At 40.0% G+C, this 72,089-nt stretch overlaps 1 long non-coding RNA gene across 2 annotated transcripts; it reads right to left on the minus strand.

The window, feature by feature from the left end:
* Nucleotides 1-8,014: 8,014 nt before the first annotated feature.
* On the minus strand, nucleotides 8,015-30,975 carry LOC123333614. Of its 2 annotated transcripts, none has more exons than XR_006551004.1 (3): nucleotides 30,484-30,975; nucleotides 22,667-22,769; nucleotides 8,015-8,250 (listed from the first exon to the last, which is right to left on the minus strand). It is a non-coding gene; the product is annotated as an uncharacterized LOC123333614 (long non-coding RNA). The 2 variants fall into 2 exon arrangements; XR_006551005.1 differs by lacking the exon at nucleotides 8,015-8,250 and adding an exon at nucleotides 18,267-19,046.
* Between the last annotated feature and the right edge of the window lie 41,114 nt (nucleotides 30,976-72,089).

The raw sequence follows: 72,089 nt of genomic DNA on the forward strand, positions 1-72,089 counted from the left end.
CTGAAATTCTGCATGGCTGTGGACCAATAAGACTGAATTTGATTGGTCTGTGCCCACGTGGGGGTGGAAGGCTCCTCTCGAGGGATGCGCGTGAGCTGGACTCTGTTCATCCTGGCAATGCACACGTGACTGGGTGTCTTTCCTGCAGGGAAGTTCCTATTACAATCATAAGGACCTAACTTCTCCCTCAGGAAACGTTGAACTAGAGAAACAGAACCTAAGTGTGAAAAAGATTATGTCCGTCAGAATGGGAGAGTGTGAGCTGACCAGATAATCCAAAAAGGAGGAGAATGTGTCAGAAAAAGGGGACTAGAGACATGTTCATCCTATGGCCGGATTATCCAGAAGCTTGTGTGTAAATGTAGCCTCTGAGGGATGGGGCCTCAGACTGAACCAAAAAATGCCATTTAAGGTTTTAAGTATCTAAGCTTATTGCTTTAAAACATTCGTTAAAGAGCCTGACTTCACCAATTTGCCTTGTTACGATTAGCCTCCTATCAAGACATTATTAACCTGGATTGGGGGGAAATGCAACACTGGCCGCTGCTCTGGTTGTTGTAAGTCACTTCACAAAGTACCTACATCTTGCCCTGAAAAGACGTGAAGATTTAAGCTGGTAGCACAGGGAACCGTATGCAGTGCTCTGTGGTGACCTAAATGGGAAGGAGACCTGAAACAGAGGACTGGGGCCTCCCAGGTGGCACAGTGGTAAAGAACCCACCTGCCCATGCAGGAGATGCAGGGTTCAATCCCTGGGTCAGGGAAGATCCCCTGGAGGAGGGCATCACAACCCACTCCAGTGTTCATGCCTGGAGAACCCCATGGACAGAGAAGCCTGGCAGCCTTCTGTCCAAAGAGTTGGACAGGACTGAAGTCACTGATCACGCACACATGCATACATACCACTGATTCACTTTGCTATACAGCAGAAACTAACAACGTTGTAAAGCAGCTGTACTCCAATAAAAATTAATTAAAAAAAAAGAAAATTTTAAAAAAGATTTAAACTGAAACCAGTGACGATGAAGAAATCCATTCTTTGGTTAGTCTGAGGACAGAAGAGGGTTAATTTCTTAAATCTCTGTGGAGGGGAAAAACAAAACAAAACTGGAAGATAAAAAACAAAGACTAAGCCGCTCGTGATGTGGTTGTACTTATGGATTATACTACATCCTGAAAAGAAGAAAATCAGAGCTGTAAGATGGCGCCGCGGGGGTCGTCTGGAGCTTTCACAGTCTGAAATCTGTGGAGTCAATGCTTATTAAGAGCTGGCCTTGACCTCTGCTCCCCCGTGCCTGCCTGGCCCAGGTGCAACATCACTGGAAGGACTTTCCTGTTACTGCAAAGTGTGTGCAAACTTCAGACTGTGAATGAACAGATGAGCTGAGCGTGCAGACCATCCGGGGGCTAGGGTGCCCACGTGAAAATAAAGAGTCAGGACCTGGAAACTTACATCCGATTCCTTTACTGGTTAATACAGTGAGTGTAGCTACGGCCAAGGCTATTCAGGTGCAGCTTACCTTTAAACCAACTTGGTCCCTTTGCTGTTATGAGGAGGTTCTGCAAGAATATTTAAAATAGCGATTCCTGCCTAACAAATCCAATGTAGAAAAACATGTATAATGATTGCTTTCAAATTTTCACATGTCCAGTCTTAGTGATACAAGGGGCTGTTATGTTCCAGGTTTTGTTTTTGTGTTTTTCCAAAGGATTGGTTTGACTTTTAAAAATTGCGTTAACTAAGAAAAGGAAACACAAAATTCCATGGAACTTTAGCCTGAAGTATAGTAAAACTTTTCTTACTCCAGCATTCCATGAAGTGTATTTCTGTATTTACATAGTGTTTATAAATATAAGACAAAACCAAATTATACATATTCATTCATTGATATCTTGAATAAAATTGGCATGTTTATGCTTCTAAAATTAACTTGTATTGAAGCATATAAAATGTCCCCAAACAAACGATACCAACATAAAAGGCGAAAGAAAGCTCCTCAGGTATCAGAATATATTGAAAATATTTAGGATTTTATCTTTCTGCTGAGTGTTTTGTTTAGCAGATAGTTTTATAAATTACATAAATTTACTTATTTTAAATATAAATTTTGAACTCAGAAGAAAACGAAATCAAATGAAATTTTGAAATTTTCACTAAACGAATCACATATAAACATGTCTTCTTTAGTTAGAATTTAAAAAATAGGAGAAAATTTCATTTTCAATTTACAAATATTTCAGACTATACTGAAAAGTAAAAGCAATATAATAAACACCATCATCTTTCCACAACCAAGATTTATAACTTGTAACATTTTCCTCTAAGTACTCCAAGCAATTATAAAACAAATGCACAGTGGAGGACTCCAAATCCCTTTCCATTTCCTGATATCCCTCTGGTTATAGAAGTAATCAGTACCTTTCCTTTGCTAGGTCATTTTCATATCTCCATTTTTATACTTTAATCACCTACTAGTGTAGCAAAAGAAAAAGCAAAAAGTGAACACGCTATCAGTTATGAAGTCCCTAAATTCACTTTTTCTCAATTTACCTTAAAATTACCGAAAAATTTTCAAACACACATATTCATTGGAAATAGTATTTACTTATTTATTTTTAGCCTAAAAACCACAATGCAATGCTGATTAAATATGTTAAGTTAAAAGAGATCATTACCTTGCCTCCACAAAACTTCCTTGATTGTAGAAACTGAGAAAATACGCCTCCTACCTAATCCTTTTTACTGAGATTCTTTAGAATTGAGTGACTTAAACTAGAACCATTTTCACATAAGGTATGGGTGATTGGTTATAGCTTTCTACTTCAGTATTATCTCCATTGCTTTCATTTTACTGTCTTCATAAAAAAGAACGTGCTCTAGGTAGCTTCATGCATGAATATCAATTTTCACATTTTACATTCTCATACCATCTTGTTAGGATGCTTCTTTTAAGTTATTCTAAGGAGTCACCAAAGTTACCTCTGTTTTGATTTGCTAAGACAATATCGGCGATGTGATAGTTAAATGAACATTGATTGTAGAAGATGTTTTTCACTCTTCTTCTCGAGCCAGATCTCCTTTAATAAAGAAGCAAACACGTTTCTGAAAAAGTGTTTGGAAACCAAGACCTTTATTTGAACACAGTATTACTGTGGATTTGCATGCGCTGCTTGGCACTGCCTCTGCAGGGACCCCTTCACATTTAGACATCCCTCTGAGGGCCTCCAAGCAGAAACCCACATCAGAACCTTTAAGGTCCTGTGTTCTCTTAAACATAATCTTCAGAGGGAAAACTTCAGGGTAACACAAAAGTGAGTTCAGAAGCATTTTCCCTATCATTTCCTTACTAATTGTTTAGGCAGCAATATGTCAAGAGCTGCTGTTGTGGCTGTTTAGTCACTAAGTCACGTCTGACTCTTTGTGACCCTGTGGACTGTAGCCCACCAGGCTCCTCTCTGCATGGGGTTTCTCAGGCAAGAGTACTGGAGTGGGTTGCCATTTCCTCCCCCAAGGCATCTTCCAGACCCAAGGGTTGAGCCCACATCTCCTGGACTGGCAGGCGGATTCTTTACCACTGAGCCACCAGGGAAGCCCTATATCAAGAGATGTGCTGTGCTTAGTTGCTCAGTTGTGTCCGACTCTTTGTGACCCCATGGACTGTAAACCTCCAGGCTCCTTTGTCCATAGGGATTCTCCAGGCAAGAACACTGGAGTCGGTTGCCATGCTCACCTCATATCAAGAGATACCTACAGTCAATTTAAAAATTAATCCAAGATCTTGATTCCCAAAGGGAAAAGATGCAACCAATATACCTGGGTTATATACTTGAGATTGCTAAACTATTTTCAACTTGCATGTATGAACTATATGCTAAGATTAGAGATTAGACAACTGGCAACCACTAGTAATATTTACTCCAGACAATATTTAGGCTTAATACAGTTTGAAGATAAAGACATGCAGTTATGCAAGACTCCACCTTTATTTTCAGATTCAAACCAGAGTATACTGTAGCCCTCAAATAGAGATCATTCCAAGTCTTTTATGCTAGGTGCTTAAAAAAAATGGCATAGTGATTTTGACTGCATCATTTCTTAAAAGAATGTATTGCTGCATAAGGTATTGAAAATATATTTCTTTTATAAGTTTTGTATGTTGCTGTTGCTGTTGTTGTATGTTCCCAGTCATGTCTGATTCTTTGTGACCCCATGGTCTTTTTTCAAAGACATCACATTTTTAGTATAAAATGAATACGAGAGTATGGAAAGCTATCTTTAAAAACTCTCTTATTATAAGTCAGAAAGAGCTTCAAACTCTTGAAGCTCTTTATTTGACTATTTATTGACTATTTATTTGACTTTTTCTTTCTTTTCTTCTTCTCAGCCACCTATCACATTCTTCAGCCTTTAAGCTACCAGTATTCCTTCCCCCTAGATAGCTTCATAGTAGGTGATATTTATTGAGGTCTTTTTTATTCTTATTTCTCCAAAATTCTGGTCAACTCATTAACTATCTTTCAGTATTATGTCTGTTTCTCATCATAGTCACACAGCAAATGAAGGTACTGTGTAAGAAGTAAAAAAGATGTTTACTAAATACCTGATTGACTCTTTTTGGTCCTTAATTTCCCTATCAGTAATTTGGGGGAATTAGAGCTAGTAGATTTTCAAGGTCCTGAGCCATATGTCTACATGATTAACTAAAGTTGAGACTCTGAAATGGACGAATTCTGAGCTCTCAAAATTATCTCAGTGTGTTACATGCCTGACAAACGGTCCATCTTTTAAAAAATCTAGACACACTTACACTTGGTAAAGACTATTCCTTTTAAGTGTTAATTTTCACTTTTTAAATTCCTTTCTGTGTAAACTCTGCTTCCTTTACATACCTTCTGAGGGGTAGTCTTCATCTGAATAAGTTGATTCCTGATGTGAAGGATCACATGTAAAATTGTGTAGTTTAAAGAGATGCTGGATGACTCTGATGATGCATTTTACTGATGAGACCAGTAAGGGCAGGGAACAGCATAATCACTTCTTTCTGAAGATCCTTTTTGAATAGGGTATTTTGTGCTAACTCCACAAAAACCTTGAACCATTGGGTTACACAACCAAGTGGGGATTCTCTATGGGATGGATCTTACCTGTTATTACTGCAATCATCTGATATGATTTCGGGGGTTTTCCAAATGCTGATTTGGAAAACTAAGAGTTACATAATAGACACCCTCAAGGTATTACCAAAAGTTATTGTATTTCAAATTAGCCCTGCCACTGTTTTTATGACAGGGAAGTTGATCACTGAGAGAATCTGTTGAGGAATCTTGCCAACATTTTTACCCTGAATTTTAGCAAATTTACTCAGGTTTATTTATTTATGAGCAACTTAGTTAAGTTATAAAGTCTCTTGCTAACTCAGGTGATGCTTTATGTTGACATGAATTTACAATCGTGGTGTACATACACTGAACTTCCATGTGGAGTAAATATAAAGGAAGTGAACTTATAGCTTCAAATATCAGATACACAGATATTAATAAAAATTCAAAAACTGAGAGTTCAACATGACTTATGGGAGTCCACAGAGGAAACCACCATCTCAAGTGAGTTGAATAAGAAATACAAGATGAATCACAAGAAATCACTTGACACGTACAGAGTTGTAACAACACGGAGGGTTCTTTTCTGCTAAGGCCTGTGTGGGCACGTGCGCTCAGGCGCTTCAGTTGTGTCCGCCTCTTTGCAACCCTACAGACTGTAGCCTGCCAGGGAAGCCACTGAAGTTTATACAAGTGACTTAATTTACTCCTTTAAGAAATTGTTATCACCAACGAATCCAATCATCTCATAAAGCAGGCAATTGGGAAGGGATTTCTTAAACCTATGTGTCCATCAAAATCATCTCTGCCTCTAAAATAGTGTATAAACACAGAATAGACCCAAATTAAATCACTTTTGTAGATATCCACAGCATACAAAAATCAAGAATCAAATAGCCATAGTATGAAATTGAGGAAATGTCAGTGGTTTTATTCATCTTTCTTTAAAAAAAAAAAAATTGTATTTAAGGAACCATAAAAGTCCAAGTTTTAGAAGTGAAGAAATAAAAGAAAAATAAAAGATGTAGCAGCAGATCATATTAAATCCAGAACATAGTTTCTTAGCTGAAAGTGTAAAATAGGTGTTTAATGTAGAATTTCAGAAATACTTACTTAGATTTAGATACTGTCTGTCATGTGAAGTTGTGATGCAATATACCACACATACACACACTAATGCATAACACATTATTAATGGTCATATTTGGACTTGGTAGAGAAAACTTTAATTCCATAACTACTATCAATATTAACTTGAATTTATGCATCTGAATTTACATTACAACTTTTTTCTGAAATTGGATATTAAACCAAAGGAAGAACTGACCTAATATCAGGCCTAAATAATATGCATAGATTAACATGTAACAATATTTTTATGATCAAAATGTGGATACTTTTTCTTTTAAGATATTTATTTATTAGAGTTAAATATCAGAGCTCAATAATTTGATTATCTAGTTTGTAAATTAATATTATTTTCACTCAGAAAAGGGCCTTAGAGACTTAACAGGAGACAAAGAAACTGAGGCTTGAAAAGAGAAGACAGAAATCCAAAATCATGGAATAAATTACTTAGAGTAAGAGGGTAGAATTCTTTCCATTTCTCAGGTGTCTCTTTAAAAAGAGTGGATAAAGGAAAATGGAAAGCACCACAATCCTGTCTGGTTCATAACATTAGCTTTGATAGAAGTCCTGCTAAAGGTAAAGCCTGGTCAACTTGTTTCAGTAAGAAACATCAAAGTTCCTACAGAAGCCCTTCACCTCTGTTATTCGATTTCCTCAGTTGGAAAGAGACCAACACATGCCCTATACATCTGACAATACCAGGGATGTGTATTAAGTGCTCACATCCAGTAAATCATCAGGACATAGACCCTGCATCTAACTCTCATCCACATTTCTATAATGTCACCCCCTTCATTATCCCTGTTTTGGAAACGAGGACACTTAGAAACAGGTTGACTGAGTAATAACTCCAAGATGCCGTGATGCCTGTGGAGTGGGGCTACATTTGAACCAAAAGGCCAGACTGTTCACCTGTGAATCCAACTGCTTCACTTCCTGGCTCTTCTTCCCTTATTGTCCTAAAATATGAAGCAATGGGTGTGTGTGTGTGTGTGTGTGTGTGTGTGTGTGTGTGTAAACATCAATGTATTATAGCATTTCACACTTGCAAGATGGGATTAAGTCTAGAAAGGATACCGGCCCATCTCACATTATCTTGGGTAATCAATTTTTAAATGTGCAGGTCCGATCTCGCTAATGAGTTCCATTACAAGAAAGACTGAGATAGAACATACATAAGCACCATGGAGAAGCCCATTTGTTTTACTGATTTATCTAAAATTCCTGCACTAAACTCTCTTGAACATCACTGTAACAGAATTTGACCTGTATGCATAAGACAACCTTCGTTTCCATGCCAATTATATTTGTTTTATGAAACCAGTTTGCTCTCAGGCATATTTCCCCATGGTTCATCAGTTTCCTGTTTTTATCTCCTTTCCCTAATCAACATATCACATTCTGATATTCCATCTTAATAGAAGTAAAGCCTCAAAAAAAGTACATTAGTTGTGGTTCCAAATTTATAAATTAATCACAGAGCATTTTAGTAAATGAAGTGAACTGGAAGTCCAGCCTATAATGGCCTCCATCCCAGTGAACATAGCCACTGATGATCCTCACAAAAGGACAACAGGATATTCAAGGACGGTGCTGTCAAATTGCTATGATGTAGCCATTTCATAATCAATCTAAAATGTCTATTGAGCATCAGCACCAGGGGAGATACTGGCCGTCAGCACAGTGTATGTTTTCATGGTTAAAAGAAAGAAATACATGCAGACGATCTCAATTTTCAATCAGAGTGAATGGGCTCTGTCAAGGATTAACACTGTGTACTTAGAAGTCCTAAAACCTCACACCTCTAAAATTTTGTCTGGCATTTTCTAAAGTTTCTGTAAACAACTGAAATTTAGTTTCATGGGAGACTTGGTTGGACTCAGAAGACTTTCTCTCTCGTGATTCTGGAAGCATTTATCAACTGGGTATTTCTAGATGTGAAACTCTGACTCAAATCAACTTCTGTCTTGGAGGAGAAATGTAACTCATTGCCCGAAAATTTTCTTGTTAGTTCTCAGCTTTCTGGAAAAAAAAAAAGAAAAGAAAATAGTTCTTGAGTTCATGTCACGTAGTGAGATTCCCTGCAGACACTCATTCATTATACAGACAGCAGTAGAGTGCTTTTTATTGTATGCTACCTCTGAAAGGACTCCTGCCATATGTATTTGTCATTCACTCAAAATATCTTTGAAGGTATTCACTATTTTAAAACACTAATCTAGTGTGTGTCTGTGAAATTTGAGTCTACTAGAGTAAAACCTTTCCTGAGGCTCCAGGGCACCGTAACAGCCATGGGCTGGAGGCTACTCTGGGAGTTTCCTGTCAGCAGCATCCTTTTTCATTTCTGACAAATTCTACAATGAATTTGAAATTGTCTTCTAAAGTCATGTTGGCTCTCCCAAAGAAGTTCTACTATTTAATTCCTGAAAAAATAAGTGCTCTAATAGGTCTTTCAAATGTTGTTGAATAGTTATTGCAAGACTCATTATACTCTTGTCAGGAAGCTTTATATCTGAATGCTTGTCCATAATTTGCATCCCATTTGCTCTTTGACCTCATATTCAGAAGCAATTTCTGAATCATTCAGTGAAACATGCGTGTTACCACATACAGAAGGAGTAAAGTTAAACTATGTTCCAGAGGAGTAGAAAGCAAAAGAGATGTTGGCAAATTTTAAAGATTATGGTCAAGGCGAACAGATAGGCACCAGATTACTGTGGTATTTTCATTCAGGTCCTGTTTATTGAGCTGTTATTTATTCTAAATACAGGGCTACACAGGAAGGATTGTATCAAAACCCCACAACTTATTCTCCACCCTCAAGGGGTTCATAGTACAGTTGATTCAGAATAAAATGAAAAGTACTCAAGGTAATCAACTGTCATTTTATTTAAAATATAGAATGAAGTTAAACATAGAAAATTACTTTTCTTTATGATAATAAGAAATTTTATCATAAAAATCTTAAAATTGAGGAAAGCAACATTTTAAGTATGCAGGATGCAACAGAAGGAGCTATTTCAAGTAATTATATTTTTTAGTCAGTTTAATTGGGAATTAGACAAAGGGCAGAATTGCATTTTCAAAAATTGTTCTTATTCAGTGCCTTTCAAAGATAATTGATCTTCAATACAAGACCAAAGGAGTAAAGTTCTCAGAATTATAAAAATAAACACTGGATTATATTCAGTGTGTGTGCTAAGTCACTTCAATCGTGTCTGACTCTTTACAACCCCATGGACTATAGCCTGCCAGGCTCCTCTGTCCATGGGATTCTCCAGTCAAGAGTACTGAAGTGGGTTGCCATGCCTGCCTTCAGGAGAGCTTCCCAACACAGGATCAAACCAGACTCTCTTACGATTTGTGCATTGGCAGACTTTTTTTTTTTTTTTACCATTAGTGCCACCTGGGAAACCTCAAAACGATTATATACATTCAAAATAATTTGAGGATAAAGTGTATTCCTTGATTCCCAAAGTATTTGAAAATGAGAATTCAACAATTAATCAAATGTGTCAATTCATTTTCAGAAAAAAATAGACGTATCTGTATTAAGGTTTCTTATTTCATGTCATTTGAAGGAACTCTTTTAATCAGGTAATTACTGGCTCTAATAGTGCATCAAAGTGCTGTCAGGTCATTATTCACTTCAGTCCAGTCGCTCAGTCGTGTCCAACACTGCGACCCCATGGACTGCAGCACTCCAGGCCTCCCCGTCCATCACCAACTCCTGGAGCTTCCTCAAACTCCAGTCCATTGAGTCAGTGATGCCATCCAACCATCTCATCCTCTGTCGTCCCCTTCTCCTCCTGCCTTCAATCTTTCCCAGCATCAGGGGCTTTTCCAATGAGTCAGCTCTTCACATCAGGTGGCCAGAGTATTGGAGTCTCAGCTTCAGCAGCAGTCCTTCCAATGAACACCCAGGACTGATCTCCTTTAGAATGGACTGGTTGAATCTTCTTGCAGTCCAAGGGACTCTCAAGAGTCTTCTCCAACACCACAGTTCAAAAGCATCAATTCTTCAGCACTCATCTATCCTTATAGTCCAACTCTCACATCCATACATGACTACTGGAAAAACCATAGCCTTGACTAGATGTACTTTTGTTGGCAAAGGAATATCTCTGCATTTTAATATGATGTCTAGGTAGGTCATAACTTTTCTTCTGAGAAGAAAGTGTCTTTTAATTTCATGGCTGCAGTCACCATCTGCAGTGATTTTGGAGCCCAAAAAAATAAAGTCTCTCACTGTTTCCATTGTTTCCCCATCTACTTGCCATGAAGTGATGGGACCAGATGCCATGATCTTAGTTTTCTAAATGTTGAGTTTAAGCCAACTTTTTCACTCTGCTCTTTCACTTTCATCAAGAGGCTCTTTAGTTCTTCACTTTCTGCCATAAAGGTGGTGTCATCTGCATATCTGAGATTATTGACATTCCTCCTGGCAATCTAGATTCCAGCTTGTGCTTCATCCAGCCCAGTGTTTCTCATGATGCACTCTGCATATAAGTTAAATGAGCAGGGTGACAATATACAGCCTTGATGTACTCCTTGTATTTGGAACCAGTCTGTTGTTCCATGTCCAGTTCTAACTGTTGCTTTCTGATCTGCATACAGATTTCTCAGGAGGCAGGTCAGGTGGTCTTGTAATCCAATCTCTTAAAGAATTTTCCAGTTTATTGTGATCCACACAATCAAAGGCTTTGGCATAGTCAATAAAGCAGACGTTTTTCTGGAGCGCTCTTGCTTTTTTGATGATCCAGTGGATGTTCGCAATTTGATTTCTGGTTCATCTGCCTTTTCTAAATCCAGATTGAACATCTGGAAGTTCATAGTTCACGTACTTTAAAGCCTGGCTTGAAGAATTTTGAGCATTACTTTGTTAGCATGTGAGATGAGTGTAATTTGAGCATTCTTTGGCATTTTCTTTCTTCAGGACTGGAATGAAAACTGACCTTTTCCAGTCCTGTGGCCATTGCTGAGTTTTCTAAATTTGCTGGCATATTAAGTGCAGCACTTTCACAGCATCATCTTTTAGAATTTGAAATAGCTCTACTGGAATTCCATCACCTCCAGGAGCTTTGTTTGCAGTGATGCTTCCTAAGGCCCACTTGACTTTGCATTCCAGGATGTCTGGCTCTAGGTGAATGATCACACCATCGTGAATATCTGGGTCATGAAGATCTTTTTTGTATAGTTCTTTTGTGTATTTTTGCCACCTCTTCTTAATATCTTCTGCTTCTGTTAGGTCCATACCATTTCTGTCTTTTATTGTGCCCATCTTTGCATGAAATGTTCCCTTGGTATCTCTGAGTTTCTTGAAGAGATATCTAGTCTTCCCCATTTTATTGTTTTCCTCTATTTCTTTGCATTGATCACTGAGGAAGGCTTTCTTATCTCTTTGCTATTCTTTGAAACTCTGCATTCAGATGCTTATATCTTTCCTTTTCTCCTTTGCCTTTCACTTCTCCTCTTTTCTCAGCTATTTGTAAGGCCTCCCCAGACAACCATTTTGCCTTTTTGCACTTCTTTTTCTTGGGGATGGTCTTGATCCCTGCCTCCTATACAATGTCATGAACCTCCCTCCATAGTTCTTCAGGCACTCTGTCTATCAGATATAATCCCTTGAATCTATTTCTCACTTCCACTGTATACTCATAAGGGATTTGATTTAGGTCATACCTGAATGGTCTAGTGGTTTTCCCTACTTTCTTCAATTTCAGTCTGAATTTGACAATAAGGAGTTCATGGTCTGAGCCACAGTCAGCTCCTGGCCTTGCTTTTGCTGACTGTGTAGAGCTTCTCCATCTTTGGCTGCAAAGAATATAATCAATCTGATTTCGGTGTTGACCATCTGGTGATGTCCATGTGTAGAGTCTTCTCTTGTGTTGTTGGAAGAGGGTGTTTCCTATGACCAGTGCATTCTCTTGGCAAAACTTTTAGCATTTGCCCTGCTTCATTCTGTACTCCAAGGCCAAATTTGCCTGTTACTCCAGGTATTTCTTGACTTCCTACTTTTGCATTCAATTCCCCTATAATGAAAAGGAGATATTTTGGGGGTATTAGTTCTAGAAAGTCTTGTAGGCCTTCATAGAACTGTTCAACTTCAGCTTCTTCAGCATTACTGGTCAGGGCATAGACTTGGATTACTGTGATATTGAATGGTTTGCCTTGGAAACGAATAGAGATCATTCTGTTCTAATTTCCTTTAGATTTGACTGGCTTGACCTCTTTTCAGTCCAAGGGACTCTCAAGAGTCTTCTCCAACACCACAGTTCAAAAGCATCAATTCTTTTTGGCACTCAGCTTTGTTTATGGTCCAACTCTCATATCCATACATGATTACTAGAAAAACCATAGTTTCAACTATATAGAAATTTTTTCAGCAAAGTAATGCCCCTTCTTTTTAATATGCTGTCTAGGTTGGTCATAGTTTTTCTTCCAATGAGCATGCGTTTTTTAATTTCATGGCTGCAGTAACCATCTGCAGTGATTTTGGAGCCCAGGAAACTAAGGTCTGTCACTGTTTCCATTGTTTCCCCATCTGTTTGTCATGAAGTGATGGAACTGGATGCCATTATCTTCATTTTTGGAATACTGAGTTTTAAGCCAGCTTTTTCACCCTCTTCTTTCACTTTCATCAAGAGGCTCTTTAGCTCTTCTTTGCTTTCTGCCATAAGGGTGGTATTATCTGCATATAGGAGGTTACTGATATTTCTCCTGCAATCTTGATTCCAGCTTTTGCTTCATCCAGTCTGGCATTTAGTATGATGTACTCTTGTGCTCAGCTGGGAAAGAATCTGCCTGCAATTCGGAAGACCTGGGTTGGATCCCTGGGTTGGGAAGATTCCCTGGAGAAGGGCAAGGCTACCCACTCCGGTATTCTGGCCTGGAGATTTCCATGGACTGTATAGTTCATGGGGTCGCCAAGAGTCAGACATACTGAGCGACCTTCACTTTCACTTTCACCCTGCATAGAAGTGAAATAAGCAAGGTGACAATATATAGCCTTGATGTTCTCCTTTCCCAATTTGGAACCATCCATTGTTCCATGTTCAGTTGTAACTGTTGCTTCTTGACCTGCATACAGAGTTCTCAGAAGGCAGGTCAGATAGTCTGGTATTCCCATCTCTTTAAGAATTTTCCACAGTTTGTTGTGATCCACACAGTCAAACACTTTAGCATAGTCAGTGAAGAAGAAGTAGATGTTTTCTAGAACTCTCTTGCTTTTTCAATGATCCAGCAGATGTTGGCAATTTGATTTCTGGTTCCTCTGTCTTTTCTAAGTCCAGCTTGAACATCTGGAAGTTCTCGGTTTATATACTATTGAAGTCTAGCTTGGAGAATTTTGAGCATTACTTTGCTAGTGTGTGAGATGAGTGCAATTGTGTGGTAGTTTGAACATTCTCTGGCATTGTCTTTACTTGGGATTGGAATGATAACTGCCTTTTTCCAGTCCTGTGGCCATTGCTGAGTTTTCCAAATTTGCTGGCATATTGAGTGCAGCACTTTCACAGCATCATCTTGTAGGATTTGAAGTAGCCCAGTTGGAGTTCCATCACCTACACTAGCTTTGTTCGTAGTGATGCTTCCTAAGGCCCACTTGACTTCGCACTCCAGAATGTCTGGCTCTAAGTGAGTGATCACACCATCGTGGTTATCTGGGTCACTAAGATCCTTTTTTGTATAGTTCTTCTGTGTTTTCTTGCCACCTCTTCTTAATATCTTCTGCTTCTGTTAGGTCCATACCATTTCTGTCTTGAAATATTCCCTTGGTATCTCTAATTTTCTTGAAGAGATCTCTAGTCTTTCCCATTCTATTGCTTTCCTCTATTTCCTTTCATTGATCACCGAGGAATTCTTTCTTATCTCTCCTTGCTATTCTTTGGAACTCTGCATTCAGATGGGTATATCTTTCCTTTTCTCCTTTGCCTTTCACTTCTCTTCTTTTCTCAGCTATTTTTAAGGCCTCCTCAGACAACCATTTGGCCTTTTTGCTTCTTCGTGGGTGTGGTTTTTGACTATTGCCTGCAATACAATGTACTTATCAGTGGACTGCAGTCATATTCTCCTCAATTCCTAGAGAATGTCTATGTCATGAAGGGAAAGAAACACCACGCATAAATATCTTGTATGTGACCAAACAACTAGCTTCTGCTGTAGAACATTTGTTCCAGTAAGTTTACCGGCATTTGGAAGTACTCAGATACATTCTAATAACACCTAGAATCTTGGAATTCTTTCATGTCATTCTCGGGATTTCAATACCCACCTTCATCAAACCAATGATATTATTGAGGGTTTGGATGGCATGGTCTGAGGACAGTTAGCATAAGCACTGACCATGTGTTCTGGGTCAGCTCAGTCCCACCTGGTTTGACCTCAAAAATCTGAAGATTAGATCTGGGCTATTCTTGTGGATTGAATGCCTCATACTACATAATTCTTTCAGCTGAACTGAGAATCAAAAAAGTAATGGTCTCAAAATCATTTCCAAGCAGTAGAATTAACAATGGCATGATGCCTGTGGGCCTAGACAGATGGAGACTGGATACTTATATCAAGCTGTGATTTCTGGATTGACTTGGAGTCTTGTGGCAGTAGTAATTGAGGGAACATTGATTGGAGAGTCATTGGTCCAATGGCCAAGTGAGTCCTTGCCACTTGTCACATTGAAATGTGGGTCTACTTTCTTAGAACTTTTATCATACCACTGAAGCCTCATCTAATTCCATCTCATCCATCAGTACTGCCTTCATTATTTTCTACTCCCTTCTGGGTACAGAGCAGATGGGAAGGGACTTGTTTTGAATTTGATTCATCCACAGTTAACCTTCTGGGATATTTGAGCCAGAAGACAGGATGATACTTCCTAGAAATTGCCACATCAACATGAGGAGTTTTGATTCATTCTGGGCGTGGACCTGGGAGGTTAGGTGCCAAAGAAAACTGCTAAAAAGATGTCAAGCCAGGTGAGTTTCCAAGACCACATGGATAGAACTGTTGGAGGAGAGGGTGAGATGAATGGAGAGTAGCATGGTAGCATATTACATACGACCACATGTAAAACAGACAGCCAATGGGAATTTTCAGTATGACTCAGGAAACTCAAACCGGGGCTCTGTGACAACCTAGGGGGGTGAGAAAGGGTGGGAGGTGGGAGAGAGGTTCCAGAGCGAGGGGACATGTGTGTACCTATGGCTGATTCGTGTTGATGTATGGCAGAAATCAAACCAACATTGTAAAAGCAATTATCCTTCAATTAAACATAAATTTAAAAATCTTTTTAAAAATGGATTGCAAGGAGATGGCAGAGGGACACAGCATGAAGCCTGAGGGAGGCTGGGGCCCTCTGACCAGGAGCCAGAAGGAAGCTGGTTAGGCTTCTGGAAACAGCAGCTGTGTTTCTAGATGGCCAGAGACTCAGGTATGCAGCGCCACCTCTGCAGAGGTTTCAAGGGTAACAAAAGGCGCTCCTGGCACTCTGTTCTCTGCTCTCTTCCTTGTGGGATCCCCAGCAGCTCTGAGAGCAGCTAATAGGGTGTGCCCCCAAGAGTCTCCCCCTCCCTGCCGGATGTGCGTCATCTGTCACGAGCTGCTCTGTAGAGCACCTCCTGGCCCCCAGTACACACAGTGTTGAGACTTCTGATGAAACTGCTCTTGCTTTTATAGGGTTGAACGTCAGGATGCTAGACGCGTGGTGCGGAGGTTCCAATTGCCGAGAAAGCAAATGAAAAGGGAGATTGTCATATTCTCATTGGAGGGAAATACCTCCTCTGAATTAATGGGGACATTCAAGGAAGGGTAAAGAAATCATAATTCAGTAATAGTGCGGAGTCCTGGGCCTCCACCTCAGCGCCTCGCGGGCCCGCGAGTCATGAGGAATTGAAAGGATCGTAATGGCGGCACACGTCAGTTCTGCACAACAGCACAACCTGTGCTGAGACGCAGAACAAGAAAGCCGTTACAACTGTTCGCTGCGTTTTGGGCCAAATTTATATTTCCTCGTAGAGCAGAGGAAGGTGAAGTACAGGTGTTTGCCATCAAAACTCTTAATTTGTAATCATTTGACTGATTATCCAAACTCAGGTACAGATTATCCTTTTTACCCCCAGAGAAAATGAAGTATGGGCACTTCTAATTGAATACACTGATATGTATGGTTTAAAGGGAAAAAATGAGAATACGTCAGAGTAGGCCCTACTATGCACACAGCTCTGAGTCACCATTTAAAAAGAAAATGGGGCATTGGTAATAATAGCATGAAACATGGGCAGATACATGTTAGTGATATTTCGTTTTCATGCGGAAGACAAGGCTTTGTCTGTTTCAAGCGATACATTAGATGGTTGGGTTCTCAAGAAATCAAACCCCGTTCCCCTGTCAAGTTCCGAAATAAAATGAAAAGTAAAACAGGTGGAGAGAGAATATCACTGCTATCACTGCTGCTGATGATCATTTTGAAGACTGTGGCTCACACCTAAGAGCTCGTGGGCTGGGAAGCAAGCAGAAGGTCCTACAGGGATGCGCAGTCTGCAGGTGGAACAATTCTTCAGGGGGAGGAGCAGAGTGATTGAGAGACAGACAGACAGACAGACACACACACACACACACACCCAAGAAAGAGACATGGATATCTGCTGGCTCCCCTGCCCACTTCTTCCTCCCAAACTTTCCAATGAAATGCCCGTCTGGAACAGAAGGAAGAGAGCTGAGGACTGTGGTGCTGAATTACTCCACATGGAAGTCTGCATCCGGCTCTTTGTGAGTCCATGGACTGTGGCCCACCAGGCTCCTGTGTCCATGGGATTTCCCAGGCAAGAATACTGGAGTGGTTTGCTGTTTTCTTCTCCAGGGGATCCTCCCGACTCAGGGATCTAACCTGCGCCTCCTGCATTGGCAGGTGGAGTCTTTACCCCTGAAGCACCAGGGAAGCGCAAGATACACATAAAAGAAATGAAAGTAGAATATAAAACAGATAAATAGGAAAAGGTAGCTTTAAGGTGAAAGAAAACACCCCATCTTTGAATCTTTCTCTAAACTGATATTCAAAAAGTGGCTGACAAATACCCAGACACACGTGGTGATAAGGTGAGAATCTGCCACAGGGAAGCGGGGACCCAAGGCTGAAGTGACCCTGTCACCAATCCCCAGGGAGAGCCCTTGAGGATTTACACCAGAAGCAAGTTCCCTCCACCCTGCCCAGGGCTTCCAGATGGGGCTCTGACCTTAGAGGGCAGGACAGGTAACTCCCCAGCCAAGCCAGCCCCTCCGCCCTCAGCATCCCGTTAACCACCTTCTTTTAATGAAGGATTCCATTCAACACTTCTACTAAAAAGGCTCCTTCTAAAACCCCCTCAATAAATTGTCAAGTGAACAGTTTGTGGCCTGAGATTCATATTTGATAAAAGTCGTCTCCAAATATTTGTCTTTCATCATAACCAAGAGAAGAAAACATCTTTAGCCAAGTCATTTCAGCACGTAGTATTCATGAATTTCTGCAGGGTCTGGAGACAACTTTGCTGCAACTGCCGACAGGACCCGGGGCTCCCTCCTATCTCTCCTGCACCCTCTTCTGCTCTTCGCCCTCGCCCTGAGACCAACCCTCCGCCTTGGGGGCAGCTTCCAGCAGGGTGGCTGAGCACAGAGCAGAAATAACCTTCAAAACCACCCGGCTTCCTGCACAGACTTTCTACAGATGCTCTAGTGATGCCTGGAACAGCCCCTCCTGCCTGGCAGGATAATTCTGGTGCACAGGTGAAACCAATACAGAAAACGGATTTCTCCTGACCTAGTCCCAGCATCATTCTAAGAGAGACAGGATTCACCAAGGAGCCTCACAGCCAAACACCCCTGAGGAGGCTGCTCAGTATTCAAGGAGCCAACTTTAAGACAGCCACCACTCCTGGACCAGTGAGGCTTCCCCAGAGATACCAGTAGGTGGTCTGTGGAGAAAGAGAGAAAAGAAGAAGGAAAAAAGAGGGAGGAGAAGAAGAGAGAAAGAAAGACAAAAGGAAGGAAAGGGAAGGGAAGGAGAAGGGAGAAAAGAAAGAGGAGAAGGAGAGAGAAAGACGTGTTTAAGGACTCTGCCGCAGGTGAGGGGGCTGCAGGCCCGTCCACAGGGTGGATGGCATGCTGGAGACCCGAGAGGCGCTGCAGGGGCTGTGCAAAGCCGTCTGCCACAGGATTCCCTGTGCAAAGCCGTCTGCCACAGGATTCCCACAAACCGTCCCGGGTGGACAGAGGAACAGACCGCATTGCGCTCTCCAGCGAAGCCCAGTCCGCACACCCGGAGCGCTCGATGCTGGGAATCGCACCGAGCTCGTCCCTACACACGGCGTCGTTCACACACACTGGCCGCCCACTGTGGATTACGAAGCAGGGGGCCGGGGCAGGATGCGAGGGGCGCCTTGGAAGGACAGCTCGGGCCTCAGTTCAGATGAGGGAACAACGTCATTGCCGACAACTGAACAATGGTCCCAGCATGAAGAGGAACGTGTGCTTTCCCCAGAGTGTTTGTTCTACTAACGAAACGCTAACCCAGCAGCTGCTAGTTTTCGTCCTTGCCTCTGTCCTCACTGACACCTTGGGAGGATGCGCTTCCGTCAGTGCGGCTTCCAGCCAGGTAGCTCTCGAGGTTGGAAAAGTCCACAGCGAACGCAGCCCGCGGTGGGGACAACTCAGGTGGCTCGTCTCTGGAGCACGCTGGTCCCTGAGGGGTTGACACTGGCCTGGTTCCCAACACCCGATATCACTGCTCTGCAAGCCTCCAAATCCACTTTGCACAGGAATGCTGAAACCACGTGAACTGAAAGGTGCTTTGGGGTGGGGAAAAAAAAAAAAAGCACAAAGCTGGTATTCTAACTAAAGCAGAATTCCCTTCCTTTGTCGTGTATCTGCCAGTGATGTGATGGATCAAGAAAGTTGTTAAGTCATAAATTGCACATGGGAAATAAAATGTTGATTCTCACTCACAACGTAGACTTGGAAGAACAGTTTTACCCCCAGGTTTCTTAGCAAGTTCACCATGTTTATATTCGCTGGATACACATTTCAGCATGAATGTGATGGAACACATTCCAACACGCAGATGCAGGCAAAGCATCTTGCCACGCAAGCAAAGACCTGACAATGTTAACACATTTAAAATGTTGTCTAATGCATGTGGCACATTTCCCAAGACATCGACTATAGAAAATGGTTAACATTTTTATGCATTTTTTTTTCCTGCAAGGAATCAAATTTAGATTTGTGTGCATTGCCTGGAATAGTAAGTAATTATTACTTATTGAATATTCTCATCTACCTTGATCATCATCTTTTTTGTTTTATGTTACACAATTAGGGGAAACTTTCTAGAATGTTTTTATCTTTTTAAATGTATTTTTCAAGTGCACACAGAAGTGCATTTAAATTTAGACCATGTGTATATTAGACCTAGTGTGCTCTTACACAGAAAAAAATTAAGTGTGTAAACAGCCATGGACCAAGGTTTCCCATTATTATGTGAACCTATTGTTTTGTATTCCATATACCTCCCTGGTTTGCTTCTGCTATTTCCTCCTATTGAAATGACTTGTCCCTGCTCTTCTCTGAATGTCCAAATGTAGCCTAACTCAAACGTCACCATCTCCAACCCACCTCTCCCAGCTCTGTTGAACTTAGTCCCTTCCTTAAACACTAAGGGTCTAACTCTACCGTTCAGGGCAGTCTCCATTTTGTTCTTGTGTTATTTTTTTCATTCTTAGAAGAACAATCCCTGAAGGTAGGATTTCAGTCACTCAGAAGACTACTCTTCACTAAATAGGTGCAAAGTGAATATCATTGTGATGTAGAATGAATAGATAAGAACTGAGAAAAACCCTCACAGAAATCCAAGAGCAGGTCCTAGAACTGAAACAGCGCTAACACTTTTAAGCGTACTAAATTTTCTTTGTCTAAACTGTCATAAGCAAGCAGTCCCAATTCTCTTTATAAGCTGAATATAAAAATCTTTGAATGGGAGAATGCCCTGTGTGCTAATCATTAAAAACTACAGATAAAGAGCTTATCAAAGAATAACTTTGAGAAATAAATGACATAAAACAAAAGTACCATTTTAAGATTAGGAGAAGAGTAGACCATAGGATGGAGAACGCAATGGCACCCCACTCCAGTACTCTTGCCTGGAAAATCCCATGGATGGAGGAGCCTGATGGGCTGTAGTCCATGGGGTCGCTAAGAGTCAGGCACGACTGAGCGACTTCACTTTCACTTTTCACTTTCATGCATTGGAAAAGGAAATGGCAACCCACTCCAGTATTCTTGCCTGGAGAATCCCAGGGACAGAGGAGCCTAGTGGGCTGCTGTCTATGGGGTCGCACAGAGTCGGACACGACTGAAGTGACTTAGCAGCAGCAGCAGCAGCAGGCCATAGGATGCAGGAAATGGATGCAACCCTAAGAGATGTACGGCTAACACTTCTGAGATGAATTGCTCTCCATCCACTTTTTCATTCAACAAATATCTTGTTGTTTGTTCAGTCGCTAAGTTGTGGCCAACTTTGTGACCCCATGGACTGCAGCAGGCCAGGCTTCTCTATCCTTCACTATCTCCTAGAGTTTGCTCAAACTCACGTCCATCGAGTCGGTGGTCATCCAACCATCTCATCTGCCGCTGCCCCCTTCTCCTGTCTTCAATCTTCAACCTCTGCTCCCAGCATTAGCGTCTTTTCCAACAAATATTTAGTTATATTTTAGATCTGACACTCTTCTTGCTGCTGAGCAGATGATGGTAAACAAATTCCCTGCTTACAGTAAATACATGTAAAATCAATAAGGTGCCAGTAAGCAGGGTGTGAGTTTGCATCAAAGGCTATCAAGAAAGACCTCTAGGACAGGTGGTCTTTGAACTGAGCCTTAGATGAAAAGGTAGTGGGAGCAGCAGCAACATCCAAAGAGGAACTTTCCAGACCAGGGCACAGTGAGTACAAGTGCCCAGAGGCATGGAGGTTACTTGGTTCTTGAGGAAAAGTAAGAGCCCATCACAGTTAAAACAGAGTGAACAGGCAGAGGTTGGCAAGAGCCGGTGTGAACGTGGGGGGTAGCTGACCATGCAGGGCCCTTGCAGGACACAGTTAAAGATTTGGGATTTTATTCTGTGCAAGATAGGCATCTGTTGGAGAGCTTGGGCAGTGGACTTAACGTGACTCGGATCTAGGTTTAGAAGGGTCCCTCTGGCTTCTGTGTGAAGATCAGAGTTGGCTAGGCTGGTGGTGATAAGTAGTGATGAAGTGTGGGAGTCATTTAGGACAGTACAGTAAGTCCCCTACATATGAACCTTCAGGTGGCCAACTTTCCAAGATACAAACTGCATTCCATCAACGTCAGATGTGAGCGACATCACAGCTTGTCCTCCATCTCCTGTCGCTGATGACCCTCCAGCTCTACCGTCTCTCACCTCCTCTCCTTCCTCCGGTCAGTAACCCTTCTTGCCTGTTCACTGGATTCAGCCCCTGTGTGCCCGCTGCTGTACTTAATTCAAGGTCCTGAACTATCAGATTAGAAATGTCTTCTTTATTTTTTGTTTGCTTTTTATGTATTATTTGTGTGAAAACTATTATAAATCTGTTGCAGTGAAAGTGTTAGTCGCTCAGTCTTGTCCCACTCTTTGTGACCCCATGGACTGTATCCCTCCAGGCTCCTCTGTCCATGGGATTCTCCAGGCAAGAATACCGGAGTGGGTTGCCATTCTCTTCTCCAAGGAATCTTTCCAACCCAGGGACCGAACCCAAGTCTCCTACATTGTAGGCAGATTCTTTACCATCTGAGCCACCAGGGAAGCCCAAGCAAACTGGTTATAGTACAGTACTATATAGCCAATTGTGTTATCTAGGTCCCTAAGCTAACTTTGTTGGACTTACAAACAAATTGGATTTATGAACATTCTCTCAGAATGGAGCTTGTTCTTACACAGGGCACTTACTGTAGAGCCAGGGGCCAGGCAAGAGGTGCAGGTCCTGGTGTCAGGGCAGTAGCTGTGGAGTGGTGAGAAGTGGCTGAATGCTGCATACGTTTTGTTAGAACCAAGGTCACATTGTAGCTCAGCTGGTAAAGAATCCGCCCACAGTGTGGGAGATCCCGGTTCAATTCCTGGGTTGGGAAGATCCCCTGGAGAAGGGAATGGCTATCCACTCCAGTTTTCTGGCCTGGAGAATTCCATGGACTGTATTGTCCACGGGCATCCCTAAGAGTCGGACACGACTGAGCGATTTTCACTTTCACTTTCAAGGTCACATTACTCTTTTAAGCTGTTACTGAGTAGGGTTCTACCAGAGGTGGATGAAAGAAAAGTTCCCTTTCTACTGGGACTCTGTGATAACAATGCATCTGGACAATCATGCCCCACCTTCCTCTCTGGTGCCTCAGCTGTTAGGATTAACCCCTGTTCTCAGAGATACCTGGGTGACAGGCTTTGTGTCAGAAGGCAAGCCAGATCCCAGAGCTCCAAAGCTGTTGTTCCTTCCATTCAATCTCATGTTTTGCCAGTGGTCTTCTGCATACCTAAGAGGAATTTTGAACAGAAAGGTCATATGTAAAGTATTTTTTTAGCATTAGGAAAAGTTCTGAATATTAACTAAATGGTTAACTTCATAAAAAATCACAAGCATCTTATTTTCAAAAGGCTGGTGTACTGAATTTTAGCAATACTCTTATTTTATAGGCCGCAAGCAATAATGCAATAATTTATATTTGAGCAATTCTAGTAAGTGACTGTGTGGGGGAGCGCTCACACTCAGTGAGTGATATTTCCTCTGCAGCCTTGTTTTGAAATATGTGTCTAAATTTTAAATGTTATTAAAAGCCTACCTGAAAATGCCATTTAAGGAACTCTTTCTAAGAGTACAAATGTGAGTTTGTTGCTATTCTTGATGATACATATATTTATTTATTCTGAAATATTAGCCAATGATGTCTTTTTTTTAATCCTGAAAAAATTTTCAATCACCTATGTGTTTACTCTAAGTCATTAACCAATCCTCTCACAAGCCTGATGGCTCAGCTGGTAAAGAATCTGCCTGCAATGCAGGAGACACAGGAGATGTGGGTTTGACCCCTGGGCCGGGAAATCCCCTGGAGGAGGAAATGGCAACCCACTCCAGTATTTTCTTGCCTGGAGCATCCCTTGGACAGAAGAGCCTGGTGGGCGACAGTCCATGGGGTTGCAAAGAGTTAGACACAACTGAGCCCAAGACAAGAAGAATAGGTTTTATTGAAATAGCAGTATTGTGCTCAACAGTGCTTTTTATTGAAACAGTAGGATTCTAACCAATTCTTTCCTTCCTGTTCTCGAATAAGAATTTAACTGTTCTTAGAGAGTCTTGGTTGCTATTATATTTAGAATGCATGATGCAATTACCCATATTTTGAACAAGAAATATGGACATTGACATTAAAAAGGCTTCCCCCTCACATATTGTGAGTCATTTTTCCTCCACTAGACTTTTTCCTGCATATTTCTCCTAGACCTACACCTGACTCAGAAAAAACTCTAGGCCTCTTGAGTCAAGAATTTATTTCTTTCCCTTTCCCATCCCATCCTCCGGAAACTCAAATTGAATGGAATGCATTCTGCATCTGTGGATGGTCCTGTGGTTCATATTTTGGCCTAGAGGTAGGAAGAATAATCTAGAACTTAGACACAGCTCCTGTTCTCTGAAGACCTGACTCCTGAATAAGCCCTCAGGTGACATGATCTGAAGAAAGGCCTGCCATTCAGCTGAGGATCTAAATAATGACACTTTATGAAGTCTACCAATTTATTCTTTTTTAAAAATTAATTTTGATTGGAGTATAGTTGCTTTACAATGTCGTGTTAATCTCCGAAGTGAAGTAGAGAGGTGAAAGTTGCTCTTTACAACCCCATGGACCATACAATCCATGGAATTCTCCAGGCCAGATACTGGAGTGGGTAGCCTTTCCCTTCTCCAGGGGATCTTCCCAACCTAGGTATCAAACCCAGGTCTCCCGCATTGCGGGCAGATTCTTTACCATTGAGCCACAAGGGAAGCCCAAGTATACTGGAATGGGTAGCGTATCCCTTCTCCATCAGATCTTCCCAACCCAGGAAGCGAACTGGAGTCTCCTGCGTTGCGGTATAGTTGCTTTAAAATGTTGTGTCAATTTCTACTGTACAGCATAATTAATCAGCTATATGCATACATATATCCCTTCTTTCTTGGATTTTCCTCCCATTTAGGTCATCCAGAACACCGAGTAGAGTTCCCTGTGCTAAAATGAGTATTTTTCCAAGTGTCCAAAGGGAATTTTTAACCATTTTTTGTTTCATCAAAGAGGAGTTCTGTCATCTCTTTTCATGTTCCTCACCATTTTGCTAATCCTGGATAGTAGGAGAATTTGCAGATGTGAGTCAGGGATTTCATTCAGTCCGTATTTACTGGCAAAAGGTTCTGTTGAGATACAGAAAGGAGCACCTCTATTTAAATAAGAGTGGTCACCCAGGGTGCTCAGGATGACTCTGCACACTTGTTAGGAACAGTCTCATCAGTTAGAGGGTGTCTGGGGCCCCTTTGGGCCTTCCCAGGTGGCAGAGTGGTAAAGAATCCACCTGCCAACACAGGAGATGCGAGTTTGGTCCCTGGGTAGGGAAGGTCCCCTGAAGAAGGACATGGGAACACACTCCAGGACTCTTGCCTGGAGAATCCCATGACAGAGGAGGCTGGCGGGCTACAGTCCACAGGGTCACAGAGAATCAGACACGACTAAGCAGCTGAGCGCGCACATGCAGGGTGCCTTCCAGCGAAAACCTTTCAGGTCCCCACACAGATGTTAAAGGGATGCTTCCTGTCTTAGAAGATGCTGAATGGAGGTGTGTGGATTCCCTGTATGTAGGATAAAATGATTTATCCTGTCAGAGTCACTGAGTTTCAGACCCACTTTTTGCCTATTGGATTATCTGAAAGTCAGACAGGCTTCAACCCTAATGGCTTATTTTAGTTGTTTTCAACAGATTATGTAAGAGGAGAAATCAGAGGCTATTATGCTCCGGGTCTTCTGTTTCTCCTTGTTCTGTTTTCAGCGCTTATACTAAGCATGAAGGAAGAGCACAGTGAAATGGTTATTTGGCCCTTTTGTTAGGTCCCGGGGTCCAACATTTTCTAATCCCATCAACAAAAAAGTACATTGCCACTCAAAACCTCAAACATCACAAATATCTAAGTTTATGAAACCAGTAATTCACTTTACACATATTTTCTCATAGAGCTTTAAGGCCATAACCAAACAATTCCTCTTGAAATTACACAGAGAAATTTAGTCAGATAATATAAAAAATAAGGAAGTTCTCTCTGTATAATATAATGAAAATAAATTTCACAGAGAAATTTAGTCAGATAATATAAAAAATAAGGAAGTTCTCTCTGTATAATATAATAACAATAAATTTCACAATCTGAATAATGTTAACTTTGTAGGAGTTAATTATTTAAAAAATTATTGCTGTATTATGTGCAATTAATTGTGCTTTATGCCAAAAAAAATCAGTGTTGAATGTTTGCTTAGTAAACATTGTTAAAGCAAGAATTTTTATTATATGAAATTATAAATTAAACTCATGTACCAAATTTGGCTTGAGGATGGCTTGTTGCCACTGAATTTACAAGAGGAAGTGCAAAACATATCAAAAAGGAAAAGAATTTATGGTTTTCCTCGTCAATGCATCTATTTTTCCCAGATATATAAATGGTTGCTGGTTCTATTCCCATCCTATGAAATGTGGACCCCAGTGAAGCAACAGGGCCTGCCAAATGAAAGGGCACACACCCTGTCTACAGCAGTAATGGATACCTATCTAGGGAATGAAGAATCTGCAGAAACAGGCAGGGGTTACTTGTGTCTGATTCTGTCTGTACAGTTGACTAGCCTATTAATGCCACTTCAGTACCAGTGAGCTGAAAACTTTAGGTATATTTTACCCCACGGAATAGAAAGATGGAAGTGACCAGCATCAGTTCTTAAAAAAGTCACTTGTGCATTGCTGTAGGTCTCTCCCATGGAAAATTTATGACCCATGTTTTTAAAGTTTCAGTAAATCTTTTATCTGAAAGCCAGTAAAATTCAACAAAATGCCCTTAGGTTTTATAAACAACTTATAAGTAAATCCACAATTCCTTTAAAAGTTAGAAATTCTTTTAAGCACCATCATTCAAATTTTTCATTTAAATAGTCATGTTCATTTGAAAATCTAACTTATACTTTACAATTACATTTGCCATTAAATATCCTCAGATTTTATAAAGCAGAACTAAATCAGTTTCCAAATATATCATGGATGAAATAGACTCGACCTGTTAAACCGCCAAGACACACTTTATGCTTTTACTTTCTAAAATTAAAATTTATAAACATAATTTCCCCTCCAGCAAAGCCAATTTGGTTTCCTTTAAATGAAGAAGACGTGTAACTGGTAGGTCAGGAAAGAAAAAAGAAGAGCATTAATTGAGTGGCAGTCATAGTTCACTCTTCACGCTTAGTGTAAAGTAAAAAAATGAAATAAAAAGAGGTCGATCTTTATATCACAGGCCCTTTCTGTTATTACAGAAGAATCAGCATTCCTGATACTGATGGGCCATACAACTGTCCAGGTGTGACCTATGTTTATGCTATGAAGACAGTTTTAATTGTTACCTCATTGGAGGGTCGGTCTTTCACAACCGTCGCTTGTTCGTGCTTAAAAACCGCCCTTCAATCGTAATCATTTCTGCTGCTAGCTCATTATGAACAAAATAATAGGTTTTCCAGCAGCGGGTTCAATGTGCATCACAAGCCGCAGTGTTTAGAAAGATGACAATGACAGGAAGTATCCCGAGATGGGCTAACTGAAGCACACAAAACGCAAGACAGAAAGCTCTCCAGAAACCTGGCTGAAGTTTGGAAGCACTTCCTTGTTTTGAGAAGTGTGGAAGAGTCTCAGGGTTCTGTTTGATCCTAGCGATGATGCTTAAGAGGGAGCAGGAAAGGTCATGTCGAAACTGCCAAATTCTGCCAAAAAATGTGTACCCTGCACTCTTTCCTAGCCAAGTCTTAACAGACATTGCCCAGTTCACACCTGACAGTCACAAAAGAAATCTCCCAGCTTTGTAATGGAAACTTGCTGGGTACCGGATAGACTCAGTAAGGCCTAAAGCTCTAAGAAGGCAGCCGTCTGTCAATAATCAATAAATACCTCTGCCAGCTTCCATTCGTATCCATATAGTTTATCTCTCTGAAATAGCTTTCAGAGAAAATTTGCAAAGGACTGAATACATACATAAATACACACACATCAAAATAGAAGAGGGAAAGGCAGAAGTCAGGAAATAGATGTTCAGCTTTTCCTGAGGCAGTTTCCTAAAAAGCAAATAGAAGCTGGAAAAGGGGGATGAGCACTCATCAAGAGAACATTTATATGATGAACAGACAGAGGAGTGAAATTCACATACATACACAAGCCGCTTGAACCAAAGGACGTTACTCCTAGAACGTTTATGCAGGGCTAACTTGTAAGTGTGCTTTATATATTTTAGCTCTTTATTTGAAATACTGACCTGTGCCCCATATAATACTGAGGTTACTATCTGTAATTTTTTTTTGTCTTTCATATTTCATTTTTAAGAAACTTTAGTTAGTAGTTTCCTACGAAAGCAAGAGGATTTACTGACTTTGTCACAATTGTGAGTTTATTGTTCTCTTGATAAATACACCAAATTTTCTCAGGTGCATATAAAGACATTGTACTCTGATGAAGTCCAGGAAAGGAGAGAAACTATTACTCTTACCAGACTTTGCTAGTTCTGTTCAACCAAACCGACCTAAGGAACAAGCATAAGCTTAGCTTGGAGGCTCTGGGGTCTTCACTGAACAATGTAACTCATATCATCAGCACGATCTTTATGATGAAACACTTCTAAGAACAGCTTAAATATTGTGACAAGGGTGTACAGTAATAAGTCTGCCTGTGAAAATCATTATTTTTTAATGTATCATCATTGTTTCCATATGACTAAAATGTATGGTTAGCAGTAAAGAGTTTATAATTCATACCTGAAAATCTTCCAAGAAGATCCTCAGCTAAAACTTTTGGAAAAAATATTTTGTTTTCCAAAGCATCAATTTTCAAATGGCATAATTCTACTACCTGGCCTTTCCTTTTCTTTCTATAGGCTCTAACATCTTGAACAGTACATTTTGTTTATAATTTAAAATTCATTAACTTGTGCTTTCCTTACAAAGCTATTCTGAATAGCTAGTATACTCCTAATAGTCAATATATAGTTCATCCTATACTTAATAAAAATTCCAAATAGGTACACTTTAAATTTTAATCACTTTAAATCATTACATAGCTTTCTTGCTCTTTTACAAACTCACTGACATTTTGCAGCTTACAAAATCTCTTAGTTTTCACTTGCGATTAACACAGCTTCACTCACTCCAACTCAGTTGTTTCTCTAAACTTAAGATATCCATTGGATGGGTTCCAGTTTCCACGACAAACAGAAGATTCTGGAGATAAAAGTGTTTCCTATTTACTTTGCTTCATCCATGTATATGTAAAACATGAAACAATTTATATTTATTTTTAACTGGAACTAATTGGCTCTTAGTATAACACCTCTGGCTTTAAATTTATATCTACTGCAGATTAGCTAAGAAAACAATACATTTGGCTTTCAGTTTTGAGATCAGTTGGGTGGATGCAAAATCCTCTAATCCTGGTACCCAAGACACTGCATTTTTCTAGTGCTAGGATGAGACTTACCATGGGACCTTCATGGGAGCTTACCATGAAGGTACATCACTCTGGCTGTGTGATACAGTGTAGATTTTATTACACTAGACTAGTCAAAATGCATCCTTTAATTTGCATCCTTAATCCTTTAATAAATCCCCTAATACATCTGAAAACACATGCATTTCCTCACTTCTGCCATCATTCCTTATTCTCCTGTTCATCCCACAAAACCAGAAACATTCCAAGAAATTTAATTTTACACTGAACCGTTCTCAAAGAGTGACCTTTAAAATTTAACAGCAACAACAACAAAAAAATCTCACTTACAAGGACCAAGTCACTTGTACCTCAAAATTAACTGCACGCTGAGCGGCTGACTCTGTACAAAAATCCCCCGATTCAAATCAAGCCCAGCGTTTTCTAAGAAGCAGGGGAACCACATGTCACATCAGTTTGCTGCATTCAAGGTCAGTCCTCAGCTCAGACAGTCCCCGCTCTGCGATACAGCGGGACAATAAAGACACATTACTTCCCTAGGAAGCTGGTCTGGAGCTGTAATGGCAAGTGGGCCAAGTGGCCCAGGGCTCTCTGCTTCTGTCTAATGACTGGTGCATTTAGTTTGCCTGAGACCTTGCGAATATACACCCCTCCCCAATAACACACCAAGATTTTCCCACCAAATGTTTTCATTTCCAGAAGTGAAATGGGCTTAAAAATTTCATAATCATGTTGAAAAACAAGAAAAGTTTGTCTTTCTTCCTATTTACTTCTGGAAAATCTATATTCCAGGAAAGAATGTGTTTCTGCCTAAATCTTAAAAAGAGAATGAGGAGCACTTCCAGATACTAACGGGGGGAGCAGTGACTATTCTGAGCGTGTGTTTAAATGGCCAGGGATCACCTTGCAATGTAAAGTGAAGGAAAGTGAAGGATCACTTACCCTGGACTCAAAAACATCTACAACTGAGCCGCCCTCTGTGTAACCAGCATTTCCCAGGTTTCTGTGTATATATTACTGTTTCAGTTTCATGTGTCAGCAAATGTCTGTTTACCCGGCTTCCTGTTATTAATTATGGGAAGCAGGTTTTCTTGAAGTACATTAGAGGCTCTTTCAAGTCTCCTCCAGACAAGGCAAGACATTGGTGATTCCTTTAATGTTTGTACAAAGCCGGAAATGGAGTTAAAATACATTGTTGCCTTGTATAGCTTACAACCTCTTATCTCTCACAGAGGGGTGGGGTAAAGACAGAAATAATAATAATTTAAAAAAAAGCAAATCACAGCAGTTTCTATTCCCATCTCTAGACACTGAGATAACAGAATTGGATATGTTCTTTATGACGATTAATTAACGGATCACAGCATGAAGTCGGAACTCTAAACGCTGACAAAAATGTTTCCAAGATCAACTCAAATTGTAAAGTGCTCAAAGACAGGAAGAGAGGTTCCAGTGTAAAGTTATCTATAAAGAAACAAAAATACTGACCTGATTTCTGGTGTATTACCAAGCTTTTCCTAGAGAAACATCTGGTCGGTCCATCTAGCTCTCTGCCTTTGAAATAGGAGCAAATATACTTGCATGCGTTCAAATCCTAAAGGAGCCAAAACATCTGGAAGTTTTAGAAGAAAAGCAAAATAGTTATGGGGGGAAATCCAGATTAAAAAAATGCTGATGTTTAATTGACCTGTCAGTTACGTTAGGAGGAAAGAAGGGCAGAAATAACCAGAAGCCACTGGTGGAAAATTAAAATCGTTTCATGAGCCAATGCCAAGCTAAAAGCAGTGAAAACGGTAACAGAATACGGACAGGGGCTTTCTCAGCTGAGATCTGAAAATGTTACCATGTGCGATTTTGTAAATTAGCCATTTCCAAAAAAAAACCCTTTTGCATTAAAGCACAATAAAAGTTCTTCAGACTCTCCTCTCTCTCTTTGGTCGTTAATTCGGGCACTTAGGCAGAATTTGGCTTTCATCAGAGACAAACTCTCCCCCCTTGCTCCTCGCCCCCTTTCTGAGACCCCCTAATACTGCTGAGTGGCCAGAAATTACAGATGCAAAGGGGAGCTGACAAATGACGGCCAGGCCCCTCCCCCCGAGCTTAGACAGTCAAAGCCGCTGCCAGAACATGCCTGAGAGCAGGGAGTGCAGAGACAAAGACACAAAGATTCCATTTTCTCAGTGAAAATAGACTTCATGTGTAAAACACTAGTGAGAAAAATGGAAAGCTGACACATATGTGCAATTTTCGAGAGGCAGGGCTGGATCTTTCAAGAAGATTGAAATTGCATTTGATTGCATCAAAAACCTAACAAATGTTGTTTAACCTAAAAAGTCTTTTCAGTCTGTAAAAAGACATTCAGTGGCAAGATACTTTATTTTTTTTTCTTTTTAAGCACATGGTGCAAAAGGAAAAAGAGTCTTGAGCTCAGTAAAGAGACGTTGATTTCATCCTACTGCCACATCAAGAATTAACCCTGGTTCAGTTCACAGGGTCTACAGAATAAAGGGGAAAGTTAAAAAAAAAAATACTCTATTAAATCAAAGGGTTCAGAGAGATAATATTAAATCCTTATGAGTATGTTTTCTATAAAAAGAATCCCCTCCCAGCAGCCCCAGGGTATCATTACTGGAGAGGCAGCAAGTGGTTTATTAGAGATTCAAGCCATGGCATCTGAGCCTTGCCAAGCATGCAAGTTGTAGCCTGTGAGCCCCTGGCTCCCACAGCCCCTCGGCCTCTCACAGTGAGGGCTGTCTGCCTGGCCGCGCCCCGCGCCCCGCGTGTGTAGGTGCAGAGGCTGGGACCAGCAGACAAAGAAGAGCATCCTCAACTACGATGGAAGCTCATGCTTTTCTTCCTCCCTAAATTCTTTCAGAGCTGAAAAGAGAAATGTGAGAGGAAAAAAAAAAGAAATCACAATGTGAATCAGGGAACTAATTTAGAACATATCTTCAAGTGATACTCTAAATCTGTTTAAGTCCCTATAGAAGGCAAGAAAGAGGGAGAGAGAAAGAGAGAAAGTTCGAAGTTCATCATAATCCTTTAAAGCAAGGGAGGGGGCTTCCCCCACCTGCCTTCTTAGATTGTCAGCGTTGGTGCATCTTTGTGTTTCTTTTTTTTTTTAATTTAAATTTATTTATTTTAATTGGAGGCTAATTACTTTACAATATTGTATTGGTTCTGCCACACATCAACATGAATCTGCCATGGGCGTACACGTGTTCCCCATCCTGAACCCCCCTCCCACCTTCCTCCCCGTACCATCCCTCCAGGTCATCCCAGTGCACCAGCCCCAAGGATCCTGTATCGAACCTGGCTGGTGATTCGTTTCTTATATGATATTATACATGTTTCCATGACATTCCCCCAAATCATCCCATACCCTCCCTCTCCCATAGAGTCCAAAAGACTGTTCTATACATCTTTTTCATTTCATACACCATGCAAACACATTCAGTCGTATATGGAAACTGACCACGGGACCACCTTTAGACAGGAGAGAACTCTATAAGAAGATTTAAATGAACCAGTTGGTAGAATTTTGTTTTACTTAAATATCATGGGCTTTGACCAAGTGCTCCACTGAAACCTTTAGTAAACATTTCTTTCCCAAATTAAGTCTATTTTCATCCCCAGCCCAACCATTCAATAGTTTTCTGTTCTTCATAAATGGGTTCAATCCTTGTGGAATACTTGGGATGGGCTTAGAATATACTGGAAAGTGTCAGACCATTAATAGCTTAAAATGTAATTAATAGCAGTTGTCAGTCTTAATTTTAAAAATTTGCAATTTTTTTTTAAATTGAGAACACCTATTGGCCTCTATCACTCCCTTCCAAGTTCTTGCTATTCTTATACTTCTTTAATTAATAGGAATAGTGGAGAGAAAAGGCAACTAAAAATTAACTGCATAGTGTAATGAAGGATGACTGAGAGGAAAATGAGAGTGTTAGGTAAGTTCTATGACCATTGACATGTTTCACACAAACCCTTTATTGTACATTTTTAAAAATTCAAATCAGTATACTTTCTAGCTTTCCTTTCCAATCAAATCAAAATACAGGAAGTTTATAACATGAGTTCATAACATCGAGGTTTTCTTTGTGGCATTAACAATGATCTAACTGCCCCTAGCACCCACTTATTTGCCATGAAAAGGGAATAAGGTGAATGGAGTGCTTGTTTGGGAGTTTGGGAGCATAACTTAAAAAAAAATGTTTTTATTTGAAGTATAGTTGATTTAAAAGGTTGTGTTAATTTCCACAGTACAGCATAGTGACTCAGTTATACACATATATACGCCCTTTTGTGACATTCTTCTCCATTATGGTTTATCACAGGATACTGAATATAGTTCCCAGTGCTGCACGGTAGGACCTTGCTGTTTTCCATCCTATATATATAACAGTTTACATCGTCTAATCCCAACCTCCCACTCCACCCTCCCCTAAACCTCCCTCCTTGGCAACCACAGACCTATTCTCTAGGCCTGTGAGTCTGTATCCACTTCATAGACAGGTCCATTTGTGGCATACTTTAGATTCCACATACGAATGATATCATATGGTATTTGAGTTTTTCTTTCTAATTCACTTCTCATGATCATCTCTAGGGCCATCCACGGTCCTGCAGACAGCATGATTTCATTCTTTTTTGTGGCTGAGCAGTATTCCACTGTATATGTGCATCATGTCTTCTTACCCGTTCATCTGTGGTCAGACATTTACACTGTTTCCATGTCTTGGCCATGGTGAATAGTGCTTCAGTGAAGACAGGGGTACATGTATCTTCTTGAACTAAAGCTCTCTACAGGTAGATGCCTGGAATAGGATTGCTGGATTACACGGCAGCTCTAGTTTTAGTTTTTTAGGGAACCTCCATACTGTTCTCCAGAGTGGCTGCACCATGTACATCCCAACAGTGCAGGAAGTTTCCCTTTTCTCCACACCTTTGGGCACATAACTTTTTATGCATATTCAGTCACTCTGTAATTTTAGTGAGCCTCTGAGCCCCAGTTTCCCAATTTATTATAGGAGGAATTTTGCCAATCACAGAAAATTGTTTGAGGGTAAACCTACGAATGCCACATGGGCTCCAAAATGCAGATATATGTGTGTGCATAGGGGCAGGGGGCTTGTTAAATTCCAGTCCTGTCTGAAAACTTTAAATTTCACATGAAGAACAATTTGGTGTCATGAACAGAAACAGGAAGTTCCTTGTACATTTAGTAAAATAAATCAGTCAAAAATCTCGGCCATCACCATATCTCAGAGGTTGATGGGTGTGTATGCGTGGCCTTTTCAGAGTGTTTCACCCTTCCGTGATGTTAAAGCTGACACTGTGACTTTGAATTTCTTAAAGCATATCTGACATATCTCTTTAAATGAACTGTTTCTCCACTTGTTAGTGGTTTGCCTCCTGTAAGTGGATGTGCACAGAGTAGCTGGGTGAGCCCCCCTGAATCAGAGTGGTCCCCAGCCCGGCCCCTTCCTGCTCCCTGGCTAAAAACAGGAGCTGTGCTAAGCGCCTCCCCCCAATGCTACACCCACAGCCTCTGCTGGGGAGGCCCCTCGTGGTGGCAGGGGGAGACTCGTGGGCGTCCATCACCCCTCCTTGTCACTTCATCCTTCCCCTGCGCCCCTGAACTGTCTCGAGAGCCTCACCCCAAGTGCCTAGGAGCATAGAAGAGAAGTGTGGGAAGGAAACACATGTTACCTGGACAGAGAATATGGGTAGTCTTTTAAAATAAAAGTAACAGAGATACATTACTAAAGAGGGAATGCACTAACTGAAGAAGATCAACAAACTCATAAACCCGCAACACTGTCTTCTACAGTATTTTTTAAAACAAGATACCAGGCTTCTCTGGTTCCGGAGTAAAAAGGGGGTGGGGGAAGCACATTAGTTTGTCTTCATTTAGTTTACTTGAAAGGAAGAAACCACATTGCTTAATCACATTCAGTATTTCCATTTTTGAAAATTCAAGCATTATTGTAGACTAGAAGAATGATAGAAATATAGCACAGTATTATTTAGATAGATAAATTAGTCTCTTTAGAGAAATTAGATGATAAAAATAAAGCAAATATATTTAATGGGTTTGGGGATGAAATCTAGATTTATTTATCAATTGAGCTAATAGTATTTAATATTTTAAAATCTTTTTACACATGGGAAATACATCTAAAGGAAAACTAAGCCTTATAATTAATTAGCCTAGTGGAGGTTGGCAGAACTACCTGTCTTATCTCTTCAGGGGCCCCTGCTTATTACTTACGGGGAGGGGTGGCATGCAATGTCTTCTGGGTTAAATCAGTAACCCTAAGAATGGGAAAATTCAGGATATGAAAAGGTGGCAGATCTCTATGGATTGCCAGATTGGAGAACATTTCTGTAAAAAGATAAAAATCAGTTTTAGCTATTTGGCTTTCCACGACCTGAGCTTTACATAGTATCTTTGTTCTGTACAGGGATCATGGCAAAATTACCAACAAGTCCATAAACGAAACTGAAGGCGGTTTGATCTACACCTTCAATGACAGTCCCACAAAGGCTGAAGAAATATGTTATGTCTCCAAAGACATACACCTCTAAAGAACACAGTCATGCCCTAAAATTAGGACATGATTCAGGTATGGCGTTTCTTTTTGTTCGGTTGAAATGCTTTGTTCTGTCTATTGTGGGTAATTTCTTCTTCCCCCCACCCCAGACTCCCTCTCTCTTTTCTTCTTCTCATTAACATATGTCCTTTATAATTGATGTTATTTGCTATCCTTTCATCAAATCTGAGCCACATCACTTAGGCAAGCCATCCGGCAGGACACCTAAATACACATTAGAGGAGCCTGGGAGTCACAAGAGGCTCTGACGGGCTCATCAGGGCAGTTATAATAAGCATCTTGGTCCCTCTGAAGGCACTGCATTCAAAGAATGGCCTTCATCGTGACTCTTTTTAAATATGAAAGTAAAGCGTGAAGCCCTTTGAAGGACCCAGCAAACAACACACACGTGAAAGGAGATCAGTGAGCCTTAGAAAGAAAAAAAAAATCTTTATGTAGAATCTGTGAAGAATCTTAACAGGTTTTAAAGAAAGACCTCCAGGTAAATTGATGGCTTTTAATAAGACACACGACAGCCTCAATTATGAGAATCCGTTCTGTGAGTTCTCTGTGCCATTTTATGTTCTCAGCAGGGTTGTTTTTTTTTCCTCGTCAAGAGTTTCGAGGGATATCTACTGCTGTCTGTGAGTGAAGCATGTTTAAGCAGTCCCCCAAAGCCGTGCTAATTTAAAAAAGAAAAAAAAAAAACCAACAACGTTGTCAAGTGGTCAGACAGACTGGAACTAGAGGATTATAGGTAAGAGGGATAAAATGAAGGGTTGAAAGCTGTAATTTCTATTTCTGTGGTGGCAACTGAACTGGCTGTTGGATGAGGCAGTTTAAAGAGGCAGTCACTTGGCACAGGGTCTGGGAAGGACTTGACGGCACACTCCTGACTCAGTGGCTTAGACCCTCTGCAAGGTCAGGATTGCTTGCTAGGTTCCTGTCTGTCTCTGCTTCCCATTCCCCATTCCCTTAGATTCCCTCCCTGTCTTTGACAATTCCATGTATTATTTTCCTTCCTCACAGTTTTTACCCTTTTTACCTTTTTATTTTTTTTTCAAAGACACTAGTTGCTTGGCCTCTGACCACTGCTCCATGCTGGGGCCTCCCAGGCAACAAAGAACAGACTTTAAAAAAAAAAAAAAGAAGAAGACACTGCATCTCAGAGGCGTCCTCACTTGACCTTGTTCATTTTTTAATATGCTGTGGCCGTAGATTTTCAGAAAGAATCCCTTCCCTGGAATGGTTTTCAAGAACACGTATGCACATATGGATGTCAGGCAGTCTGGCTTGTAGATGGCATGATCTGAAGAATAAATTATAATAGTAACAGGATCACTCATAAAATGGTGAGATATAGGTGTCTGTCTAGGTTATATAAGTCACTGTGATCCTGGGTGTTTCAATTCATGATCTGGCCTTCTTTTTATATTTTCATTGGAATTAATAGGGCCATAAAGTCGGTAGAAATCATAGAAATTTTGTAACACATCTCTCAGATTGAAACCAAGAAAATGAAGCCCAGAAAGTCATTCTGCTTATGTATAAGTGCCATTGGTTTAATTGTAGTTCTGCATATTTTTAGAAAAAGAAAAATATTTTTCCAAAGACTGGTTAAAAAATGTTTGAGAAGACATACCACCGTGACAATGTATCTGCAATAAAATACCACTATCATTCAGTAGGCGATATATATTGAAGCTGCCTGGGGGTATCAGTCACAGAACAAAACGTCCTTTAATCATTGTATAAAGTATGTAAACCATGTACAAAGTACGCACATGAATGAATATTCATTTAGTGTATAAGTACAACACCCTTTGGACTTTTGTGTATCCCAACTGCGTGTTACTCGTACTCCCATAGTTGTCCTCAGAGCAAAAAGGATCTCCCAGAAGAAAAGAAGGTAAGTTGTTCCAAGGATGTTGGGAATACAGAAGTTCTTTTCCATCCCTAACCTTGTGCTCCTAAAAATGAATGAGAAAAATCCCTACCTTCCACTTCTGAGTATTCTCATAAGAACTGGCAGAAGAGGGAGAGGGGAAGGGATCTACTGCAGATAAACAGCGAGATCCCATTATTCAAGGCAGTCGGTGATTCTAGAGAAAATACCGTTTGCTCTTGAAAACATAGTAGACTTCTTGTTTAAAAAGATATTATGCACACCCCAAAATATGTTTGAGAAACAAAGCTTTTACATTTTTAATTATACCCCTAAACTGGCTTTCTAATTTGTCTAGGATATCAGACAACTCAGAAAAGAAATATTTACTCAGATTAATGTTTGAAAATGTCACATGGAAATGTGTTTATTGATGTTACTGCAAGTTAGTATTTTTATAAATTAAACAAGTAGAAGATCTGACCTTCAAAAAGCCTGACCCACTGTCTTAAGGTTAAATATGCAAGTCTTATAGATAGGTAGATAGATAGAAGCTGGTTAACTTTTCAGTTTAAAGTACACTTGGAGAAAATATTTAAAAGACAGCCACCTCTTCCATTAAAAGTGGGCATTTTGATGAAATAGTAAAAATCAGGAGGTTATCAGCTTCTATAATTAAACTCTTGCTGCTTATTCAGGGCATAAATTTCGGTCTCCAAACTTTGTTAAACATCTAAGTGAAATAAAATTTTTAAAAAAGATTTAGACAGTAGTTTGGGGATTGATTTCATGTTCAATCTTGATATGTGTTTCAGGGACTCCAAATTCAGTGAAACAGCTTAAAGATCTGAGTTGTCTATATTACTGTCATAATTTACAAGCGTGTGTGCTAACTTGCTTCAGTCGTGTCCGACTCTGTGTGACCCTATGGATGGCAGTCTGCCAGACTCCACTGTCCATGGGATTTTTCAAGCAAGAATACTGGAGTGTGGAAATGGAATGCCATTTTCCTCCTCCAGGGCATCTTCCCAACCCAGGGATCGAACCCGCATCTCTTACATCTTTTACCTCTAGTGACACCCAGGAAGCCCAGTAATTTACATAACAGAGAGCAGGGAAATGTAACAGAATGTGGATCTAAGGAAAAGAGTGGGAGGAATCAGCACACACAAGGTTGTGCATGGTTACCTTTCCTGCGTACCATTCTGCGTACCATTCTGTAGCAATGGGGTTTAGTATTTCCTTTCTTAATGCTATGAAGAAGTTCATGGCTAACATCAGAGTTTGCAGGTGGGTGGGAACTGTGCTTTTCTTAAAGATATCCAGGATCAAACATTGCAGAGTTAATTAGGCTTTACCTCGAATTGCCTCTCCTACAATCCTCGGGAATGGTGGGGTGCAGCTGTGAGTCACCTGCCTGCTTTCTAGAGATAGTGTCCAAGGATGTAGCTGCATGAAAATTCTAATCAGATTACACAGAAATACGGTGCTCCCAGTCTGTGCTTTGTACTCGCAGATAAATTATATATGCATAGTAACATCTGTCCACTGTTAAATTTCATGTCGCACAACTCTACTAAATTTTGAATGGCATCTTTAGCCACAGAAGCTTAGAAACATCTTTTGGCTAACAAAGGAAAAAAGTCATCACATGCCTTTGGAAAACATTTTCAGAACTGTTGCAGGAATTGCTGAAAGGACCATTAAAAGATGTTTGCTAATGGAAAATATGTTTTGTTTAGTAACTGGGCTATGCTTTAATATTTTATCAATCTGATTGATAGAGTTCAATCATAAAGAAAATTGAGAAAAAGATGAAATGTAAAAAGAATCTTGTTAAGAGCAATAAACTTATAGATAGTGAAGTAAATGGTGTTTTTTTTTTTTCAAGATGAAGTCTTCTTTCAAGTAAATAACATGTTTTTGGAAAGAAGAAGTTGACTAACAGAGCTGAACATTCACACAAGGCAACATGCCAAGAATTCAAAATGCCAATGCAAAAAAAAATGTGGCCTCCTAAAAGGGGATTCAATGCTGGTCTGTAATAATTAGCTGTACTTTCTCTGCTGAGAAGGAAAGCTCTCCTCAGGGCCTGAGGGTTGGTGTGGAATTGGAGATTTTGAGTATAAGAAAGGGTTCCAGGGTTGTACAGCTGTGGTGAAAGACTTTGGCTTCCCAAGTGGGTAACATGGAAATTATAGATGTTGTTCAGTTGCTAAATCGTGTCCGACCCTTTGCGACCCCATGGACTGCAGCACGCCAGGCTTCCCTGTCCTTGACTATCTCCCAGAGTTCACTCAAACTCATGTCCATTGAGTCGATGATGCCATCCAACCATCTCATCCTCTGCTGCCCTCTTCTGCTTTCAATATTTCCAGCATTAGGGTCTTTGCTGATGAGTCAGCTCTTTGCATCAAGTGGCCAAAGTATTGGAGCTCCAGCTTCAGCATCAGTCCTTCCAATGAATATCCAGGGTTTATTTCTTTTAGAATTGACTGGTTTGATCTCCTGGCAGTCCAAGGGACTCTTAAGAGTCTTCTCAAGCACCAATTATAGTGACTATCACTAATTTAGTGTGATGAAATATGACTTCATTTTTCTCTAGGCCAAAACTTCTCAACAGAAGTGCTATTGATACTTCGAACCAGATAATTATGGGTGTGGGAGATCTCCTATGCATTGCAGGGGTTTTGTCAGCATCCTTGGCCTCTATTCACCAGATGGGGTAGCTCCCTCCCCACCACATGGGTGTCTGCAGACATGGTCCCTGGCGCAGAACCACTTGTCTAAACATGTTTCATTTCTTCTCCTATCTCACTGCAAAATGAGTCAGGTTGGCTCTTCACAATACTGTCATAGAAACTCTGCATAAAGAACTGGTATGTATCAGGTGAAGAATAGCTCTGTAATGCAAATGTTTCTGCAGCACCTAAAATCTAGGAATCTCAAAAAAAAATTTTTTAAAAAGGAATCTAAGAGCTCAGAGTGACAATATTTATTTCTGTATGTGCATGTTTTTAATGAGAGTGAAGGTGCTCCCCGGTAATAAATAACTTGCAAACACGGTGGGGCTGTGGATATGAGATAATTATCAACACAAGGGAATTTTGAAAAGTAACAAAACACTTTTATAGCAAATATGTTGAAATGTAAAAGAAATGGCCATTTCTTTAACTTATATACAATGAGACTGTTGCTTGCTGTTTAGTGACTGAAGAAACATTTTGATTACCACAGATGTCCTAGGTCAAAGTTCCTCAGAATTTCATTGCCTCAGATGAGTTGAAAGGCTTGTTGAAATAAAAATTGCTGGACGTTATGCCCGGTTTCTGGTTAGTAAGCAGGGCCTGAGAACCTGCATTTCTGCCAAGTTATCAGGTGAGCCAGGACCAGGGACATCCCCGGCCCTGGAGATGGGCTCAGCCTCAGATGGAGCTTCTCAGTCTGACTTGGTAACTTTTTATTGGAAATGGCAAAGGCTATAAATATAAAGAAATAAAGGAGTTGTATGAATTTGGGTTTACTCATTGGCAATAGACCAAATCATCGTTGTTACTGGAAAGAATGACTTATGAGAGCGAATGTTTTTAATAAGAGTCTTCACGCACCATCGAAAGACAGGAAACCTTAAAAACAAAATGGATGCACTACTCTCAAGCAGGGATTTAAATTAGCTAAACACGTTTTTAAATGCCTACTACAAGGTAAAAGTTTGTTTTCCTACACCAGCAAACACTTAGGTGTCAGTATTTTGTTCATATTTTCCCTTAATTATTGCTTTTCCACTTGTCAGAAAAGAATTTATCATTGTTCACCCTCAAATTGTTCCCCCTCGCAATGTACACATTAGCTCTTGTTCTTATATGTTTTGTACCTTAAATGCACTACACTTGGTAAGATCTTATGATTTTTAGAATGTTATTAAACTCCAGGGAATATAATATTTTGAATAAATTATTCAGGATTCAAAAAATATTTTCAAGGGTCTCCTGGAATCATGCCATCAGCTGTGCCTTAGTCAGAAACAATAGTGCAGGTTCAACAAGACAGGCTTATAGTCTTGTCCTGATTCCAAAATTCTAGAGGGTGGGAAGGCCTGGCTTAAGAATTGCAAAGGTGATTTGACTGCTCTTAGCTCAGTGTAAGCCAGTAGTAATATGCTATTGCCCACAGAAGCCACGAACACCTGGGTGTTTTAGTAGGAGAGAGTTTTTGAAGTGAGGGAAAATGAGAAGGACTTTATCTTCATGGCTGGCAGAATGAATCCAGAATCAAGCACTTTGCAGACCCCATCCTTGACACTGCCATGTTCGTAGGTGAACCAAAGCACTGACTGTTCTGTTCACTTACAAGCAGCTTTTAAAAAAACGTTCCGTGGGCCTTCCCTGGCAGTCAGTGGGTAAGACTCCACCTTCCAGTGCAGGGGCTGTGGATTCGATCCTATGATCTCACATGCCTAGCAGCCCAAAAAACAAAACATAAAACAGAAGCAATATTGAACAAATTCAATAAAGACTATAAAAATGGTCCACGAGCCAAAAAAAAAAATAAAAAATTTTCCACATTCAGCATATAAGTAATTGAGATCCTTAGACAGAAAGGCAAGAAATTGTTAAATTGGCTTTTTAATTAATTTTAATAATCTGGGAATAAATATAGACTGGTTTTGCCAGTGGAATATGCCAAAAGAAGGTCGTTTAAAATTCCCAGATAGAAATATGGCATCTTAATTCTAGCTTTGAAATAAAAGTTTATGTTGAGGTTTACATGTACACACTACAATATATAAATTAGGTCCAAAATATTAAATTAGGTCCTTAGGACCTAATGTATATAGCACAGGGAACTCTACTCAATACTCTGCAAGGGACTGTATGGGGAAAAAATCTAAAAAAGATGCATATATATATGTATGTATATTTATGACAGATTCACTTTACCGTACACCTGAAACTAACACAACACTATTTAGCAACTGTACTCCAACAAATATTTTGTAAAAGTCTACAGAGCTTTTGATCATTTGTGGTCTATTGATAACACAGCAGGAGAAATTGAGAAAGAGATTATTCTTGGATGAACACTGGAAAATCACCACCCATCTTTCCCTATTCAGTTGCTAACGACAAAAGATAGTCCTCAATGGAGTTGTTGATTAATTAATCTTTTGTCTAAACATTTTGTTTTTCTTAATGCAATGGGCAAGCCATAGCTCCAGAACACTTATATTAAATTTAAACCTTGTTATTTGGCTCTTGGTCTTACAGGACCTACTTTCGCTGATAAGGCCTGGTAGCCTGTAGCTTTGAGGGGGGCTCCGTCTCTTTGTCTCTTTGAGGGGGCTCCCTCTCTTTGGCTCCCACATTTAATCATCCTGACCCATCTTTTTGCACAGCAGCAACTGTGCAAACCTCCACACTTGAACGCCGGGACCTCCCGTTCACACTGCGTGCCTCTGAAGCGCTGATATTAATGCCGTAGCCATGGTTTTCAATGGGGATGGTAATCTGGGATAACAACATTGTATCCCTTCCTTCCTGCAATTACCTCGCTATCCACACAGCCTTGACGTCTGGAAGCCCACTGCTACAGGAGCGGCTGGCGTTCCTGTCCTACAGCAGGGAGTTAGGGGCGCATTCCAAAGAGCCCTAATTGTTTTGAGATTTTCCTGGCAGCTCAAGAAGCTTGGATCTTGGAGGGTACACTCTTTTGTACCAACCTCGCTTTGGAACCGTACACAAAGGAGTAACTTGTCGCAGCCTGAACCACTTACAGGTATCAGATACTGTCTTCCTCTTCATGGCCATCCCTGCACACGATGAGCCAGTGCCAAATGTAGCCATGCAAAGTGCAGAGCGCTTTCTAAGAGAGTTAATGGAGGCCCTGTTCACACAGTACCCACCATGGTCTGTTTACCGGAGGACCTCCCTCTGCCGCCATTTTCTCAAGTCCTACTCTAAATCGTTGGAAGAAAATGAATTAATATAAGCTCAGGACCTGAGTCTCACAGTGCTGTGGGAATCATTGTGCGCTGGATAGCCTCACATAATGTCCGCATTAACAGAGACTTTTCAGATCCTTACGGATTTGCTAGAAATCTCCAAAGGAAGTGCAAAATTATTCATTGCTGGGCAAGCTCGACTATACTTTGGCTTCACGAAATATCTGCAATGAAGTTTTGAACTGATAAAATCTACATACTGTTCATTCAGAATGCTTTCATCTTTTTTTAAAGAATCGAAGAGAAAAACTACTGGATGGATTTACTGTGAATTTATCATTGAAATGGCCACAAATAATTATTACCTTCATTGTAAGAGCATTAGTGCTTTTTATTCAGCAAGTTTAGAATAAAATGGATTTTAGTAACACCCTACAATTACCTCATTAATCAAAATTATTACCAGGGATCTCCTTGAAACTGAATTGGTTTGCTGCAGACCTGATTGAAGACTGCTCTGATTCAGAGCAGACCTCTGCAAAAATACGATGATGGATGATTTGCATTTAGTTTACACATTTTATATATATTTTTTTCTCTTTCTTACATTTCCTCCAAAACATAGCAGTATTTCCCAATGAGTATTTGTATTGGCCTTCAGCTCCAACTTAATTTAGTGTTTCTCTTTGTTGAGTTATTTCTTGTGGAATTTTATACCCGATGAAATTAATCCTCTCTCTCATAATTTAAGGGTTGATTCTAAATATTTATGACTTCTATTCTAGTGACTGTAATCTCTGATTCCCCTTCTGCTTAGAAATGATTTAGCACTGTGTTTACTGCATTTTCCCTATGCTCTTGATCCTACATATGCTTAAGGACTTTGTCCATTTTATATAGCTCTTCCTGTGATGATCAGAAGATCTGTGCCTCTCCTAGGATTTCAATACTCCAATGTAGAGTGAGTGTTTAAATAACCGTAAAAACAATATTTGTTTGCATAGTAAATGGCTTGTTTACCTTTACAACTTTAGAAAATCTTGCTTTGCAGTCTGCCTGGGGCTGATACTTGTAACCATTAACAATTATGGTTTCTAAGAAAGATGGTAATATGAATATTAAAAAATTTTAGAATCAGATGCAAAATATCCAATGTATTCTCTATGGTTGCTTTTTGTTGCCATCTGCACCACTTGCCTTTCTTACTATCTTCACTGGAATTCACTTTTCATCAGCAGACACTGAGTCATAGGACATTCTGTATCAATTTTGTGTTGTTACTGGACATTCACAGATAGATGAATTATGTTCAGAATCAATAAAACCAAAATTATTTCCATTGATGGCATTTTCACACGGCATTTATGTTGTGCAGAGATTCAGGTAAAATGCCAGCGATGCACTTTTTATGGACAGGGGTCCTTGTGCACCGGAGAGTTTGGGCCACCATTCAGCAGGTGGGGACTTCATCCCTTGGTCCAGGTCTGATGGGGGAGATGCACAGAAGGATGTGTGTGCTTGGCACAGCGGAGGGTAACACTCCCGAGTCTACTCATAACATGCCAGGTGGGTAGCTGTACACACTAGGAAAGGCTTTTCGACAGAGACCTCTCCATTAGCCCCCACATTGGGACAGGCAGCAAAAGCCCTGCCCCTCACCCCATTTCTACTAAAGTCAAACCACTCTCTCAAATACTGAGAAGAACAGCTGTTAAGGAGGAGTTCGGTTCCAGGTCTGGATTTGGATTTTGCTTGTTTGTTGTCGACTGGACGTTTTGCAGAATGCCCAGTGTATTAGACTTGTTTCACTCTGAGCAGAATGTGTGCCGGAAACAGTGTCGATTAAGCTTTTTAACATTTTTCTTACACTTTTTAAATAACTTTTAATTTCCCAAAGAATTATTCATTAGAAAATGGACTTTAGAATTTACTTATGCCATGATATAATAGTATGTATGGAGGCAGAAAAAAATCAAAGAAACACTGTTTATGCAGAAGATACTTTGCTTTCAAGCTTTCCAAACCTGACTTCGGTAGTTTATTATCAATATTGTCCCACCTCACAGCGTACATGTGACAGGGTAAAAAATGTTATTTTTGGCCATTAAACATACTTGTTTCGATCATTCCCAGAATTTCACCCAGAAGAGGAATTTGAACTAGCTCTTTCTTAAGTACAGTGGGAATAGAAAGAGATAGATACAAATTAGGTTTGTAACATTAGATTCAATCTTGCAAAATTCTGAATTTTCAACTAAGTATATATTTTTTAAAAAAGATTATTCCACATTTTTTAATATAGAAGAGTCAAAATATAAATGCTTAAGACTTAAAGTTTACTAGATTCTGGGGAGTATCATCAATGTACCATGGTCCCAAAATAATACAGGTTTTTGATATAATTGTAAACAGGTCTTATACAATGAACCTTCAGGAGTAAGTGAAAATCACAGTGATTTAACTCCTTTTGCATGGTTTTCCAAAGAATAAAGCATAATTAATCTATTATGAAAAATTTTCCACACCATATATTCCCCTTAAAATGTAGTATATAAAGTTACAGTTTAAAGTCAAAAAAAATTGTTAACATTTCACAAGATTTTAAATAATTTAGAGACTTGCTCAGGAAAGAATTCACCATGCTTTGCAAATGTTCCGAGCATAGATTTTATTACAGATTATTGGCTGCTAACATTGCTCACAAAGGTCAGATGTGTGTGTTTATGTGATTCTGAGTCTAATAAACAAAATGTGTCCTTTTTCTTTAAGAAGAAAAGTGTGCAAAAGAAGAAAATTACAGTGTACTTAGTTCCTCAGACACAAATGCTACAGAGCTGCCCCCCTGAAGACATTCGAGGTTAGACTTTAGTCACTTTAAACCCAGATGAGGGTATTCTGGGCACATTCTTCTGAGTAGTACATAATCATACAGCAACCTAAAATAACAATGGAAGAAGACTAAGCTCTGCTGATAAAATACACTTCATTTTTTTATGTGGCGTTAACAAAATGGCTTAGATGGAAAGTGAAACCTGTCTTAGCTTAAGACAGAAACACAAAGACGTTTCCCTTCTGGACAACGGACTTTGGCACTGCAAGATCAAAGGAACGATTTTATCTGCATGGTGACTGCAGAGCAAAAAATTTTACAGTATTCCTGTCTCCATGCTGGAGCTTATGTGTCTTTAATGGCATTTAAATTATAGCCCTTCTGTAGCCATGCAGTCAAAACACCACGTCATCTGATGAGACACCATATTATAAGCTGTCAGTACGTCTTATTTAAAAACCCTTCCATACTGTACTTGTCCTCATTTTTCTCCTTTACTAGAAAAGTTGAGCAAATTGTCTTCTAAACTGGTTTTATGTGTTGACCTAATCAAGCAGGACAAGAAGTATACTTTGGTTTACATTATTATAACTTAATTAATTTATCTAATTTTTTCTTCCTTTTTATCTGCAATATCCCTCTTCACATTTTTGTTTTTAGGATTATAATCTTTCTAGTGTAGAATATACTATAGACACTTATTAAATGAAAATCAAGAATGTGTATTCATTAATGAGCTGCTGCTGCTAAGTCACTTCAGTCGTGTCCCACTCTGTGCAACCCCATAGACGGCAGCCCACCAGGCTCCCCCGTCCCTGGGATTCTCCAGGCAAGAACACTGGAGTGCGTTGCCATTTCCTTCTCCATTGCATGAAAGTGAAAAGTGAAAGTGAAGTCGCTCAGTCGTGTCCGACCCTCAGCGACCCCACGGACTGCAGCCTACCAGGCTCCTCCGTCCATGGGATTTTCTAGGCAAGAGTACTGGAGTGGGGTGCCATTTCCTGCTCCACATAAATGAGCTACAGCTAAATTTATTTTTTCTTAAAGCAACGTGTTTTGTATCAGTTTAAACTGATATATAAGAGAGTGACTATAACATATAACAGCGGACAGAGGGCTTCCCTGGTGGCTCAATAAAGAATCTGCCTGCAATGCAGGAGGCCTGGGCTTGATCCCTGGGTCAGTAAGATTCCCCTGGAGAATGGAATTGCAACCCACTTCAGTATTCTTGCCTGGAGAATTCCATGGGCAGAGGAGCCTGGTATAGTCCATGGGGTGGCAAAGAGTCGGACACAGCAGAGCTACTAACACGCATAACAGATAACTGAAAGGGCCGTGGCCGGGATTCTTCTGTAGCACACAGTCTAGATCGTGTGTTTCAAATGTCACTGGAGAGACAAGCTTTAATTTGAATGTGTACTTTAATAGAATGTTTATGTAATGACAACAATAAAATCAGCACTTAGAATATTCCTGCAGATATAAAAATGAGACGTTACATTTTTACAGAAGTATAGGTATAAGCAGGAACATGTCAACTTCTTTGACTTTGAGCTGTTATTTCCTCAGCAGTTATGGATGCTGTGCCTGTAAATATCCTCGTATATGTCTTGTGGTACACGTGGGCACGAGAGCTCTAAGGTATGTGCTAGAATAGGACTTGCTGAGTCTTAAGGTTTGTGCGTGGATTGAAGATGCATATATGAAAATTAAAACTTAAAGCCCTTATACAAAGAATGTTATTTTGGGCTAGATAGTGCTTTCTTTAAAAGACCCAAAAGTCTCTGATACTTGCAGTATTTGTACAAGCGGTATTTGTAGCTATGCACCAGTTCCATTGATAAGTAACTATTTGGGTGGTTCTGTGAAATTCCTGGTTTGCTGAAAGAATCAATTAATCATTTTATCCAAAACCATTAGCTAGAAGAGGAAGCAAAGCCAGAAACCCTTTTGGTTATCTTAATGTGGATTAAATGTATTTATTTTAAACTTAGGAAAGAAGGATTGAAATTAGAGGACTCATCCAAGGCGAAGGTGACCTATTTTACTCCCCTTTCTGTGCTCTGTTCAAGCCATTCAAATTATTTTTTAGAGATATTGAATGTTCACACCAAAAACTGAAGATTGCAATTACAGGTTTAGATATAAGGAGGCAGAAAAGCATGCGGAAAATTATTAGATAGCAAGATGTTTTATGGTGTAAAATGCACATAAATGGAATTAAGCATTTTTAAGTGTATAGTTCAGTGGCTTCAAATACATTCACATTGTTGTGCGATTATCCCTTCTTTCCATCTTCAGAAAACTTCTTCATCTTCCTAAACTGAAACTCTATACTCATTAAATAAAAGCTCCCTCTCCCCTCCCATCCCCCATCCCAGTGGCTGGCAGCCACCCTTCTACTTTCCGTCTCTGTAAATTTTCCAGCTGGCTCAGTGATAAAGAATCCACCCGCCAATGCAAGAGACCCAAGAGACACAGGTTTGATCCCTGGGTCAGGAAGATCCTTTGGAGAAGGAAATGGCAACCCACTCCAGGATTTCTGCCTGGAGAATCCTATGGACAGAGGAGCCTGGCGGGCTACAGTCCATGGGGTTGCAAAGAGTCAGACTCAACTGAAGTGACTTAGCATGCATGCAGCAAAGCTCTTCAGTAGAATTGAGGTATGTGTCCTTTTGTGACTGGCGCATTTCCCTTAGAACAGTGTCTTCAAGGTTCATTCATGAGGTGGCAGGACTTCCCTTTCTTTAAACCCGAATAGTGTTCCGTTGTGTGTACAGAACCGCATTTTGTTAATCTGTTGATGGATAGTAGGTTGTGTCCAGCGTTTGATTCTTGTCAGTGATGCTGCTTTGTACATGAGTATACCAGCATCTACTTGAGTCCTGCCTTCAGTTTTCTTTAGGTGTGAAGATTTTTGAGAACTCCTATGAATCAGTATCCTCAGCAACTACTCCTCTAGGTGTTAAATGAAAACTCTAAGGATACGTCTTTAAATGGAAGAAAGGATGGAGGAAATCAGCTTTTATATGTTTAAATTTTACAATATTTTTCTGTTATTTCAATGTATTCATTTCTTCTAGGAATAAAAATTAGATGTTGATACAATATCCAAGTTGCTATACTCCAACTTCAGTATTATGAAATTGCTTGAGTATTTTAACTGTAGGTGTAAAGCTGATACTTTGAAGGGCTCATTTTAAAAAGGCAATCTTTCTCAAACTACTTCTATTAATAATAAGGCACCCTTGTATGAAATACTAACCTTCACAACATTTTACCTTATTAATATTTACCAAAACTCACAATGTGATGATTGCTTGATAAATAAATCAGTAGTGGGAAGATAGATGGGCTTCCCAGGTGGTGCAAGTGGTACAGAATCTGATTACCAAGGCAGGAGACGCAAGGGGCATGGGTTGAATCCCTGGGTTGGGAAGATCCCCAGAAGAAGGGAATGGACACCCAATCCAGTATTCTTGCCTGGAAAACTCCATAGACAGAGGATCCTGGTGAGCTACTGTCCATGGGGTCACACAGAGTTGGACATGACTGAGCAGCTGAGCACAGACGCACACACAGGTAGACAGATAGATAACCAGTCAGTCCAGCTCCACCCTTTCATACCCGTTTTACAGAAGATGAAACTGAAATTTTGAGAGGTTAAGTGTTCAGGGTCCTTCGGTTAAAAAGTAGCCAAGAGAGCAGGGAACTCTGCTTAATGTTAAGTGGCATCCCGGATGGGAGGGGAGTTTGGGGGAAAATGGATACGTGCACATGTATGGCTGAGTTGCTTCACTTGCTCCTGAAACCATTCAACGTTGGCTACCAGTTCAGTTCAGTGCACTCAGTAATAGACTCAAATAGAAAATAAAAAGTTGTTTTTTAAAAAATCAACCAAGTCAAAAATCAAACTCAGGTCTCCCTGGTACCAAAGTCCTTTTAACTGTGATGGATCCTGCCCTCCCTCAGCTAACCAAATCCTCGCCCAAACACCCTGAGATCTACTGGGGAGTTGGCAGCCATCCATTTTCTCTGGTGCAATAGAGCTTTGAGACGTTAAATCATTTGATTAAGATTTCATAGCTGATAGGCGCTAGAGCAAAAACTCAGGTCTTCTGGGTCCTTTTGAACCTGTGCAGCCCATGGATGTCATTGGTTTTTGTTGACGTTAATATACTGTGTATTTCCCTGAAAGAAAAAGTCTGAACTCTCTACATCAAATGTATATTTTCAAAAATAAGTGAAGTATGAAGCTTGCCCTGTACTATGGTTCTTTTATCAAGAGAACAAGTCTCGTATTTTAGATTTGTTGAGTTTGAACTCACATCTCCATCACCTGGACCTTAATCTCTTTACACTTAGGACAATTTATTTCACAAGGTTTCCTTAAGTATGAGCTTAGAGCACACGCATGCTTTTGTAATATTAAAGATATTTTTAAGCTTAGATACAGCTCCTGCTAGTCCTGACCTGATAAGGTAAGATTGCATGGGTGCTTTAGATCTGAATCCCCGAGGGGGTGCCACCTCCGCTGATCTTTATAAGTAGCTCCCAATAATAGGGCTTTTTAGTGGATTCCAACATGCTAATCATTTATCCACAGAAAAATGCAGTGCTTATCACTAGACATACTTGTAATTTAGCCAACTTTGAAAATTTTAGTGCAGAAAAATGTCACATGTGCATCAACACACAGGGGGAAATCCCCGAAAGGTACCTGCTCATTATCCTTTGGATTAACCCAGTTTATGTCAAAGAACTGGGCTGCTAATTCCTGGCACTCATATGCAGATGAACAGGTACAAATGTGATTAATTAAACTTTTATTTCTAAAACTTTCACCCTCTACTCACTTCAGCAAAATATCTTTGCCCCTTTTAGTGTAATGTCTTTCCAAAAAGAAAGGGGAGAAAAGCACATTAAATGCTAAAATACACAGCTTAAAAAAAAATGAGGTGCTTTGAAAAAATCCATACTTTCCTAGGTTCATGCTAAAAAAAAAAATGGAAAATCATATCCTCTTATTACAAGTGTATTTATTATCACCTCTCCCGCTGTGGGAATTCATTTCCACCTAGAGAGCCCTGTATACTTTTGAATGGAATGTCTTATAAATATCAATTTAGTCCATCTAGTCTAATGTGTCATTTAAGGTTCTTGTGTTTCCTTATTAATTTTCTGTCTGGATGATCTGTCCATTAGTGTAAGTGGGGTGTTAAAGAGCCCGCTATTACTGCGTTAACTGTCGATTTCCCCTTTTGTGGCTGTTAGCAATTGCCTCGTGTACTGAGGCGCGCCTATGCTGGGTGCATAAATGTTTACAATCGTCACATCCTCTTCTTGGGTTGATCCTTTGATCATTATGTAGTGTTCTTCCCTGACGTTTATCATAGTCTTTATTTTAAAGTCTGTTTTGTCTGATACGATTATTATCACTCTAGCTTTCTTTTGATTTCCTTTTGCACGTAATGCCTCACTTTCTGTCTGTATGTGTCTGTCGGACTGAAGGGGGTCTCTGGTAGACAGCATATTTGGGAGACCCCTCTATTCTAATCCCCCTGTAAAGCCTGTGCTCCAACAGACTCCCATCCACACCCATATGGTCCCTCTTTCCTGGAGTATGAATTATTAAGTAAACTTACTTTTGTGCAACTGATTTCACTCACTCATTTTAATTTTGTTAGCATAATACAGAACAGAGCTTAATCATTGCTTAAACCTAAAATGAAATGAAAAATATTTTATTGGTAAAATAAAGGTGTAATATTATCAAAATATTTTCAGATGCATGCAAAATAGAACTCACTAGAGAAAAATAGAAATATACCTATGTTTATCCGTTTAATATGTACACAGTTTAAAAATCTAAGCATCCTGACATATTAGGATAACATAATTTCATTTCCAAGGAAGAATGGTTATTTTTCTTCACTTTCCCCTTTAAATTAATAAAATTTGTTTTTGCTGCAATGGATTAATTAATCACATAGATTTTTTTCCCTTACAAAGTTGAAATAGTTATCTCTCAGATATCCACTTTGCCGAAAAACATCTGCCATTTACTGCTGATATAATCATTTATGTTTGAAAGGGGTGCATTCTGATTCTTATAAGATATTTCTCTAGAGCTTGTATTTGTGAAGTGGCCCTTCCTTTATAACAGTGCTCTTCCAGACATTTCCAAATATTCATTGTTCAAAGATACACAAAGTAAGACCCGGGATGTTCTTAAATACTTCCATCAGTTTGAAGGTAAGGCATATATTCTAAAAAATATATGAGGGCAGGTGAGTAAAAGAAGGCTTTAATTTTAAAAATATATGAATGATAGTCATGAAGGCAGAGGGAAGAACAATAGGGGAAAATAAGGGAGTTTGAGTGTCATTGGGCTTCCCAGGTGGCACAGTGGTTAAAAAAAAAAAAAATCCACCTGCCAGTGCAAGAGACACCAGAGACATGGATTCAATCCCTGGGTCAGGAAGATCCTCTGGAGAAGGAATGGCAACCCACTCCAGTGTCCTTGCCTGGGAACTCCCATGGACAGAGGAGCCTGCTGGGGTCCGTGGGGTCACAGACAGTTGGCCTTGACTGAGCAGAGCCCAGCAGCAGTGTGTCACTGCTGAGGAAATAGGGGACACAGGGGCTTCCCTGATGGCCCAGGGCTTAGGGCTGGCCACTGCAGGGGCATGGGTTCAATCCCTGATCAGGGAACTAAGATCCAATGGACTGTGCGGCCAAAAAAAATGTTTAAATATGAGAAATACAGGAAATAAGAGGATCTGATAGGAAGGGGAAGATAAAGCTTATATGCAAAATTAATTAACTTCTGAAAATAGTTCACTGCTTATAGCAAGGCAATGGTACTATTTTTAAAATATATGTACATGTATATTACCTAAATGTTGATATGTGACACACACACACACACATCGAAACCATCAACAATAATCACTTTGCCTCTTTGAAGCAACGACTAATACAACAAATCTGATTTTTCTAAATTCAGCATAATGGTAGATGTTGCAGTCATTTGCAGAATTTTGTCATTCTTCTTCTTTTATTTTTTTAATTTAGCATTTTAAAATTATGTTTAAATTTATTTACCTTTAATCAAAGGGTAATTGCTTTACAATATTGTGTTGGTTTCTACCATACACTCAAATGAATCAGCCATAAGTAAACATATGTCCCCTCCCTCTTGAACTTCCCACCCCATCCCACCCCTCCAGGTTGTCACAGAGTCCCCGGATGAGCTCCCTGTATCAAGAAGCAAATTCCCACTGGCTATCTGTTTTACAGGTTGCAGTGTATATGTTGGAGAAGGCAATGACACCCCACTCCAGTACTCTTGCCTGGAAAACCCCATGGATGGAGGAGCCTGGTGGGCTGCAGTCCATGGGGTCGCTAAGAGTCGGACACGACTGAGCGACTTCACTTTCACTTTTCACTCTCATGCATTGGAGAAGGAAATGGCAACCCACTCCAGTGCTCTTGCCTGGAGAATCCCAGGGACAGAGGAGCCTGGTCGGCTGCTGTCTATGGGGTCGCACAGAGTCGGACACGACTGAAGCGACTTAGCGGCAGCAGCAGCAGCAGTGCATATGTTTCCATGCTACTCTCTCCATTCTGCTTTACAGAGGTAACTCGGTTTGGCCTAAGTCAAATGTATGGATTTCGTATGAGTTAAGTATTTAGATTCGAAAGTATGAATTCATACTGGTTTCTGGAGTATGAATTATTAAGTAAATAAAAACGGTCAATTTCAAATATGGTCCAAACCCAGAGCCTTTTCTTTTCTTTTTGACTTATCTGTTCATAAGTGGATTTCTACTCAATTTTCTTAGTGCATTTTACAAGCTATTACTAGAAACTATACTTTAATTTTTTAAACTGTATTGTAGAAGTATTAATGTGTTACAGACTGCGTGAATTGTACACAAGTCTGCTGGGGGGAGCACAATCTCCAGTTAAAAATGAAGGGCATGCATGGGTGACCCGATGTGTAAGTCTTCAAGAAATGCAATACTGTGGAAAAACTGGCACATCTCGGACTGTAAAGAAGCTTTCTGAGCTTTTCACACAGATGGCTGCAGCAAAGCCTGACAAGGAACGAGGGGGAGGAGGGGGGAGGCGGGCAGGGGAAACCAAGAGGTGTTGGGGGATGGGGTGGGGAAGGGCGCTCAGGAGGCAGCTTTTACTGTTCCTTAACTTCTTTACCACTGAACCAACCGCTCAAAGAACTCTGCAACTCTTTTTTTAAAACATTTTTTTTAAGTTAAAGTATAGTTGATTTCAATGGTGTGTTAATTTCTGCTGTACTGCAAAGTGACTCAGTCATACAAGTACACACATTCTATTTTATACTCTTTTCATTATGGTTTATCCCAGGACACTGCGTATAGTCCCCTGTGCTGCACAGGAGGTCCTTGCTGCCCATCCGCTCCGTATGTAATCGGTATTGCCTCTGCCAGCCCCAAACTCCGAGTCCATCCTTCCCCCACATCCCCTCTGCCTTGGCAACAGTTTGTTCCCTAAGTCAGAGTCTGATTCTGTTTCACAGAGAGGTTCTTCTGCATTGTATTTTATTTTATTTATCTTCTTCCTTTAAGATTTTTTTTTAATGTGGCCCATTTTTAAAGTCTTGATTGAATTTGGTACAAATATTGGGTTTTATGGGCTTTTTGCTTTTTGGTTTTTTGGCCCTGAGGCATGTGGGATCCCAGCTCCTCGGGGACTGAACTCAGAACCCCTGGTCCAAAAGCACTGGACCACCAAGGAAGTCCGTGTGTGGTACTTTAGATTCCACACACATGTGCAATTCTTTTTAACAATTAGCTTTATCTTTCTATAATTTGAACATTCTAGAATTTCATATTGAAATTGCTCTCTTAAGTCTTAGACTGTATACATCAAGTGACTTGGAGAGTACGACTCCGAGTCTGTTAACAGTGTCTTCCACCTGTGGATGAGCTGCCCGCGAGTGTGGACCACATGCCTCCCGGTCTACAAGGTTCTGGCGCAGGACAGAAAGCGGAAGGGAGGAAGAAGCTCTTCTAATGTTGCTTTTTAACATCCATATAATTCTTCTAATCAATCTTTAAAGCTCTGTCTTTCTCACCTTGTCTTAAAGAAAGCATCTTAGGACAAGAAACCAATTGTTACTGAAGCTGTTTCTAACTTGAAATACATAGAACAACTCTGTGGGCTTTTTGTAGAAAGTGTCCATACATTCTGCTACTTATCAGATAGGGTCCAAACTTTCTACCAGGCTGTTGAAAGCTGTCTTCTGAGCTCAGAAACTTAGCATCTTCAAACATCCAGTTTGCCTCTCTTTCTCACCATATATTCCAGTGCTACGGGTCTAATACTTGAGTACCATTTTTCTAACACATAAATTGTTATGCCCTGTTACCTTCTCTTAAACATCCTTTCTCGGGGGTGGGGGGTGGGGTGGGGGGAGGGATGGATTGGGAGTTTCAGATTGACATGTTGGTGTTCAGTTGCTAAGTTGTGTCCAACTCTTTTGCGACCCCATGTACTGTAGCATCCCAAGGTCTTCGGTTCATGGAATTTCCCAGGCAAGAATACCGGAGTGGGTTGCCATGCCCTTCTCCAGGGGATCTTCCCAACCCAGAGATCAAACCCCCATCTCCTGCACTGTAGGTGAATTCTTTACCACTGAGCCACCTGGGAAGCCCGAATTGACATGTACGAACCTAAATGGGAGAAGAATTTGAAAAAAGAATAGATACATGCATGAGTAGAACTGAATCACCTTGCTGCACACCTGGAATTAATGCATTATTAGTCGACTGCACCCCAATATAAAATGAAAAAGTGAAAATAAAATTTATTAAAAATACCTTTCTCCTTGGAACTCCTCTGTCCATTTCTTTTAATGGATAAATTCTACTTGTCTCTTTATGTATTCATTTTTATTTTATTTATTTTTATATGAAATGTAGTTGATGTACAATATTAGATAGCTTACAGGTGTACAATACAGTGATTCTGAACTTTCAAAGGTTATATTCCATTTATAGTTATTATAAAAATAATAGCTACATTCCTCATGTTCTACAACATATACTGGAAGCTTATTTTATACCCAATAGCTTGTATAATCCCCTACCCCCCATATCGTCCCTCTCCTCTTCCCCACTGGTAACCCCTCGTTTGTTCTCTGCATTTGTGAGTCTGCTTGACCTTTTTTCTATTCAGTTTTTTTGTATTTTTTAGATTCCACATATAAATTATATCACACACAATTTCTCTTTCTAGGTCTGACTTATTTCACTTAGCATTAAGCTCTCCATCCATGTTGCTCATCCATCATGCTCTCATCCATGTTGTTGCAAATGACAAAATTTTATTCTTTTTTATGGCTGTATATGTGTACTACATCTTTTTTATCCATTCATCTGTTGATGGACACTTAGATTGGTCTCCTGTCTTAGCTATTGTAAATAATGCTTCTAAGAACATTGGAGCTCATATGTTTTTATAAATTAGTGGGGTTTGGGGATACTTACCCGGGAATATAATAGCTGGGTTACGTGGCAGTTCCTTGAGAAACTTCCATACTGTTTTCCATAGTGGCTTCACAAATGTACCTTCCCACAAACAGTATATAAGTGTTCCCTTTTCTCCACGTCTTTGCCCAGATTTGTTATTTGTGTTATTTTGATGATAGTTGTTCTGATAGGTGTGATGTGATATCTCACTGTGTTTTCAATTTGCATTTCCCTGATGAGTGGTGAAGCTGAGCATCTTTTCATGGGCCTGTTAGCCATTGGCATTTCCTCTTTGGAAAAATAGCTAGCCATTCAATACTTCTGCCCATTTTGCAATTGGATTGTTTATCTCTCTAATGGACAAGAGTTGTTCAAAATTTTCAAGCCTATTTTCAAGGACTTAATGTTTAGAGAAAAGAGACCATTAAAGTGGGAAGGGATGTCAGGATTATCCAGCCCAACCTTTTCTATTTGCAGCAAAATAAACTGAGTCATGGAGAGAAATATCGCCCGAAATCACACAATGGTATAAAATAGCCAAGACCAACCACTCATTCCTTGCCAAGCAATGATCGCATCAGCCTTCAATTCAGATAATCTTCGAATAAAACTTGAGGAATGTGTGTTAGACTTTCTGAATCTAAATTAAAAATTGGGACTAAAACAGATAATCTAGGCAGTTCCTTTCTTTCCTTCTTTGCGTCCCCTTACCTGATTCCCCGTTCAGTCTTCAGGCTGCGTACCTTGCGTTCTTACCTTCAGAGAGTACTGGTGACTCCTAGGGGAGCAGAGGACGCAGCGGTGCGAGTGCAGACTGCAGCTGAGATTTTCGCTGTCACTCGGTGTGGGCCTTCACCACCCATGTGCACCTGGGTCCTTTGGGCGGTTCCTTAACTGCTGTGTCTCAATGTCTTCATTTGTAAACTGTGCATAAAGGTGTTTAATTCATTTAGATATGCTTAGGGGGAGCTCTTGGTTCTAGGCTCTGAGGATTTACCAGTGCACCAGGCAGATAAAAGTCCTGCTCTCCTGACCATTCATTCTAGCGCTAGGGGACAGACAATCAGCTGATAAACTCAATTCAGCTCAGTTCAGTCGCTCAGTTGTGTCCGACTCTTTGCAACCCCATGGACTGAGATGATAAACTGATTTATCAAAAAAAGGGCTCTCTCCTTCCTCCACCCATAATGAGGCTGTGCCTTCTTCCTGGAGCTTTCTTTCTATGGAGGGGCAAAAGCTTAGACCCTTCCCAGCATTAAGATTCTTACTGAAAAGTGACCTTTACTGGCTACCTACTTTAAATTTCAGGTCGACCATTCTCACAACCTGTATTGTTTTTTCTGCCCTATTCTTTTTTTTTTTTAATCTTTGACCCTTGGTATTAACACAGCCTATCTTTACTCATTTGTCTTGTTTATGTTGCAGCTTCCTCACTAAAGGATAAACTCCAAAAAGGGAGGGATGTTTGTCTGTTTTATTCTCTACTCTATCCCAAGGCTCTAGAATGCAGCTGGTATCTATCAGGAGTTCATGATCTATTTTTTAAATGACTACATTCGTATCTAATATAATGTCCTATGGTGATATTTGCAATTAAGCAAAATAGAGTAAGTTGATAGAGAAAGTAACCATGGTACTGTTTTATTATTTGTATGTGTGTATTTCAATAAAACTTTATTTATAAAAGCAAACATTGAGCTAGACTGCACCAGTGGACTGCAGTTTGCTGACGCCCAGTAAGCATAGATTGTGGCTTCAGACTGACCTAGACTGAGTCACAGCTCAGCTCCTGACTAGTCCTGCAAACTTGGGTACTAATTATTTTGTTAAGGTTTTTTTTTTTTAATATGGACCATTTTTTAAAGTCTTTCTTAAATTTGTTACAATACTACTTCTGTTTTATATTTTGGATTTTGGGCAGTGAGGCATGTAGGAACTTAGTTCCCTGACCAGGGATCGAACCCATGGCTCCTGCATTAGAGAGGAAAGTCTGAACCACTGGACCACCAGGGAAGTCCCTTGGGTACTAATTTTTAAAGGAGTGGAGAGGGAAGCCCTCTCTCAGAAAGCTTTGCCCTAAGACACGAATAAAGTGAGAAAAACGAACCATGGGGTAACCAAAGGCCGACGGCTCTTGACAGAGACACACCGCACGTGCAAAGGCCCCGAGGCCATTTGCATTTGGCTCTGTTAACAGCAGGGAGGCCGTGGGACTGACGCACACGGAGTTAGGAGAAGTGAGGTGGGGCAAAGGGATCACTCATGAACCCTGATGAGGATGTGGATTGGACAGTGAGTGGTGGTTGCTGTTTAGTCACTAAGTTGTATCTGACTCTTTTGCAACCCCATGGACTCATAGCCTGCCAGGCCATCAAACCCACGTCCCTGTGTGGCAGGTGGATTCTTTTATGGCTGAGCCACCAGGGAAGCCATATATATATATATATATATATATATATATATATATTTTTTTTTTTTGCCATTATAGGTTACTACAAGATATTAAGCATAGTTCCCTGTGTTGTTCAGACTTTATTTGTCAAGTTTAAAAAGCACATGCTAGGGCCTTCCCTGGCGGTCCACCTTCCAATGCAGGGGCTGTGTGTGGGTTTGCTCCCTAGTTGGGAAGCTAAGATCCCACATGCCTCCCAGCCAAAAATCCAAAACATAAAGCAGAAGCAAAACTGTAACAAATTCAATAAAGACTTTTAAAATGGTCCACATCACAAAAAAAGCCTTGAAAAAATAAAATATTTTTAAAAGCATGTGCTATATTTAATTCCAAAAAGAGTTACAGAAATTGGTCAAAAAGTTCACATAGAGTTGGTAGAATATGTAGGTTTCTTTTTTGGCCCTGGCATGGCATGGCATGGCAAGGCATGGCAATGGGTACAGTGCCAGCTATACTTTATGAATTTAGCTTCTTTGTCCTGAAAACATGTTCATTACTCCAGAACTTGGAGTTGGGGCTGCCCTGCGTAATCGCTGTGTTACAGTTCAGGCCCCGGTACTTCTGTGGGGCTGCGTTTTTCCTCTCTGTGTTCACACCATCAGCAGACAGCCAGGAGCTGCAGACAAGGGCTCTTTATCACATTCAGCTCTCCCCAGGCTTCCCTGGGGACAGACTTTCTGTCCCTGGTGGGTGTGCTGAGTCCTCCTTGAGAACAATGCCTCACTAGGGACCCCACGCTACCTTAGGGCAGAGGACTTGTCCTGGCGCTCGGCCCTACACCTGCAAGCTGTCGCTGGACCCCTAAAAGAGAGCTAAGAAGTCCTTGAAATATTCCCTAGAAGAAGAGAACTATATCCAATATCTTGTAATAACCTACAATGGAAAAGAGTCTGAAAAAGAACATGTATAATATATATATATATATATATATGTTGACTATGCCAAAGCCTTTGACTGTGTGGATCACAATAAACTGTGGAAAATTCTGAAAAAGATGGGAATACCACCAGACCACCTGACCTGCCTCTTGAGAAACCTGTATGCAGGTCAGGAAGCAACAGTTAGAACTGGGCATGGAACAACAGACTGGTTCCAAATAGGAAAAGGAGTACATCAAGGCTGTATATTGTCACCCTGCTTATTTAACTTATATGCAGAGTACATCATGAGAAACACTGGGCTGAAGGAAGCACAAGCTGGAATCAAGATTGCCGGGAGAAATATCAATAACCTCAGGTATGCAGATGACACCACCCGTATGCAGAAAGTGAAGAACTAAAGAGCCTCTTGATGAAAGTGAAAGTGGAGAGTGAAAAAGTTGGCTTAAAGCTCAGCATTCAGAAAACTAAGATCATGGCATCTGGTCCCACCACTTCATGGGAAACAGATGGGAAAACAGTGGAAACAGTGGCTGACTTTATTTTTCTGGACTCCAAAATCACTGTAGATGGTGATTGCAGCCATGGAATTAAAAGATGGCTTACTTCTTGGAAGGAAAGTTATGACCAACCTAGACAGCATTGGAGAAGGAAATGGCAACCCACTCCAGTGTTCTTGCCTGGAGAATCCCAGGGACAGGGGAACCTGGTGGGCTGCCGTCTATGGGGTCACACAGAGTCAGACATGACTGAAGTGACTTAGCAGCAGCAGCAGCAGACAGCATATTAAAAAGCAGAGACATTATTTGTCAACAAATGTCCATCTAGTCAAGGCCATGGTTTTTCCAGTAGTCATGTATGGATGTGAGAGTTGGACTCTAAAGAAAGCTGAACACCGAAGAATTGATGCTTTTGAACTGTGGTAATGGAGAAGATTCTTGAGAGTCCCTTGGACTGCAAGGAGATCAGTCCTGGGTGTTCATTGGAAGGACTGATGTTGAAGCTGAGACTCCAATACTTTGGCCACCTGATGCGAAGAGCTGACTCATTGGAAAAGACCCTGATGCTGGGAAATATTGAAGGCAGGAGGAGAAGGGGACAACAGAGGATGAGATGGTTGGATGGCATCACCGACTCAATGGACATGAGTTTGGGTAAACTCCAGGAGTTGGTGAGGGACAGGGAGGCCTGGTGTGCTGCGGTTCATGGGATCACAGAGTCATACATGACTGACCAACTGAACTGAACTGATATGTATATACAATATACAATATGGTTATATACAATATTGTATATACAATACGTATATATATGTACTATATAATGCGTATAGATCTACGGCAGCACACCAGGCTTCCCTGTCCTCCACCATCTCCCAGAGTTTGCTCAAATTCATCTCCACTGAGTCTGTAATGTTTTCTAACTAACTGAGCCACCCTGCTGTAAACCAGAAACTCACAAAATATTGTAAATCAACTCTATTTCAATTAGAAAGAAAGCAAAGGAAACAAAGAAGTGACCCCACCCAAAGGCATAGGTTACATCTGCTCTTTCTAAGCCAAGCCCCAGAGTGCTGAGGCTTCTCCCTCACAGGAGCCTGAAGTGGAGGGACAGGGTTCAGGGACCCTGGCCAGCTCCAGCCCTGGCAACGTGAAGGCTCAGCAGCCGTCCCCTTGCAACTAGCTCTGCGTTGTCTTCAATTCAAATGAATTCACTTCAAATGAATGGAAAATGATTTTTAATTTGGTTATTGCTCCTTTAGAATTAAAAAACAAAAAAGTATTCTATCTGACCTCTTCTACAGATCTTCCTTTTACTTCATAAAATGATGCAGGAAAATTGCTTTCAATGAATTATGTATTAAAATAAACAAACCAACTTTCTTGTCACCTAGTACTTAATGTATTTCTGGGAAATCCACTCCCTCAATCTTCTTAGCAAGGATCAAAAAAAAACAAACAAAACAGTGCATCATCTTGCTGACGGATTCTTCTGGCAGTTGTGGGCCCCAGATGGGCCAGGACTCTTCACGGGTGAGGGCAGGGACCGAGGACGCTTCTGCTGTGGAGGAGGCACCGATTCCGTACAGCAATGGGTTCCCAACCTCTGAGATCGAGTGCCTGATGGTCTGAGGTAGAGTTGATAATAATAACAGAAATAAAGTGTACGATAAGTGTAACGTACTTGAATCAGCCCCAGACCAGCCCCCACCCCAGTCCTTATAAAAATTGTCTCCAGGAAACCCTCCCCTGGTGCTAGAAACGTTGCGGACTGCTGCTCTAAAGAGCTGTAGACTGTTGCAATGAGCTTTGCTGCTGGTCAGACAAGACTTCAAAAATTTGTTTTTTCTCATTTTTATGGACTTTCCCGTCCTCATCCTTCATTTCTCAAGACATTTAGAAGAGTTTTATATTTAAGAATCCAGTGATCTATACACTGATGTACACAGATTAGTTTGGAGGTAATGGTAAAGCATCTGCCTGCAATGCGGGAGACCTGGATTCAATCCCTGAGTCGAGAAGATCCCCTGGAGAAGGAAATGGCAACCCACTCCGGTTTTCTTGCCTGGAGTATCCCATGGATGGAGCCTAGTAAGTTACAGTCCATGGGGTTGCAAAGAGTCAGACACGACTGAGCGACTTCACTTCACTTCTCTTCAAAGGGCAAGAGGGAAAACCATAAATAGCAAAATTCGAAGTTGTGTAGTACTTACCCCATAGCCTAAACATCTGTATTAATAACAAATGTTGGTAAATATCTCTCCCAATGTATTGTTAGGCATCTCTCACATGGATCAGATAGAAACGAGCTTTTAACTTTTTGAATATCAATTCAATATGGTAAGATAAATTGAAAAAATGTAATTTTAAGATCAAATGTATAATCCTGCAGGTAATGCTTTGTTCTGTTTCCAAATTATGTTTCCCCTTTTCCTTTCTAGTAGTGAAAAATAAGGTAGCTATTTTTGGAGAAGAAGAAGGAGGAGGGGAAAAAAGGGAAGGAGAAAAGGGTAGGGGGAGGGGAGCAGAGGAATAAAGAAGAAAAAGTATTCAGGGATTTATGAGTTAGATTGAAAGTTTTTTATTTATTGCAAAACAGAAAGCATTCCACTCCTTTCGCAGGGAAAAATAGCAAAGAAAAAAAAAATTCATTAAGCCTCCTTGCCCTTCAAAAGCAAAGTGAATGGAGGTTGATGTTTGATGACATTTTGAGATCAGATATATTTGCCAGTGCCTTTGGGGAGACAGGCCAAGGGTTGCTGGGGGCGGATGAGCGGTTGGCTGTCCCCATGGCAGCAGTGTGAGGGCACTGATGGGAAGGCACAGGGATGGTCGAGGTTCTTAAACGTATTTTTCCAAAACAAAAAATAAAGGAGATTAAAAACAATTCAAGTGGAAGATGAATGATGTTATAATTAAAGACTATGGAACTCTAGGTGCTACCTTTTGGCTGAAACAAAATAAAACATAAACTCGTATAATAAATCAAAACTAGAGCAAGGAGTTGAGCAATAATGACCATACATGGGGCTCATGAGCTTCTCGGAGCACCTGAGAGGAGGAAACGATGACTAGCTGTGGTCCCCGGTTGGGACTGGAAACTGACTCCTGGCTCTGGCTCTGGCTCTGTAGTTTTATTGGATTCCAGACAAAGTTACTTAAATTTTCTAAGCAGTAATTTCCTCTTTTATGAGATGAAATGATGTGATGAAACTACGTGAAGAAAAAGTCCGAAGAGTTGAAAGTTTGACTCATCTATTTTGATAGGAAATGTAGTCTTCAAATAGTCTTTATAATAAAAGAAATAGAATGAGCTTCAATCATTTGTCAGCATCACTCCATGAAATCATCAGTAATTTTAGGGTTATTTCTTAAGACTTCTCATGAGAGAGTGTGAAAAGTGGAAGTGTTAGCTGCTCTTTGTGCAAGGCTCCTCCATCCATGGAATTCTCCAGGCAAGAAAGCAGGAGCAGGTTACCATTTCCCCCTTCAGTGGATCTTCCCAATCCAGGTATCAAACCCAAATCTCCCACACTTGTAGGTGGATTCTTTACCATCTGAGTCACCAGGAAAGCCCATTTAACAGTTTATGTGAGTGTTTTTAGCTACATTGAGAATGATCCCAATTTATGCTCGTTTTTAGCCAATAATCTATATTCAAAGAAGCAGTGCAGAGCTCTCTCTTTACTTATAGTATAATATGTATTCTATTTGGTATCAACTGTTCACATTGATTCTCTGTAATGAAACCATAGGCTTTCATAATTTTAAGTTTCACAAAGAAAAACAAAGATAAAATAATGCAGAGTTTTTTTGTGGGTTTTTTTTTTTTTGGTTTGTTTTTTCTTTTTCTTTTTTTTTTTTAAAGATAATCCTGCTGGTAGAAGGATACCATACCCATTTAGAAATCTTTCCTTTTTCCTCCCTCCATCCCTTCCTCCCTTCTTCCCTCCCTTATCCATCCTTTCTTCCTTTCTTTATTGTGTTATTCTACTAAGAAAACAATTTTAAGCATGGGCAGTTTTAGATGGAAAAATCTTTTCTTGATTTATATTTGGGGCTTTGATGTGCAGTTGCTAAATTAGCAATAGAAGTCATTTGGTTTTTGTTGTTGCTTCTAAACCTAAGGGAGGAAAGACGGGTTGATCCTGTTTGGAATTTTAACTTCAGATCCCTAAAGAGCTTGCATATGTTTCCAAGGCTTGGTGAGGACTACCTGACGATACTCTGCTGAGACCCGCAAAGCAAGCTAGGGAGCCATAGAGTCCGAAGATGGATGCAGCCTCCACATTCAGTCATCTTCCTGCTGAAAGATATTGGAAAACAGCCCTGGTTTTCATTTTTATGTACCAATCTCTGACATCTTTAAAACTATATTAAAAAAAAAAAAAAAAAACAAGGGGGGAGTGTTGAGCAAATATTCCCCAAGACATGTGCAAAAGCATGAAAATAAGTCGACTTAAAGCAAATCACCAATCTTTAGTCACTCGGATGTTTCTTCAAATAGAAACATTCTGTTGCTCTTGGAATAGCTATAAGAGCTCAATCTTAGGCAGTAACATCAAGTGTAGAAGTTTGGATTAAATTTATTCTTCTTCTCCCACCCCCACCATCCCATGGACACACACAAACTGTCCTAAAGGAGAAATGTCATGTTTTGGAAAGAGATACTATTTACAAGTATGTAAATATACTGAATTTTAGGGGACATCTGTTTTGAATTTCTCAGTATACTGTGTATATTTTTATTCCACTATTTCTCCCAAAGTATTCCAGATTTGTGATAATGGATGTACAGCTAATTTTAAAATTTTACTGTCCACTTCAATAATGTATATTTAGTAACCACAGAGGTTTGCAAAATTGTACTTTCAATATAAGATTGGTTTTAGCTAAAGTAAAAAGTTATATTTAACGGCAGCAGGAAAACTGAGCCCTGTGCCATTCTTTCTGCCATATGCCACGAGCTATTTCCCATAACAGAAAGGAAACGTACTCTTTCATATCTTTTGCCTCCAAGGGACATTTTTAGCTTTTTTATACCAACTTTTTATCCCAGGAAATGATAATATTTCTCTGCAGTGCCCTCACATGTTTTCAGTATGGTATGGGGAAACTGGTGACTTAGAAGTTCTCATTGAAAGGTCTTTCATGGAGTTAATTTTGTTAATTAGAATTATAGTCATATAGTTTGGGTACATAGAATTGAACTTTTTACAGTCAGTATAAGTTAGCAACATTTTGTATCTTTGAGGTGATCTTAACATAACTGGACAGAGTATTGAATTGAAAATGTGAAAGAAACTATTTTTAAGTGATCATTTAGGTCAAAAACACCATTTAGTAAACCATTTTTGCTACCCTAAAATAGCAAAAAGAATTGAGAGAATTTTTTGACAAGTTATTGCCAAAATTATTTTTCTTTTTTTAACCACACAATAAAAGTTGAAAGTAGACTGAAGCATACTAAATTTTTATAGATTTCTTTCCAAATAACAGATTTTCCTCTGTAAATATCTTATGTAAAGTATGCCTTTCCTGTGATATCAAGAATGAGGTATGGGGAGAGACTCATTGGATTGCTCAAATTAGTCAACATGTTTGAAACTATTTGGGGAATGTTTTAGCCTTTTAGGTAACTATGTAATACAATTTATTATCTTCTGTTCAGAATTTCTTCTTGTGAGCAATAAGCAGAAATCCAAAGAAAAATTTTAAAATGCAACATTAGATGTAATATGATGACCACAGTGTGAACTGGCATCTCAGCGAGAAAGCTTTGCTGAAAAATCCAGTAAGAGTAATAACGTGGCAGTGGTGTGATTATCGGCTTTTTGGACGTGGATAGAATCCCAAGGACGGGGGAGCCTGGTGGGCTTCCGTCTATGGGGTCGCACAGAGTCGGACACGACTGAAGCGACTTAGCAGCAGCAGGAACTGAATCTAAAAAAGCAAAAGAAACACTGGGGGGTAAAAGACTCAAGTAAACTTTCTTATGGTATTTTTAAAGCTCTTTCTAATATTACCTTTTGGGGAAAATATCTTCTAGCTAACATGATGTTAATAAACAAGACACATCTAAGAAAGCTAGAACATCTCCCTTGAGAGCTTGGTAACGGATAGCATCTTAACCATTAGTAAGTAAGCCTTCGTGTTTCTTTTGTGGAACAAATTTTCCATTTGCTGAGACTTTTTATAAATGTCAATTTTGTTAATGTGACTGATTTTTGGATAAACGAATCCTAATATGTAATCCCGGAGAAGGCAATGGCACCCCACTCCAGTACTCTTGCCTGGAAAACCCCATGGACGGAGGAGCCTGGTGGGCTGCAGTCCATGGGGTCGCTCAGAGTTGGACACGACTGAGCGACTTCCCTTTCACTTTTCAGTTTCATGCATTGGAGAGGGAAATGGCAACCCACTCCAGTATTCTAGCCTGGAGAATCCCAGGGACGGGGGAGCCTGGTGGGCTGCCGTCTATGGGGTCGCACAGAGTCGGACACGACTGAAGCGACTTAGCAGCAGCAGTAGCAGCAATATGTAATCCAAATTCCACTTCAGAATTAATCATCTTAGAAGATGAAACTATAAACCCAGGGAATCTTATCCTGATCAGTTTTTGGAATTGTCTAAATCCAACCTCACTTACTTTTTAACCTTACCTTTTAAAGATATTGAAAGATGACAACTTTCCTCTAGTAATTCAATTTGCAAAAGAGTTGAAACATCCTTAATGTTACAAAGTTTGGTGCCTGTAACAGTTGATTGATTCACAAGGACTGGAATGAAAAGATCAATGCAAATTTTCACCTGTACTGAATGAAATTCCTCTAAAGGTCATTGTGGTGGATAGAATCAGATTATCTTATTTTTATTTTTACCAGATCCTTCCTCACTGGGAAAACAACATGTGATCACATTTAGATTCCAGAGGAGGGGGCACAAAACTCACTACCAAAGGTATATTTTGACAAGAACAGAAGTAGAAAGAGTCATTTCCAAGGGACACTTTTGTCTAACCAGAGGACATCACCTCCTTTTCTGCTCTCCCCCATACAGGTTTTCACTAAATTAAGCTTGGAGCAGCTAAAGAATGGGCCTCGTATTATTATTCTTTCCATAATACCCTCGTCTGGAAAACAAAGATAACAGAAATGCTTTCAAAAATAAGAATATTATTGGAAGAAGTGTTAAGTCACTCAAAAAAGTTCATTTAATGGCTAGAAACATCCTCCTGACTATGTTGTTGCTTTAGTCCTTAAATGTCATGTTGTTGGCATATGGTCAGGAGAAAATATATGGTCCATTGCATGCAAGAGTAAAAATTCCTAATTTAATGAAACACTTTAATAAAGAGAAAACAAGAACTATTTGTCTAAACATTGGCCCTTGGCGTTGCTTGGTATCAGCGATTACCAAGATCGCTGTGGCCAAGATCTGTGATGAGTCAAAACCTATTCTAAGGTTTCTGTGTTAAAATTTGGGAGGATGTTTCGCTTCTATGACTCCGAATTTAGATTCTAGAGCATCCCAACGCATGGGGCCTCCACGGGGACATTAGCTACTCCCTTCACCCTGTTTTACATCAAGCCAGGTAAATGCAGCATGGAGGGGATGTAGACTGTGTCTGGGGGACAGCTGGATACAGACCTGTGCCCGAGAATTAAGGAAGGCACATGTGCCTACTGTGCGCTTACTGTGTTCAAGGAATTATGTCAGGTCCCCAAGCTCCATGGATGTTTGAGAAACAGTCCCGGACCTCACGAGTCTCACTGCCTAGCGGCAAGTCAGCCAAAGGAAGAGAGGCATATGCAATGTACCTCACGCAATGGCTGGTGTATCTATTTTTTTATTTTTGAAGGTCATGTGACACAGAAAAAGATTCAATATAGAGACGAGAATTCCACATCTCTTGGTGTACTTACCTTACGACACTTCCTTATTCTCTCCTTTGAAAGTCCAGTGGGAAATATCAAATGGCCTTTAAGTCTCAGAATATATATACAGAATCATTTATCTTGTCTTCTTGTGTAATTTTTCTTTTGAAACTCCTTAACTAATAATTTGGTAACAAAAAGTACTAAAACAGAAGCTTATACATTGTATACATACAGTGATGAAAAGGGGTTGGAGTAGGGAGTAGAATTCAATCACTGATAACTCATCCCCAATTCTGTGTTTCTGAGTCTGTCAATGGAGCATAACACTTAATGCTTTTGGAGAATAATTATCTGTCTCCATCCTACGGCTATGTTGTTGTTGCTTAGTAATACCCAACTCTTTGTGACCCCATGAACTGCAGCACAGGCTTCCCTGTCCTTCACTATCTCCTGGAGCTTGCTCAAACTTATGTCCTTTGAGTCAGTCATGCCATCCAACCATCTCATCCTCTGCCACCCCCTTCTCCTCCTGCCCTCAATCTTTCCCAGTATCAGGGGTTTTTTTCCTCCCACAATGAGTCAACTCTTCGCATCAGGTTGGCAATATATTGGAGCTTCAGCATCAGTCCTTCCAATGAATATTCAGGGTTGATTTTCTTTAGGATTGACTGGTTTGATCTCCTTGAAGGCCAAGGGACTCTCAAGAGTCTTATCCAGCACCACAGTTCCAAAGCATCAATTCTTCAGCACTCAGCCTTCTTGACTGGTAGAATCTGCCTACAATTCATGAAACCCCGGTTCGATTCCTGGTTCGGGAAGATCTGCTGGAGAAGGGATAGGCTACCCAGTCTAGTATTCTGGCCTGGAGAATTCCACGGACCACGTAGTCCATGGGGTCACAAAGAGTCAGACACGACTAAATGACTTTCACTTTCACTTTTTTCTTTTCTTTAGCCTTCTTTATGGTCCAACTCTCACATCCCTGCATGACCACTGGAAAGACCATAGCTTTGACTATCCTGTGGCTATATGATGAGTTTATTTGTACAATGTCATCTTTTCCATAAAGCTTTAAAGTACGTATGGGCATGTCTATACTTTTATGCCTGAAATCCACTGATGGCTAAGCCTCCCCCATCCCCACATCTGCATTTGTAGCTCCTTTTCCAGAAGAAACGTAACAGTATTTGCATTTGTGTACTTCTCTCATCGCAGAAAAAGCATCAGCTTCATGGCTGGAATGCTGCAGCTGCTCACCAGCCTCCAGGCAACATTAAAAACTAGTTTTAAGACAGGAAACCAGGAAGAGTGTTGTGTTTAATTGGAGTTTCAGAGACGATATAAAAAAAAAAAGCACCACCATTGACTTTGATCCGAGATTATCAGGTTAATACCCTCACTGATTAAAAACTGTTAACTCTAGAGCCACTCTATCGTGAAAAGTAAATAACCAGTTGTTGACAATAGTTCTACAAACGTGTTATTTTGTCAGTTTCCTTCTGCATTAATCTGTAATAACCATTTATGAGTAATACAAGAGAGAGGCTGCTTGTTAATTAAGTCCAAAAGGAATAACTCTGAAAAATATGATAAAGTTGTCGCATATCTTTGCCAGAAGCTAGCTGTTCACTACCTGGAGCGATTAGCAGTGGTGAGCTGTCCTTACAGGGTTGTCAATAGTCATATCATAAAGACCACGTAAATCATAATTTTCTACCATTACCTACTACCATTGAAGATGGTTTAACTCCATCTCACATAGACTCTGAATTACCATATGGTCCTTTTTGAATATTTAAGTCATTTGATTTCTTTTTGTAAGATATACTAATATGAAAGGGAAGCAACTCAACAGTTGCAACTCAAGATTTTAAAATTTGGATGAAAGGAAACTTTTTTTTTTCTTCTTTCTTTTGTCTCTGTCTCTCTCTCTGGAAACATTTTAATATATAATAATTTTGGTGTAACTATTTTTGAGGAGAAACCGTTATAAAGAATATAATGAGTAGTTAAAATTGTTAAAATATCTGGATTATTGCTACATATTTAATAAGGAACATTCTTAGAATGGTACAAACATAAAGTAATATCTGAATGAAGTCTTTTGTCTTTTCTCTCCTCAATTATGATTTCAATGAATCGAGTTGCCACATGGTCCTATTGTTCAAGGAACAAGCTGATCTATTAATATTTCTTTAAAAAGTACTGTGAATTGTTAACTAAATATTGGGGTTTTGCCTATTTGTTCTCTTAAAATGTAGAATGGAGGAAATATTAAGGCCTATAAATGTATTCTTTTTGATGGAAATAGAAAAGAATAAAAATATAAAAACCATAGAATATCATGTCTACAAAGAGGTCATTAAAATAATTCTCTAGACAATTAATCCAAACGTGTCATATGGCATCTATTTGAGGAACAACTGTGCTAAAGTATTTCATTTTCATAACATTTATTGAGCGATGTGATAGTTAACTTAATGGACTTGACTTTTGGTTAGAATCCCTTCTTGGCCCACAAGTCGTAGAGAAAACCTGCTGGTCATTATTAGGAAATGTTCTTGCATGTCCAAGTCTCCTTTAGATTCTTCTTTCTTAAGGATAAATTCGTATAAAAGTGGTTTTAGAGAACTGCCTGGCAATCCAGAGGGTAGTACTTGCCACCTCTCCCCTCCCCAAAAAAAGTGATTTTGATGTAGTAACCCAAAAGCTGTGTAATGCATACTGGAACTTCATATGAAAACCTTTATAAACTGCCATATTTTCTGAATATAGTATTTTATATACTATTAAAGCCACAAGAAGTAATCTTTTAATAGAGATACAGCTTGTACTTAAAAGTTATCAAGTTCTGCTGACCTCATCTATTTTAAAATTTCTCTGTGGAATGACCCCTAGAAAACTATTATACACTACTTTTATATCATAAATTCTGTTTTATAATTCCCGTGGATCGCTTTTGTTTTCTATTTTCATTTCCCTTTACCTTCCTAACCATTCAAAGTTTTTTGTTGTTTTGTTTTTTACCACAGAGTTAGTGCTTACTAAAAACTCATGGGAAGTAAAATTGTATTATATACATTGTTTCACACAGGTTGATGTAAAAACCATTTGGTATCCTGTTGAATGAAAGAACAGAACAGATGCTTGTATAATTTATGAAGCCAGAAATACATGCACAATATCTTCCAAAAATAGTAAGGCATTCTAATAACACAGTGCATGAGGAATGAAGTCAAAAAGCTTGGGAGAGTCGAGGTTGTAGACTATATTTTGGATGAAGCATGGACAGTTTGAAATATTTTATCCATATTCTAAATGTCTGGTTGTAATCACCAAATTTATGATTTAACAATGTAATTGTAAAGTAGTATTTGATTGTTTTAAATGAAAAAAAACCTAGCATGTGTTATTTGGGATTCTGCATGTCTGATCTCCATGTGTTATTTGGGATTCTGCATGTCTGGTCTCCATATGTATTTCGGATTTTGCATGTCTGGTCTCTTCCACTGACAAGTTTTAAAACATATATAAGCAAGAGGTTTACCTCTTCAAAAACTAGATGGTTTCCTAGCAACATACTTATTTTCCATAGAATAATATTGCTCTTAA

Source organism: Bubalus bubalis, chromosome 5 (assembly GCF_019923935.1).
Source record: "Bubalus bubalis isolate 160015118507 breed Murrah chromosome 5, NDDB_SH_1, whole genome shotgun sequence".
NCBI classification, from domain to species: Eukaryota; Metazoa; Chordata; class Mammalia; order Artiodactyla; family Bovidae; genus Bubalus; species Bubalus bubalis.